This window comes from Ochotona princeps, chromosome 6 (assembly GCF_030435755.1).
Source record: "Ochotona princeps isolate mOchPri1 chromosome 6, mOchPri1.hap1, whole genome shotgun sequence".
Classification (NCBI taxonomy): Eukaryota; Metazoa; Chordata; class Mammalia; order Lagomorpha; family Ochotonidae; genus Ochotona; species Ochotona princeps.
In genome coordinates, this window is record NC_080837.1 from 64,211 (window position 1) to 136,299 (window position 72,089).

General features: G+C 45.2%; 1 protein-coding gene across 1 annotated transcript; it reads right to left on the reverse strand.

Moving 5' to 3' along the window:
* Nucleotides 1–29,663: 29,663 nt before the first annotated feature.
* Nucleotides 29,664–56,973, reverse strand: LOC131480429 (zinc finger protein 793-like; the record flags this gene model as incomplete). Its single annotated transcript, XM_058665261.1, has 4 exons — nucleotides 56,831–56,973; nucleotides 49,507–49,564; nucleotides 29,888–30,014; nucleotides 29,664–29,756 (listed from the first exon to the last, which is right to left on the reverse strand). Coding segments are annotated over exons 2-4 (256 nt in total), but the record flags the coding sequence as incomplete, so codon positions are not given.
* Nucleotides 56,974–72,089: the final 15,116 nt, after the last annotated feature.

The following is a 72,089-nucleotide window of genomic DNA, read 5'->3' on the forward strand; positions in this document are numbered from 1 at the left end:
AGCTTGGTGGAGCATCCCACACAAACCAAGGCTCCACATGCGGGTTTCACATGCCACCAACTCAACATTCACAGACAACTTCAGCACCAAAGCCATTTTCAGACAGCCCTCAATGCAAAGGCTCTAGACGCAAATATTGGTGTGAGAGCTAATTCAATCAAGGAAACACTGCATGTTGGTGAAGGGCATATTGAAGAAGAATCAGCCGAGTGGTTCTTGTGGGAGAACAACTCCATTTGGCTCACTAACTTCACACACCATCAAGCTTCCAAGCAGCTCTCAAGGAAACTCAGTTTTCAAACTCTATGCTTAATGCCTTTTGAGTGCATTATCTAGGAATGATCCTGATAGAGCATCCCACACAAACCAATGCTCCACATGCGGGTTTCACATGCCACCAACTCCACATTCACAGACAACTTCAGCGCCACAGCCGCTTTCAGATAGCCCTCAATGCAAAGGCTCTAGACACAAATATTGGTGTGAGAGCTAATTCAATCAAGGAAACACTGCATGTTGGTGAAGGGCATATTGAAGAAGAATCAGCCGAGTGGTTCGTGTGGGAGAACAACTCAATTTGGCTCACTCACTTCACACACCGTCAGGCTTCTGAGCAGCTCTCGCGGAAACTCAGTTTTCACACTCTATGCTTAGTGCCCTTTGAGTGCCTAGGACTGAAATGAAGCTTGCTGAGCATCCCACACAAACCAATGCTCCACATGCAGGTTTCACATGCCACCAACTCCACATTCACAGACAACTTCAGCGCCAAAGCCGTTTTCAGATAGCCCTCAATGCAAAGGCTCTAGACGCAAATATTGGTGTGAGAGTTAAATCAATCAAGGAAACACTGCATGTTGGTGAAGGGCATATTGAAGAAGAGTCAGCCGAGTGGTTCTTGTGGGAGAACAACTCCATTTGGCTCACTAACTTCACACACCATCAGGCTTCCAAGCAGCTCTCACGGAAACTCAGTTATCACACTCTATGCTTAATGCCCTTTGAGTGACTAGGACTGAAATGATGTTTGGTGAGCATCCCACACACCAGTGCTGCACATGCGGGTTTCACATGCCACCAATTCCACATTCAGAGACAACTTCAGCGCCAAAGCCGTTTTCAGATAGCCCTCAATGCAAATGTTCTAGACTCAAATATTGGTGTGAGAGCTAAATCAATCAAGGAAACACTGCATGTTGGTGAAGGGCATATTGAAGAACACTCAGCAGAGTGGTTCTTGTGGGAGGACAACTCCATTTGGCTCACTAACTTCACACACCATCAGGCTTCCAAGCAGCTCTCAAGGAAACTCAGTTTTCACACTCTATGCTTAGTGCCCTTTGAGTGCATTATCTAGGAATGAACCTGCTTGAGCATCCCACACAAACGAATGCTCCACATGCGGGTTTCACATGCCACCAACTCCACATTCACAGGCAACTTCAGTGCCAAAGCCATTTTCAGATAGCCCTCAATGCAAAGGTTCTAGACTCAAATATTGGTGTGAGAGCTAAATCAATCAAGGAAACACTGCATGTTGGTGCACGACATATTGAAGAAGAATCAGCCGAGTGGTTCTTGTGGGAGACCAACTCCGTTTGGCTCACTTACTTCACACACCATCAGGCTTCCAAGCAGCTCTCAAGGAAACTCACTTTTCACACTCTATGCTTAGTGCCCTTTGAGTGCCTAGGACTGAAATGAAGCTTGGTAGAGCATCCCACACAAACGAATGCTCCACATGCGGGTTTCACATGCCACCAACTCCACCTTCACAGGCAACTTCAGCGCCACAGCCGTTTTCAGATAGCCCTCAATGCAAAGGCTCTAGACGCAAATATTGGTGTGAGAGCTAATTCAATCAAGGAAACACTGCATGTTGGTGAAGGGCATATTGAAGAAGAATCAGCCGAGTGGTTCTTGTGGGAGAACAACTCCATTTGGCTCACTAACTTCACACACCATCAGGCTTCCAAGCAGCTCTCAAGGAAACTCAGTTTTCACACTCTATGCTTAGTGCCCTTTGAGTGCCTAGGACTGAAATGAAGCTTTGCTGACCATCCCACACAAACGAATGCTCCACATGCGGGTTTCACATGCCACCAACTCCACATTCACAGGCAACTTCAGCGCCACCGCCGTTTTCAGATAGCCCTCAATGCAAAGGCTCTAGATGCAAATATTGGTGTGAGAGCTAATTCAATCAAGGAAACACTGCATGTTGGTGAAGGGCGTATTGAAGAAGAATCAGCCGAGTGGTTCTTGTGGGAGAACAACTCCATTTGGCTCACTAACTTCACACACCATCAGGCTTACAAGCAGCTCTCAAGGAAACTCAGTTTTCACACTCTATGCTTAGTGCCCTTTGAGTGCCTAGGACTGAAATGAAGCTTGGAAGAGCATCCCACACAAACGAATGCTCCACATGCGGGTTTCACATGCCACCAACTCCACATTCACAGGCAACTTCAGCGCCACAGCCATTTTCAGATAGCCCTCAATGCAAAGGCTCTAGATGCAAATCTTGCTGTGAGAGCTAATTCAATCAAGGAAACACTGCATGTTGGTGAAGGGCATATTGAAGAAGAATCAGCCGAGTGGTTCTTGTGGGAGAACAACTCCATTTGGCTCGCTAACTTCACACACCATCAGGCTTCCAAGCAGCTCTCAAGGAAACTCAGTTTTCACACTCTATGCTTAGTGCCCTTTGAGTGCCTAGGACTGAAATGAAGCTTTGCTGACCATCCCACACAAACGAATGCTCCACATGCGGGTTTCACATGCCACCAACTCCACATTCACAGGCAACTTCAGCGCCACCGCCGTTTTCAGATAGCCCTCAATGCAAAGGCTCTAGATGCAAATATTGGTGTGAGAGCTAATTCAATCAAGGAAACACTGCATGTTGGTGAAGGGCGTATTGAAGAAGAATCAGCCGAGTGGTTCTTGTGGGAGAACAACTCCATTTGGCTCACTAACTTCACACACCATCAGGCTTCCAAGCAGCTCTCAAGGAAACTCAGTTTTCACACTCTATGCTTAGTGCCCTTTGAGTGCCTAGGACTGAAATGAAGCTTGGAAGAGCATCCCACACAAACGAATGCTCCACATGCGGGTTTCACATGCCACCAACTCCACATTCACAGGCAACTTCAGCGCCACAGCCATTTTCAGATAGCCCTCAATGCAAAGGCTCTAGATGCAAATCTTGCTGTGAGAGCTAATTCAATCAAGGAAACACTGCATGTTGGTGAAGGGCGTATTGAAGAAGAATCAGCCGAGTGGTTCTTGTGGGAGAACAACTCCATTTGGCGCACTAACTTCACACACCATCTGGCTTCCAAGCAGCTCTCAAGGAAACTCAGTTTTCACACTCTATGCTTAGTGCCCTTTGAGTGCATTATCTAGGAATGAACCTGCTTGAGCATCCCACACAAACGAATGCTCCACATGCGGGTTTCACATGCCACCAACTCCACATTCACAGGCAACTTCAGCGCCACAGCCGTTTTCAGATAGCCCTCAATGCAAAGGCTCTAGACGCAAATATTGGTGTGAGAGCTAATTCAATCAAGGAAACACTGCATGTTGGTGAAGGGCATATTGAAGAAGGATCAGCCGAATGGTTCTTGTGGGAGAACAACTCCATTTGGCTCACTAACTTCACACACCATCAGGCTTCCAAGCAGCTCTCAAGGAAACTCAGTTTTCACACTCTATGCTTAATGCCCTTTTAGTGACTAGGACTGAAATGAAATTTTGCAAGCATCCCACACAAACCAGTGCTGCACATGCGGGTTTCACATGCCACCAACTCCACATTCACAGACAACTTCAGCGCCAAAGCCTTTTTCAAATAGTCCTCAATCTCAACGCCAAGATTCTAGACTCAAATATTGGTGTGAGAGCTAAATCAATCAAGAAAACACTGCATGTTGATGAAGGGCATATTGAAGAAGAATTAGCCGAGTGGTTCTTGTGGGAGAACAACTCCATTTGGCTCACTAACTTCACACACCATCAGGCTTCCAAGCAGCTCTCAAGGAAACTCAGTTTTCACACTCCATGCTTAATGCCCTTTGAGTGCATTACCTAGGAATGAACCTGGTAGAGCATCCCACACAAACGAATGCTCCACATGCGGGTTTCACATGCCACCAACTCCACATTCACAGGCAACTTCAGCGCCACCGCCGTTTTCAGATAGCCCTCAATGCAAAGGCTCTAGATGCAAATATTGGTGTGAGAGCTAATTCAATCAAGGAAACACTGCATGTTGGTGAAGGGCATATTGAAGAAGAATCAGCCGAGTGGTTCTTGTGGGAGAACAACTCCATTTGGCTCACTAACTTCACACACCATCAGGCTTCCAAGCAGCTCTCACGGAAACTCAGTTATCACACTCTATGCTTAATGCCCTTTGAGTGACTAGGACTGAAATGATGTTTGGTGAGCATCCCACACACCAGTGCTGCACATGCGGGTTTCACATGCCACCAATTCCACATTCAGAGACAACTTCAGCGCCAAAGCCGTTTTCAGATAGCCCTCAATGCAAATGTTCTAGACTCAAATATTGGTGTGAGAGCTAAATCAATCAAGGAAACACTGCATGTTGGTGAAGGGCATATTGAAGAACACTCAGCAGAGTGGTTCTTGTGGGAGGACAACTCCATTTAGCTCACTCACTTCACACACCATTAGGCTTCCAAGCACCTCTCAAGGAAACTCAGTTTTCACAGTCTATGCTTAATGCCGTTTTAGTGCCTAGCACTGAAATGAAGCTTGGTGAGCATCCCACAAAAACCAATGTTCCATATGCGGGTTTCACATGCCACAAACTCCACATTCACAGACAACTTCAGCGAAAGAGACGTTTTCAGATAACCGTCAATGCAAACGCTCTAGACACAAATATTGGTGTGAGAGCTAATTCAATCAAGGAAACACTGCATGTTGGTGAAGGGCATATTGAAGAAGAATTAGCCGAGTATTTCTTGTGGGACAAGAACTCCATTTGGCTCACTAACCTTACACACCATCAGACTTCCAAGCAGCTCTCAAGGAAACTCAGTTTTCACACTCCATGCTTAATGCCCTTTGGGTACAATATCTAGGAATGATCCTTATAGAGCATCCCACACAAACCAATGCTCCACATGCGGGTTTCACATGCCACCAACTCCACATTCACAGGCAACTTCAGTGCCACAGCCGTTTTCAGATAGCCCTCAATGCAAAGGTTCTAGACTCAAATATTGGTGTGAGAGCTAAATCAATCAAGGAAACACTGCATGTTGGTGCACGACATATTGAAGAAGAATCAGCCGAGTGGTTCTTGTGGGAGAACAACTCCATTTGGCTCACTAACTTCACACACCATCAGGCTTCCAAGCAGCTCTTAAGGAAACTCTTTTTTCACACTCCATGCCTAATGCCCTTTGAGTGCATTATCAAGAATGATCCTTATAGAGCATCCTACACATACCAATGTTCCACATGCGGGTTTCACATGCCACCAACTCCACATTCACAGACAACCTCAGCACCAAAGTCGTTTTCAGATATTCCTCATGCAAAGGCTCTAGACGCAAATATTGGTGTGGGAGCTAATTCAATCAAGATCAAGGAAACACTGCATGTTGGTGAAGGGCATATTGAAGAAGAGTCAGCCGAGTGGTTCTTGTGGAAGAACAACTCCATTTGGCTCACTAACCTCACACACCATCAGGCTTCCAAGCAGCTCTCAAGGAAACTCAGTTTTCACACTCTATGCTTAATGCCCTTTGAGTGCCTAGTGAGACCATCCAGGTCTTCTGAGGTCTTGGCCACACCTTCAGATGGGTTGCACCAGCATTGCCCACCCATTTTCTAATTAACTAAGAGACCACCAATGGAGAACATCTTACTTGTAGGTTCCCCACCCAACAAGGAGGGGTCAGGGAAGGCATATATTCCCAAGACCCTTCCTCAAACCTTTGGTGTCTCTCTCTCCCTCCTCTTTCGAGAGGCACCCCACCTCCCGGCTCTTCGGATGTACTTTCCCCTTCCTCTCCCTTCCCTGCTCACCTGGTCCCTTCACAAATAAACTTATCTGTTTGCAACAGATTCCCGGCTTTTTATTTCTATACTAAGCTGAGGAAAGAACCCACCGGGCATTTCTGGTAACATATTTTCCCTGGCGCCCAACGTGGGGAGTGAAAAAAAAGAGACTTAGACGGGAGCCACGTGGCCCAACTCAACTGAGAGAAGACTTCATAAGGTCTGTATGCCTTCCCTCAAGTGAGACTCACCCGTGGAAGTGACCCTTGGCACCCCATGTCTCTGCACGAACACGAAGGACCCCCGGCCACGGCGTAGCTATGGTCGAACCTTCAGAGGGATTGTATTATTAGGGGGGTGTAAGGAAGGGCGGCTGTTTAGGCCTTCAGAGGCTCTAAACCCTAACCACCTCTTTGCCCTTTCCTATCACCTTCCATTTCCTTTTGGGAGCAATTCTGTCTGTGCGTGTGTTCCGAGGAAACCTGGAGGAGGACTAACAGTCTCTGGCAGAGGCGACACTTCTGCGTGTCTGGAAACTCCCCAGGTGGATTCTGAACGCCGACCGCCGGAATGGGTACCCTAGTGCCGAGCTACCAGCCACGTTTCGGGCTGGTCTCTCCTCGGTGGAGGAGGGGTGAAACTCCTGGCCACCCCCACGAGTGTGCTACTTGGGTTGATCCCTTAAAGTGACTCGTGCGGAGCTTTGGACGACCCCCTCTATACTCCCCCAGATGAGTTGAGAAAAGTCCAGTCCCTTTGTTCTGTCCCCTGTCTCCATTCTATCACCCAAGCAGCTTCTCGCCTCTGAAACCCAAACAGCCTTAGAATGGGAGAGCGCATTTGGAGCTGCGCTGTTAGGGAGATTCTTCCCTTAGAAGCTCCAATAGCCACAGGGAGTCTTTCAGGAATCCAGGGAACCTGAGCCAGGTAGTAATCTTATCACCTTTGAAGCCAGAACCAGCCATAGAAAAGGGAAGTGCAGGCTTGGAGAATGCTGTTGAGGAATTTAGGACCAAAGTTCTGTTTGCATTTCTATTCTGATTCTTATCTGCCTCCTTTTGAGATGGGGAAAATTTCCGAAATCAGCTAGAGCTAGTTCAAGGTAATTTGAGAAAGTTGCTGCTTCCCAGTTTGTTTTAGGGTAAACCTATTTTAAGGCAGGCTCCAAGTCTTGCCAACCTTCAGCCATACTGAGATCACGCACATTTCTGTGGGCTTTTATTTTGATCAGGCCGAGAAGAAAGATCAAGCAATATACATTAGCAGTCATGTCCCTCAACTCCAGGGACCACTTCAGATTTTCAGGAAAAGGATCACGGTGGAGAAATGGTTACCAAAGGTTACGGAGCCTCCACGGAAGATGAGATAGTCACGGGCAGGTGGGGCGAGCAGGGGTAATAGTGGTAGTCCCCAAGCTCGTGGATCCTGTCCTGGCGGACAGCAGGGCCACTCCTGTAATGACCGCGCACAGGGTATGAGACAATGGCAATGGGCACGGACAGGTGGGACGAGGCAGGGGTAATAGTGGTAGTCCCCAAGCTCGTGGATCCTGTCCCAGCAGACAGCAGGACCACTCCTGTAATGACTGCGCACGGGGTCAGACTGGACTTGCCCCCAGCTCTGACATACACTTTGGGCATAGGCTAGACAAGGGAGAAGGGGGGCAAGTCTCCCTGTCTAGTCTGTTCATTGTCTCTTTGTTGTTCACATGGAATCTCAAGCTTCGCAAGTGGACTCCCGGACACCTCTTGGTTGTATCCTTAAAAAATTGGGACATATTTGGCTCGCGGATTGTGAGCAAGAAGGATTTGATCTTTTTCTGCATGAAGGCTTGGCCCAAATATTCCCTTGCTAATGATGAAACTTGGCCTCCCACAGGGAGTCTTAATTACCATACTATTTCAGAATTGGACAATTATTGTAGACGTTGGGGAAGGTGGGTAGAAATTTCCTATATTCGAATGTTTCTCCACCTTCGGGATCACCTTAAGAATGGCAGAATAGGAAAAAACCTAAGTCAGGCAACTGGGGAGTCGGCCATCTCAGATTCAAAGGAAGAAGGTAATTTGCAAGTGAATAAAGAGTCTCTTCCTTTATTGAAGGAATCACCTGAAGGGATTCCCTCAGCCCCTCCTCCACAGGGACCTAGTCTCTGCTTATCTCATCTGGAGGAGCCCTGCCCCCCTTATCCGCAGGCATCAAAGGAAAAGACTCCTAGGCCTTATCCTAGAGTGAAGGGAGAAGCCATGCTTCCTCTTCAAGCTGTGGGGGTAGGAGAATTTGGGATACAGATTGCTTATAAGCCTTTCTCACTTGGAGAACTCAAGGAAATAAAAGGTGATTTGGGCAGTTACACTGACAACCCTGATCAATATGTACAAACCTTTGAACGACTCCAGTTAGTATATGACTTAGCTTGGAAGGATGTAATGTTACTGTTAGACAACACCCTGACCTCCTTAGAAAGAAAGAGGGTACTGGAAAAGGCTCGTGAGGCTGGAAACAGTTATTATGCAGCTCAGGGGAAAAGTATCAGAGACAAGACAAACATTCCCACTGGAGCAGAGGCAATCCCCATAAAGAATCCCAACTGGGATCCAGAGGACGAAAGACATGAGTGGGAGCGAAATCATTTCATTTATTGTATTTTAGAAGGACTAAGAAGGGCAAAAGTTAAGCCTCTAAACTATAGCCAACTCACCACTGTTCATCAGGGGGAGAATGAGCCACCAGTGACCTTTCTAGAACGCCTCAAAGGGGCAATTGTGAGGTTCACTAATTTAGACCCAGATACAGCGGAGGGTGGAGCGATCCTCAAGGACAAGTTCCTTGTGCAGTCTGCCCCAGATATCAGGAGAAAGCTTCAAAAGCTTATGGCAGACCCTAATAAGTCCTCCTTGGACCAGTTGATCCAGGCAGTCAATGCTGTTTACTATAATCGAGACTTAGAGAAGGAAAGGTGGAAGGACAGGCGCCACAGTGAAATGCTGGCCGCTATGAGTGCATCCACCCCAGGGAAAAGGACCTTAAGGTGTTGCTACAACTGTGGGAAGCCAGGCCATTTTCGGAGGGAGTGCCCTCAAATCACAGGCCAGGAGTTTCCCCGGGTCCATGTCCCATCTGCAAAAGGGGATCACTGGAAAATGGGCTGCCCCCAGCTCCGGAGGGAGCAGGCGTCTGCTGACCAGGACCCCCAGTGACAGGTCCCAGGGACTCCTATTTAGGCTTCCACCACCTGGGTTTGTACTGAGGAGCTTCGGGTCTCCCTGATGGTGGACTCTCAAAAGGCCAATTTCTTTTTTTTTTTTTTTTTTAAATATTCATTTATTCATTAATTACATTGCATTACATGACACAATTTCATAGGTACTGGGATTCCCCCCCCTTCACCCCAAACCCTTCCCCCATCATGAATTCCTTCACCTTGATGCATAACCACAGCTCAAGTTCCGTCGAGATTCCCTAATTAAAAGTTTACACCATACAGAGTCCAGCATCCCACTTGTCCAGTTCAAGTTCAACGGCCTCTTAGGGAGGCCCTCTCAGGTTTGTAGGCAGAGCCAGCAGAGCGTCACCTCGATCAATTAGAAGCACCAACATATCATCAGCAACAGTCCAGGTATGATGAGGCTGGTGCAGAGTCCACTGATTGACATAGTCCGTCTTAGGGTTTCCCCTTGAAGGCCAATTTCTTACTGGACACAGGTGCTCGATCTTCTGCCTTGCCCTTCTCTCCTGGGCCGAGATCCATTTAAAGTGACTGAGACATCTCTGGCCACGGGCTTGTACTTGGGGATATCTCCACTTTTGGCACTCCATCCTTGTTATTCCAGAGAAACCGACGCCTTTATTGGGGATGAGATATATTGATGAAGGTCCTTGTAGGCTTAGTCTTGGCCCCTGATGTACAAGGTTGTTTTCCCTCCTGGGGTAGATATTGACTCTATGGTGTAAGGTCAGCATCCCCTGTCAACCAGATTCTGCAGAACCAACCTGGGAAGCACTAGAGGATTTAAAGCTGCTTTTCAAGTGCTTTCTTTGTGCTCCCCACATCTTGTCACTGATACCATCATTGCAGCTAGCAGGATGGGCCCTAACTAAGAACATTATCTTGCGGGCATATAGAATCAGGCCATTGTTGAGCAGGCTTGTCAACTTGGTTACCAGACAAAAGCTTAGGTCTAACAGTGCAGGGAACAGGAGCGGATTTTTCACTCCTGGACACAAGCTGTTCTGATGGAGACATCCCAAAGGCATGGAAGGCTGATCAAATGTGAGTCAAGTGTGCTGATCTCACCCTCACCTCCTTCCTCTGACTGTGGTTGTCAGTGCACACCTGGATGCCACAGGCTAGCCACAGGTATCATTTTAGTACTCCCAGCACATGCTATTCTGACGAGTGTGTCCAAGTGCAAAACCAGGATATACTTGAACTGGCAGGAGTCCCAGAACTAGCATGGTGCAGGAAATGGGAGACTGAACAGAATTTACTACACCACAGCTTACCTGCCTGCTTTGAGCTTTTGAATGGCAAGAATTAGCCTGTGGGTCCTCTTCACCTGTGCTGCTCCTGCTCACATGGAGCACACAACTGGCTTCTCAATTGTCTAATGTTTGTTTCCTGATTAGGGGTCTTCAGAATCCAGGTGGCCTTGAAACATGCAAACTTGTATGGCAACCAGACCAAATTCTGCCGTGGCAACTTGGATGAACCAGACCATCTCTCTGAATCCCACACCTCTAGGGGCCCCTTACCCAAACGATGACCCGATTCAGCAGGAAGTAGCCAGAGGACACCGTCGCCCCTTACCCCTACAGAAGTAGGATGTGGGATTTCAAGAGGGGGGACTGAGACCATCCAGGTCTTGGCCACACCTTCAGATGGGCGGCACCAACATTGCCCACCCATTTTCTAATTAACTAAGAGACCACCAATGGGGAACATCTTACTTGTAGGTTCCCCACCCAACAAGGAGGGGTCAGGGAAGGCATAAAATCCCAAGATCCTTCCTCAAACCTTTGGTGTCTCTCTCTCCCTCCTCTTTCGAGAGGCACCCCACCTCCCAGCTCTTCGGAGGTGCTTTCCCCTTCCTCTCCCTTCCCTGCTCACCTGGTCCCTTCACAAATAAACTTATCTGTTTGCAACAGATTCCCGGCTTTTTATTTCTATACTAAGCTGAGGAAAGAACCCACCGGGCATTTCTGGTAACATTTCTCCCATCCTTTCTTCTCACTCATCCCCGTAATTCTCCATCCACCATCTTTGTCTCAGTCTGTCATCATCCCAGTCCGTCAGTCTCTCCCAGTCTAGCCATTCTTCTGGCTTTCACTGGCTACTTTTGCATCGTTCTCCACCAATCACTTCTCCCCATGGGTCCACTTGGTGCTACATGATAGGCCAGTAATCACAGCGAGGTCATTAGCCTATCCCTGTGACTTCCTGTTTACCTGCTGGTGAGACCAGCCCCGCCTCCTAGTCTGGGCCAGCCGCCATCTTGCAAAGGCCCCTCCTATTCAGAATTTTCTATTCTGGGGAGCGGCTTCAGCATCCCGCTCCCCATAGGGGTTAAAACTGGTGCTCATATGGGATCCTGGCACATTTATATCCTTGACATTGATTACTTACATGGCATTTCTTTCTTAATAACTTTTACTAATTTTACTTATTTATTTATTTATTTGAAGGACAGATTTACATAAAGAAGGAGAGAGAGAGAGAAATATCCTGAATCTGCTGGCTCCATTCACAAGTGGACATAACAGCCAGAGCTGAGTTGATGTGAAGCCAGGCGCCTCATCCAGGAATCCATGTGTGTGCAGGGTCCTATTTTGTATTATTGTATTATGTAAACAGATTCTATTTCAAGTAGATAATTTGAGCCTTCATGGCATTCTTGATAGGCACTCAGAAATTCAAATTCTGGCACTTTATTTATCTTCTGTAATGAGATGAATTTTGGAATTAGGATCTGTAAGAGTCATTTTCAGACAAGGTGTGGTAGCTCAGTAGTTTATGTCCCAGCTGCTCCACTTCCCTACCAGCTTCCTGCTTGAGGCCTGGGAATGCAGTAGAAGATGGCTTAAAGCTTGGGATCATGCACACATGTGGGAAACCTGATGAAGAATCCTGGCTCCTAGCTTTGGGTTGTCTCATGTGAGTCGATACTGCCACTTGGGGAGTTGAACCACCAGATGGAAGATCTTCCTCTCTGTCTCTCATTATCTCTGAAATCTGAGTTTCGAATAGCAGGTAAATAAACCTTTATTAAAGATAACCATTTTGTCATGCACTTTGGTGTATTTATGAATCACTGTGATGTTGGAATCATGTGAAACAAAAATGTGTACATGCATAAAATATGTATTTAAACAACTTCAAATGACTGAAATAATATATACACTTATTCAATGTAAATTTTGAAAGGTTTATTGGCAGGTACACTTTTAGTCAAGTATGATGAGTCTCTATATAATGTCCAATAAACCAACCAGAAACACAATTGTGTTGTTCTCAGTGCTGACTGAATGTCTAGGCTAGTTCTCAACTCCAACTGAGAAGTATGCCTGTGGCTCTGACGGAACCCAGTATTAGCTCACAGCACTGCTGTGGAATCAGTCAGCATCCACCTGGGTCACCGGACCAGACACTGCCCTGCTCACATCTTACCGTTGATGCTGAACAAGCAAGGCAGTGGTCCAATGATGGCCAGTCAAGTGAAAGGCCAGTGGCGGGGAGGAGGGGAATCCAGGAGATCCCTGACACTGATGGAATTAGAAGCTCAGACATCCTGTTCTGGATGTGGACTCCATGAGAAAAGATACAACGTGAGCACAGGGATCATTGTTGAAAAGGTTTCTGTTGCTACCAAATAGGACCCCTGAGAGAATACACTCTGATTCTACAAAGGGACACCACTTCGCTTAGAATCAAACCTACAAAACAAGCAAGATTCATTTGAAGAGATCATGTCACAGACAACAACATCACTATTTATTAAGAGGCTTATAATCAGTTACTTTCTAAATGTAGTTGTTAGCAGCAGTTAAATGAATGATTTCCTCACCACAGCCTCTGCCCCTTTTTGGTGCATGGCTGTCTCTGCCAGTGCCACTGTCCTGGTAGCTGACGTCCACTGGAAGGTGCCAGTGAGTCCAACACCCAGTAGCAATACCAGTCACTACATGTGCAAGCCTTCTCAGCTGCCTGGCCCTTCACTTCAAGTCCACCCACCCCACCTGCCAATCCAAGCTCATAGAGGTTGTACCCGCATGCCTAACCATCCTAACCTGCATGCCAGCCCTTCCAAAGCCAGCTGGGCTGTGCTGTTACACAGTAACTTCTAGTATGCCGTCTCCCACAAGCCCACTGAACCAGGGCCACATGGTCGCAGCCAGTGGTCCATGTGTTTACAGCCACCTTTGCCTGCTACAAGGCCAAGACAGCTTTGTTGGCATCCCCAGCACCACTTCTCAACCCACCCTGATATGCCACAGGCTGCTCTAGGGCTATGTCGGCTTGGTCACAGCAACTGGCCCCACAGCAGGTACATGCCACCAAACTGCCTGATGCTCCAGGGGTAAGCTGCTTAGGCTGTGTTCCCTCTAATCCCTCATCCTCAATGTGCCTGTAGCAAGTCCACCTGGTCTGCAGCTCTATAGCCAGGCAAGCTAGGCCACCAACTTCTTCACTCAGACAACCTCTTGCCTGCCAGCCACTTCCAGGCCAGGTACGCTGGGCTGCCTCTGCATCCCGTGTCTCCCCACTCTACCACCTGTCAAGATGACCACTGCTCCATGGTGGACCCTGACTGCTTGGACCAACTCTGATGGCCCCAGCCCTCATGCACCACACTTTGCCTGCATTCCAGTGCCAGACACTTTCACCCAGCACCTACACTGCCCCAGCACTCCTGCCTTGTGCCCTGCTGCAGGGACAGGACTGCTTAACCAGACTCAATACCTCAAGTCCACCTGACCCTCCACACCACAGGTATCTTGAGGGTGGGTAGAATCAGTAAGCGCTCACTGCTCACCCTGTACCTCCAATACCCCCAAGGATCTCCACTTCAGGGATAGGCCAAGTTGGACTGTGCCCATGCTCTCTTAGCTTACCTGCCACTTGCTCCAGAGCCACAAGGGGCTGGGTTGATGACCCCTGCACCTCTAGGTTTCCCGCTGCTCCAGGTCCAGGCGCACTCTGCCCAAGACACCAGCACACCTGCCCCACTGCCCCACTTGATGCTGTAGAATCAGCTGTGCACTGCTAGCCACCTGGCACCCCCAATAGGCTGCTCAAACACCAAGCTGCATGTGGGGCTTGCCCTGCCAGGCAGCTCATAGACCACCACTGCAAGGACTGGCTAGTTCAGCTGGCATCTTCTGTGCCCCCTGGCTGCCAAATGTCCACTCTACTAACAACTCTGCCCCCCCGTGACCCAGCCCCCTGTTTGGAGTTTGCCTGTAAGCCACTCCAGGGTCAAGAGGGCTAAATTGGTTCACCATGGGCCTCTAACCCTCCCTTACCATTGCCCCTTCCCAGTGATCTAGGGCCAGGCCTGTTCAGACAGCATCCATGTCCCTGAGCATGCACTCCATCTGCTCCAGGATCACATCGTCTCAGCTGCCTAGGCCACTTAATCACTCAGCCCTAGCTGGCAGGCCGCTCAACCCCACATGCTGTTTGGTTGGTATCCCCATGTGCCGCCAATACCGACACCATGTGTTTCAGAGACAATGAGTCACGGAGGTAAGTCCAGAGCCTAAGTAGCCCAATGGCTGCTATTCCAGGGCCAAGCCAGACAAGCCAGTGCACTGTGTGCCCCCTCTTTCCCTGCCATCTGCTTCATAACCAAGTCATCCTGGCCCGTGTTCCTGCTCCTACTGACTGTAGTCCTCCATTTCAGGGCCAGACTGAATAGCGTGGTGGGCAGGGGAGGGCGTGGAGCAAAAGTGCTTCTTTAACAAAACACCTTCCACTGCCCCACTTGCCCATCCAGGGCCAGGCTCAGATAGCTGGCCAGTGTTCCTCTGGCCTATGAGCACTGCCACACCATCTACTGTCTACTGCTCAACAGCCAGTTGGGCTCAGCCAGTGATCTCACTCCCTCAGCAGGCAGTATGCTTGCCAGCCGCTCCAGCGGTATGTCCCTTCTGCCAGTGACCCTGCAGCCCCAGCCTGCACACCTTGAGTCCCCTGCCCCACAACATGCTCAACCTGCCACAGCACCTGACCCTTCAGTATCATCTCCCACACCCCTGGCCTGCCTGGAAGTTCCTCCAGAGCCAGAAGGTTTTGGCCCAACACTCAACTCTAGCCTGCCCGCCCCCTAGCCTTCCCGCTGCTGAAGGGCAAAGTGGGCTACTGTATTAGGGAAATCAACATGAAACACTGCAACAACCTATTTCCTGCCTCATGAAAAAGTGTTCAGGTAGACAGCTCCAGTTTGCAAAGCAGGGTTTACTTAAGAAGCAGAAGGAAGGTGGCCTGCCCTAGCAGCAGGAGGGACTCCAAAGGAAGAAACCCCTGACAAAATGGTGGAAATAGTTTCTTTTAAGCACCGTCTCAGGGAGGGGTTCCCATGACTCAACCCAAGGGCAGAGAGAAAGAAATTTATTCTCAATTGGCATTAATGTCTTCTAACTTGCACAGAAATAAAAGGCAAAAATGTGTGGCTTATTTCTCCCAATGTTGTGGGCTAGGCAGGCAGTCAGGGTGACCAGCTTGGAAGCCACATCCCATCCCATCATGTAGGTGTTTCCTCCTGCCTACCTGTGATGTTCACCTATCTGGAACCTGAGAGCAGCAGTATTATATTTTGTGTAACCACTCCCCTCAGAAATCCTCACAATGGTCACAAAGGGCTCGCTGTCTTGGTCACGTGCTTCCACTGCTCTAGTACTCTGACTCTTGGTCTCCCCAGAACTTGCTTGGTCTCGGGTATCCAAGTAGTCCCTGAACGTGGCATCTGTATGTGTATATTCTAACACAATATTCATAGTTTAGGTAGGACAGGAAAAGTGTTTTTTTTTTTTAGATTTATTTTAATTTTTTTATTACAATGTCAGATATACAGAGAGGAGGAGAGAGGAAGATCTTCCATCCTATGATTCACTCCCCAAGTGAGCCACAATGGCCAGTGCTGTGCCGATTCGAAGCTGGGAGCCAGGAACCTCTTCCAGGTCTCCCACACGCGTGCAGGGTCCCAAAGCTTTGGGCCGCCCTCGACTGCTTTCCCAGGCCACAAGCAGGGAGCTGGATGGGAAGTGGAGCTTCTGGGATTAGAACTGGCGCCCATATGGAATCCTGGTGCATTGAAGGCGAGGACTTTAGCTGCTAGACCATGTGGCCGGGGCCCAGGAATGATGTTAATTCTAAGATGCTTTGTATTTCTGATGTGTGTACTTTCCAGAGTTCCAGGAGAGGTGAGGCTTAACAGTAATGGAATGTGGACAGAGAAGCCAGGGAAGAGTGGATGTCTGCAGCCCAAGTATCTTTTTTTTTTTTTAATTTATTTTGTTTATATCACAAAGTCAGATAGATAGAGGGTAGGAGAGACAGAGAGGAAGATCCTCCGTCTAATGATTCACTCCCCAAGTGACCATAAAGGCTGCTGCTGCTCCATTCCAAAGCCAGGAGCCAGGGACTTCCTCCCGATCTCCCACGCGGGTGAAAGGTCCCCAGGTTTTCTCAGGCCACAAGCAGGGAGTCGGATGGGAAGCAGGGCTGCCGGGATTAGAACCAGTGCTCATATGGGATCCTGGCATCTTCAAGGTGAAGAATTTAGCTGCTAGGCCACCTGGCTGGGCACCCCAGCCTCTCTTGATGAAGTACAGTCCAGGGTCTGGCCCCTTCTATCTGTGACCTTGTGACACCAGCCAGTTTGCTAAACTGCAACATTTTTGAAGGAGGCAGGTAAACAGACCAACTGAGTTGGGTCACCTCTCCTTCCTTAATAGAGTGACCTTGACATGAGAGTTAGATGGGTTTTTATGGGAAGAGTGAGTTATATAGCTGTAGGAACCAGGTGAGTTGGACAGCCACAGGAGGCTGCTATGTTTACAGTGGGTGCACAATGGGTGGGCTATAGCACTGTAGGAGTCTGCCAGCTTAGGCTGGCTCTGCCAAGGACCCTGCCGCCCCTGCCGTCCATCTTGCTCCTCAGGGCTAGCCTCACCCCCCTTGGTACACAGCACATCTGCATTCCTGCCTTTGTTGCTGCAGCAAACACACGTCTTCAGAGCCAGCAAAGCCTTTGCTTCTAGTCCGCCTGTCACGCCTCCCTCAGGCTTCTTCAGGTGTTCTTGATATCTGTGATTCCAATACAATTTTGTCACAAAATCTGGAATTTTGAGATTCCAAAAAAGCTCTATTAGATAAATGTTTAAATGACCAAGATGGTATTTTTAAAAGTGCTAAACACTGAACAACATATTATCAACATTAAATCTGAAAGCAGCATTCACATTTCCCACCTCAAAATAAAGGGAGATTTATACAACTTTCATCTTAATTATTTTAGCAACAAATAACCTCTATGCTGAAATATAGTAAACACTTGCTGAGACTTTCAAAGTATGTTTCCACATCCATTACCCTTTCACAATGTTTTGTATTTGTACTCTTGCTAATGCTTCTTTCATTCACTTTGTAAGCTCTGACAGACAATAACAGGTTTATGGTAGATTGTGTTTCTGTTTACATGCTTTTGTAGTTCTGAGGTACATGACTCTAATGGTTGACATCAGAAAAATGATTGTTCACTCAATGCAGTGAGTTTGTTCATTTCTGTGAATATGCTAATTATTGAAGCATGTAGGCTCTCCACTGTGCTCAAAATGTTTGTGTATCAATTTTAACACACATGGAATACACTAATGCTTTTCCCATGTGAATCCTGTTTAATGAAACTTAACCTCTTGCAACAGGGTTTTCCACTCATCACATTCATGAGGTTCTTATCCTGTATGGATTCTCTGATGTTGAGAGACCTGTCTGGTAAGTAAAGGCTTTAAATACACCTCACATTCATAAGATTTCTCCCCTGGGTGTACCCTCAGATGCCTGATAAGATTTGACTTCTGAGTAAAACCTTTTTAAAAATTATTTTATTATATTTTTGATAATCTTTACATAGTTAATTAAGGTAAAAAGGTTCAAGGGCTATAGAAAAGTAGGTAAGACTATTATTTCTCTATTGTTTCCTTCATGTATAAAGGGGGTTGTTAAGGGAGAAGGCCCACCCAGTTTCCCACCCTCGCCAGGTCCAGGATGTAGGGCATGCTCCGAGCTTTTTGCTCAAGTGGTTTTGATGGTTCACCAGTTATGAATTGCTGCCATTCTTGCCACTCCAAGCACTATGAGGTCTTTGAAGAATCCACTGATTGATATAGTCCATCATAGTCTCTGTTTGCCCAGTATTTCGCTGCCAACATATAGCTGAGATAGTTGATTGAACCATTCTGTCCTCTGTCTTTTCTTGGTTAGGGTTCTGAGATCAGCAGTTCAATTGTGCATATCTCCAAAGAAACTTTGAGGTGTTCTCTGACCAGACTCTTGTATGTACTAGCAAGTACAGGGCCCAGCCCAGTCTATTGCCCTGATCAGCTGGTGGTTGCAATTGCTGGGTTCGTTCTGTTTCCAGCACTGTCTTCCACTGGAACCGATGGATGTTGTGATCCAGTCTGGTTCTGCCCAGCACATACTCGGCCCTCGCATAAACCAGTGGGACTTGCAGCCTAGTTGGAGCAACCCACAATAACCACCACCAGCCCTGCCACCTACCCTGATTTGCCAGCATGTGTAGCAGTAGTCCAGTCTGTCCGACATTTTATACGGCTCTTGTACATGTCAATGGGTATTAAAGCTTTGTTCCCTCTAACCAGTTCCACTATGCAACCCACACAGATGATGTTGGGTATCTGTCTAACCACCCCAGTCCCTGTCCTAGTATTCATGCCCTCCCGTGGGAGTGGTAACCCAAGAGGGAGGAGCCCACTATTTCCGTCCCAGGCTTTTCTCACTCCCGGATTGTGCACTCCAGGTAGTTCTGTGGTTTGACATGACAGAAATAGACCCCAGTGCCAGCTTCTGCCAGCTTCTGCTGTGGCTAAGCACAAACAACCCTAACCCACTCTAATTTTATTTGCACCAGTAGGAATAATCAGCCCAGCTTGGCTTTTGCCTGGTCTAGTCCACGAGGCCCACAGGTGTTACAGCCCTGCTTAGTCTGGACTGCCCCCATCTCAGTTCATGCTCTCCAGTGAGAGTAGCTATCCAGCAAGGGAACCTTCCCCTGCCCCCATATTCACCCTGCTGGCTCCGCTCTCTCCATTCCTGGTTTTCACGCATGCTGGTTGGTTGCTGCAGTCACATCCAGTATAGACAACCTCACCCTGGCATTCCATAGTGTGCACTGGTTGTCACAACCAAACCCGGCTCAATCCACATCCTGTTCCCGTGCTTGAACTGATTCAGCCAGGTCTGAACCCAACCCATGCCAAGTGTTGAGTAAAAGCTTTTCCAGACACTACACTCATAGTTTTTCCCCAGTACAGATTCTCTGATGTCTAATGAAGTGTGGCTTACAAGAAAAGCCTTTTCCACACTGACTACATTCATAAGGATTTTCACCTGTGCTTTCTCTGATGTCTAAAAAGGTATGGCTTACAAAAAAAGCCTTTTCCACACACACTACATTCATAAGGTTTTTATCCAATGTGGATTCTCTGATGTCTAATGAGGTGTGGCTTACAAGGAAAGCCTTTTCCACACTCACTACATTAATAAGGTTTTTCACTTGAGTGCTATCTCTGATGTCTCATGAGGTGTGACTTATAAACAAAACCCTTTCCACACTCTCTATATTCATAAGGTTTCTTCCAAGTGTGGATTCTCTGATGATAAACGAAACCCGATGTTTTGGTAAAAGCTTTTCCACACTCACTGCATTTGTAAGTTTTTTAAGTAGTGTGGATTCTCTGATGTGATCTAATGCTTGACTTACCAGAAAATATTTTTCCACACTCACTACATTCATAAGGTTTGTTCCGCTGTGTGCTTCCTCTGATGACTAATGAGGTGTGAATTACGAATAAAAGCTTTTTCACACTCACTGCCTTAACAGGAAACATTTTCTCACACTCACTACATTCATAAGGTTTTTCCCCAGTGTGGATTCTCTGATGTGATCTAAAGTTTGCCTTAACAGGAAACATTTTCCCACACTCACTACATTCATAAGGTTTTTCCCCAGTGTGGATTCTCTGATGCCTAATGAGGTGTGACTTCTGGACAAAAACTTTTCCACACACACTACATTCATAAGGTTTTTCCCCAGTATGGGTTCTCTGATGTGCAATGAGGTTTGACTTACGAATAAAAGCTTTTCCACACACACTACATTTACAAGGTTTTTCTCCAGTGTGGATTTTCTGATGTGCAAGGAGCTGGGGCTTACGAGAAAAGCATTTCCCACACTCGCTACATTCATAAGCTTTCTCCCTGGTGTGGATTATCTGATGCCCAATGAGAGAAAATTGCTGGTGAAAGGTTTTTCCATACTCACTGCATTCATATGGATTCTCTGCACTTTGAAGGATCTGATCTCTAATGAGTTCTGACTTCTGGTACATGTTTTCTTTACATTCTTTGAACACATAGAGATTTTCTCCTTTGTCAGTTCTCTGTTTGGTGGTAAGGCAAGATTTATAGTAGCCAACATGATTTGCTTCTCGCACAGTGACAGGTTGCTGACTACATGGGTCTTTGGGATAAACTTGCTCACACATAAGGACTGTCTTCTTCCCACTGAAAGTTTTCACATTTCCACTGTGTTCAAAGGACTGCCAACAAATGTGGATCTTGTCAAACTGACTGAGATTTTCTTCACTGTCGAGGTTGTTCTCAGGGACGTTAGAGACATGCTTCTTTTCAAATGGCAGTTCATCAGGTTTCCTGTGGGATTACAGGATTTAAAATAAACTGATGTCATTTCCTCTCTCCTTTCAAAAGGAACCAGATATCTGAGCCCCTCCTGGGAGTTGCTTTCCCCCTCCCCTCTTCCAACTTCAACTGGTCAATTAACAAGTAAAAGTTTGGTCTGCAACTAGTTTCCATTTTCAGTTTCTATACTATGTTACAGGAAAGATTCACTGAGCTTTCCTGGTAACATTTGGTTCAGTGCACCTTATGGGACTTGAGAAAGAATTTTGACTCTTATACAGGATTTATGAGGGTAGACTTAGGAAAGAGGAGACTCCACAAGGTTTGTACTGAACCTGTGTAAAAGACCTTAGGTACTTCATGCCTGTGAAAAAACATGAACACACTCACCTACCCACACAATCCCCAGCCACTGCCTAGCTCCAGCTCAACCTCCAGATGGATTGTACTTAGGCCACAGCACACAGCAACATGAAGTGGAATTGGGAGAAGACTAGACTGAGCCAGGCTGCAACACATGCTGGTGGAAAATGAGTTGAGGCAAGCCATGGCAATCAGGGGGATGTTGGTGCTGGACCCATGATCTCTGGGTGCAGGAGATCCAGTGGGGCCCTGGTTGCCTTGTCTGGGCCCTTGGGCACAGCTGTGTGATGAACCCAGTTTATGAACCCCAGGGGTTGTATCTGTTGCCTGGCCCAGGTCCTTGGCTGGCCAGTGCAATGGGTTCTGGGTCTATGAGTCCTGGGAATAGAGGGTGTGGCAGGCCTCAGGTCACCTGGCTTGGATACTTCACATGCCTGCATGGTGGTGCTAGCTCAGTGAGCACTGGGTGGGGCTCCACTGGTGTAGGATCAAATGGTTCAAGGTCTTGTAGGAACTGGTACTCCTCAGTTGAAAAGGAGTATTGGACAACTGGCACAGATCCGCCTGGAGATGGAAGCCCACTGAGGCCTGGAAAGCACATGTGGACCATCCCAGAGAAAGCAGGAGATAAAAGATTGAATAATTACCCCAGCCAAATATGACAGCAAATGTCTAGGTGAATGGATTCTCTAAGGTCAACCAAGTCAGCCAATGAACACTGAAAGGGTTCCCTCTTGCTTGAATCAGTGAGATGGACATCATTTCAGAACCACCTGGACAGAAACCATGGAGGGTGTGCCACATTGACACCATGGTTTGGTATCAGGGGTCTAGTACCCATCCTAAAGCACTAGGATAGGTGGGAGACCTGGTGTAGCTTCTCTGAATATCATTTAACCCTGACCTAAAACAGGAAGGAAAAATAGAAAATTTGGAAATGATCACAACAATTTCCCTTTAATGACCTATTACATGCACACACACACACAATACGCAAAAACCCAAACCATGAAAAACTTTTGAAGTCACATTCCCCCAGTCTCATCCACCTCTTGATGTTGGAGGTGGTTGGAGCCTAGGCCTGCCTTGTTTTCAGTGTATCTGCTCCCAATATACTCACCAGGAACACTGAAACCTTTTGTACTCAGACAGGCCCAGGCCTAGCTTACCACATGGTCATAGTGGCTGGACCTAAGGTCCTAAGCATGGACTCAAATCTCGCTTGGGTCCTCACAGGAACAGCAAGTGTATGTGAGAATAGAGAAAATACATAAATTTCTACTAAATACCAGTTGCTCACATTCAGGAGGTGGATACAGAAGCTGGATCTCAAAGTCATTTTTTAATTTATCTTTTTGGAGACAGAGAAGTTTTATTGCAAAAGTGGTCATGTGAGCAGGGGAAGAGAAGGGAAGTGGAAAGCACTCCTTTAGAGAAAATTAGATGGCGGTGTGCTTCTTGAAATTAGGGACACCTAGTTAGTAACTCTTGATTGTTGTTCCAACCCTTGGTTACTAATGCAGCATGCAGAACTGGAAAAAGGACTGACTCTTCTGTTTTCTCCCAATTCCTGTGAATCCCATCCTTCTACCTGATTTCACATTCCTACTTCTCCATATAAGTTAAAAGAATCACTGAGTTTCCAAACATTTGGTTTGGTGCACAATATGGTACTTGAGACAGACTGCCGGCTCTTATACAAGAGCTATGAGGCTGCACTTAGCAAAGAGAAGACTCCACAAGGTTTGTACTAAAGCTGTGGAAATGGCCCTTGGCACCCCATGCCTCTGCACAAACACGAACACACCCTCCCACCCGCCTAATCTCCAATCACTGTCCAGCTCCAGCTAAACTTCCAGCCTGACTGTGATTTGGGGGGAATGGGAGGTGGAGGTAAGAAGTATAACACTTTAGGTATTTAGAGGCTTTAATCACCAACTACCTATTTTCACTTTTGCTCTCATGTCAGTTTTCATTTGAGAAGCAAGTCTCTGGGTCCTTATATTTAGAAAACTGTTGGAGGATTGACGGAAGAGGTGAATTTTCTGCAGGACTTGAAACTTCTTCAGTAGATCCTGAATCCCAACTACCTGACATGGGACCGAAGTTCTGGGCTCCTTCTTCATGCTTCGCATTGGTTTATCCTCATTGGAGGAGGGGTGAGGGACCAGGCACCACCAAATATTCACTTTGGTTTGAGTTTTTATTGTTAAGATGCATTTATATTTAGTGGAAATTCAGATATACACAGAGAATGTGAGACACATAGGAAGATCTTCCATATGCTGATTCACTTCCCAAAAATACACAATGCCAGAGCTGAGCTGCTTCAAAGGCAAGAACGAGGAGCTTCTTCCAGGTCTCCCACGCAGGTGTATAGTCATAAGCACGTGGGGTGTCCTCAATAGCTTTCCCAGGCCACAGGCTGCTGAGGTCCATGCAGTGGGTGTGACAGACACGAAGCTGTGAAGAGAACTTTTCCATTGCACGCAAGGCCGCAGGGAATTCCCCACTGCATGACAAGGCCCAGCGGATATCTCTACAACCACCTGAAAAGCAGTTCCACCTCCCTTTGCATAGACACCAGACAACCCCACAGAGATTTCTATAATTCATCATTGTCTGCCACTGTGGAGCTGTTTTTATGATCAGTGTGAGTTTAGAAGATGATGTTGGTGCGGGCCCGGCGGTGTGGCCTAGCAGCTAAGGTCCTCACCCTGAATGCCCCGGAATCCCATATGGGCACAGGTTCTAATCCAAGCAGCTCTACTTCCTGACGAGCTCCCTGTTTGTGGCCTGGGAAAGCAGTTGAGGACTCTGCACCCATGTGGGAGACCTGGAGGAGGTTCCTGGTTCCCGGCTTCAGATTGGCACAGCACCAGCCATTGCGGTTCACTTGGGGAGTGAATCATCGGACAGAAGATCTTCCTCTCTGTCTCTCCTCCTCTCTGTATATCTGACTTTGTATTAAAAAATAAATAAATCTTAAAAAAAAGATGATGATGTTGGTGATAACGTCTTAGCAAAAGGGCCTTTTACTATTCCTGCTCCCTCAGCTGGCCCTCTGATCATGTGACATTCGAGAATGATAAGTCCCTACACCTAGCAGGAATCTATGCTTAGGCTTATCCTCCCACATTGACCATATGCTAATCAAGGATGTTAAGTCCCTAGGTATAGTGGAAATCTATTCTTTCCCTCTTTGACTAATCTTTAAGTCCCTCCTTCTGTGATACACTTCCTCCCTTAACTGACTCAAGAGTAAGTTGTAGAATCAGGAGTGTAATAGGAATGTGTTACTGATTGACATGTACTATCTATTGAGAACTCCCTGACCACAGGATTAGGGCAGCTGATCCTGCCTCAATGTGAAACAATTGGCTGAACTATCCTTAGGAATGCCCGCTTGACCAGGTGTGAAAAGTAGGTGCCAAAGATTGTGAAGGCTTCTGTACAAAAAAAGAGGACAGCTTTCTTGCCTTGTCCATTATGATCCTGAAACTGTGGTGGTCCATTTATTTTCTATGCCTAGTCCAAGCACCCTTCTTAAATTCTGAACGTGGCTAAGCTGGACTCTGGCAATGTGCAGAGAGCTGGATGTTAAGTGGGGCTGCCAGGGCACAAACCAGTGTCCATATATGATCCCAGTGCACGCACAGCAAGAGCCAGCCACTAGGCTACCATGCCATGCCCTCAGGTTTGATCTTTACAAATGACTTATGTGGATGACTCCTCTACACTTCATACATGAGTTCAGAAAAAGCCAGTTTCTTCAACTTTGTCACTCATGTGGCTTCCCACCTCTGACAGCTGAACAGCCATAGAATGGCAGGTGTTTGAAGCAGTGTAGTAGCAGCTATTTCCTTGCTGGTTGAGAGACAACCAATACAATGGGAAGTATCTTATCCACAGGTTCCTGGTCAGAAAAGGAATTCTCAGGGCACACTTAAAAATCCAATATCCTTCTGAAAAATTTTGCTGTCTCCATTCAAGAGGCACACCATCTCCTGGTTCTCTCCCAAAAAATGCTATTTGATTCTCTCTGCTTTCTACATTCACCTGGTCACTTTGCAAATAAAGCTACTATCTGCAAATGAAAAAAAAAAAAGGAGAAAGAAAGAATGAAACCCTATTTCTCAAGTCTCATTTTTGTATAATTTCCCTTTCATATTGTGCTGCAATTATGGCCAGAGCTAATGCTAAGCATCTTTGTGGCAATGCAGCTCTCTTTTCAGTTATTACGTAATTTTTGTGATTAAAACTTACTTGAAGATTATTTCTTTTTTTTTTTTTTTTTTTTTTTTTGAGTTCAATGAGCAAATCCTTCATGACCAAGGATGGCTGGAAATCACTTTTTTTTTTTTTTTTTTTAAATTATTTATTATTTAACTTCAGTAATTACATTGTATTATGTGACACAGTTACATAGATACTTGGGTTCTCCCCACCCCTCCCCAAACCCTCCCACCATGGTGGATTCCTCCACCTTATTGCATAACCACAGCTCAAGTTCAGTTGAGATTTCACCATTGCAAGCGTATACCAAACATAGAGTCCAGCATCTTATTGTCCCGTCAAGTTCAACGGTTTCTTAGGTATACCCTCTCTGGTCTGATGACAGAGCCAGCAGAGTATCATCCCAGTCAATTGAAAGCTCCAACATACCATCAGCAAAAATTTACATGATTATGGAATTAATTGACATAGTAATGAGTAACCAATATGTTAAAAGTAAATGCGGGTTCCCAGCCACCTTCTGTGACCACCTCACCTATACTTCAATTTTAGTTTATACACAACATATAACATTCAAAACATAACATGTTATACATAACATCATATCATCTTAAATTAAGGCAAACATGTGGTATTTAACCTTTTGGGATTGGCTCATTTCCCTTAGCATTATGGTTTCCAGTTTGGCCCATTTGGCCACAAAGAACTGCATTTTGTTTTTTTTAATAGCTGAGTAGTATTGCATGGAGTAGATGAACCATAGCTTTCTTATCCAATCCTCTTTTGATGGGCATTTTGGTTGTTTCCATGTTTTTGCAATTACTGATTGTGCTGCTATGAACATAGGAGTACATGTTGGTTTCTCATAGAACAAGTGTTCTGGATATATTCCTAGGAGTGCTATTGCTGGATCATACGGTATGTTGAATTTGAGTTGTTTGAATATTCTCCATACTGATTTCCATAGAGGCTGTACCAGCCTGCAGCCCCACCAGCAGTGGAGTAGGGTTCCCTTTTCCCCGCAACCTCGCCAACAAGTGTCGTTGGTGCTTTTATTCATGTGGGCCAGTCTTACTGGCGTTAGGTGGTACCTCATTGATGTTTTAATTTGGATTTCCCTTATTGCCAGGGAACTTGAGCATTTTTTCATATGTTTATTTGCCGTTTGGGTTTGTTCCTTTGTGAAGTGTCTGCCCATTTCCCGTGCCCATTTCTTGAGTGGCTTGTTTGTTTTGACATTTTGGTTGTTTTGTAGCTCTTTGTATATTCTGGATATTAGCCCTCTATCACCTATGTCGTGTGCGAAGATCTTCTCCCATTCTGTGGGTTGCCTTTTTACTTTGTTGATTGTTTCTCTAGCTGTACAGAAGCTTCTTAGTTTGATGAGGTCCCAATTGTTTATTTTGGTCTTGATTTCTACTGCATCTGGAGTCTTTTTTAGGAAGTGAGGGCCTACCCCTAAGTGTTCCAGTGTGTTTCCAACATTTTCTTCCAAAAGTTTGAAGGTTTCTGGATGTAGGTTTAGATCTGTTATCCATTTAGATCTGATCTTAGTGTATGGTGAGAGATGTGGATCTATTTTTTTGTTTCTGCAGGCTATCAACCAGTTGTCCCAGCAGCATTTATTGAACAGACCTTCCCATTTGCCTGGGTTGTCGTTTGTCTTTTTGTCAAAGATTATTTGGCTGTATCTGTGTGGGTTTCCTTCTGGCGTTTCTATTCTGCTCCATTGATCTTCCTCTCTATCTTTGTGCCAGTACCACGCTGTTTTGATAACCACTGCCCTATAGTATGTCCAGAGGTCCGGAACTGTGATTCCCCCTGCTAACTTCCTGTTCTTCAGGATAGTTCTAGCTATCCGTGGTTTTTTGTGCTTCCAGATGAACCTTTGGATCATTGTTTCCAGTTCCGTGAAGAATATTTTGGGCAATTTGATTGGGATTGCGTTGAATGTATATATTGCTTTTGGCAGTATAGACATTTTAATGATATTGATTTTACCTATCCAGGAGCATGGGATATTACTCCATCTTTTGAGGTCTTGTTCAATTTCTTTTTTAAGCAGATTGTAGTTTTCTTCAAATAAGTCTTCTACATTTTTGGTTAGATTTATTCCCAGATATTTCATACTTTTCTCTGTTATTTTGAATGGTATCTTGCTGGTTAAGTCTTTTTCCATCTTGGGGCTGTTTGCATACACTATGGCTGTTGATTTTTGTTCATTAATTTTGTACCCTGCCACTCTACCAAACTCTCGTACAAGTTCTAGCAGTCTCTGTATTGAGTCTCTTGGCTCTTCTACATAAAGAATCATATCATCTGCGTATAGTGAGAGCTTGACTTCTTCGTTTCCCATTTGGATTCCTCTGATTTCTTTTTCTTGTCTTATGGCCTCAGCGAGTACCTCTAGGACTATGTTGAATAGTAGTGGAGAAAGTGGACATCCCTGTCTTGTTCCAGATCTCAGTGGGAAGGGTTCCAGCTTTTCTCCATTCAGTATGATGCTGGCGTTGGGTTTTTCATATATTGCTTTAATTATGTTGTGGATTTTTCCATCTATGCCTACCTTGGTTAGGGTTTTTAGTAGGAAGTGATGTTGGATTTTGTCGAAAGCTTTTTCCGCATCTATTGATACTATCATGTGATTCTTGTTTTTCAGTTTTTGGATGTGGTGTATCACATTTATAGATTTTCGAATGTTGAACCATCCCTGCATTCCAGGGATGAATCCTACTTGATCTGGATGAATGATCTGTCTGATGTGTTTTTGAATTCTGTTGGCTAGGATTTTGTTGAGAATCTTAGCATCAATGTTCATCAAAGAGATAGGTCTGTAGTTTTCCTTCTCTGTTAGTTCTCTGTCTGGTTTTGGGATTAAGGTAATGTTGGCTTCATAGAATGAGTTTGGAAGGGTTGCCTCTTTTTCTATTGTTTTGAAGAGTTTGTAGAGGATTGGGGTCAGCTCTGTTCGGAATGTTTTGTAGAATTCTGGAGTGAAGCCGTCTGGGCCTGGGCTTTTCCTTGTTGGGAGGTCTTTAATCACTGATTCAATCTCTACTTCAGTTATGGGTTTGTTCAGGTCGTTTGTTGCCTCTGGGCTAAGTTTTGGCAGGTGGTAGAAGTCTAAGAACTTTTCCATTTCTTGGTGATCCTCTGATTTGTTGGAGTACAGTGCTTTGTAGTAATTTCTGATTATGGCCTTAATGGATGCGGTGTCTGTTGTTATGTTGCCTTTTTCATCTTTGATGCTGTTAATTCTTGCCTTCTCTTGTTTTTTCTTTGTCAGTCGGGCCAGTGGGGTGTCTATCTTGTTTATCTTCTCAAAAAACCAGCTTTTTGATTCATTGATTTTGTGTATGGTTTTTTTTATTTCTATCTGGTTGATTTCCTCCCTTGTTTTGATGATTTCTTGTTTCCTTGAAGATTATTTCTTGGTCTCTCTGATTAGCTCCAAGCAGCTCATTCTTTCCATGGGGATCTGAAATGAGGAAAAGAGTAACCATATCTCTGAATCACATCTAAATTGTTTCTTTTCAAATGCTCAAGTGAAGTCAATCAGATTTGTTGCCATTCTAGACACAGCATATTTTAATGTTAGTAAAATGTGGACATTAAAATGTGAGCATTATCAAATGGACATTACATCTCACCTATTAATGCCTTAACATAATACCCATTTTTTTAAATGAAAATTTCAATTATGTGACATTGTGTATTTAACTTAAAGTGGGATATGACAGAAAATATGGTATAAAAATTCAAAATAAGGTTTGGGGTATCTTACATCCTATCTTAGCTCTAATTCATCTTTTCCTGGCTACTCTGCTTCAAATACAACCTCCTGAAAATATATCTTGGGAGGTGGCAGCTGTGATTCAAGTGTGTGGGATCGTGAAAAACCCGTATATACTTACAGATTTACAGTGACAGGCTGGCAAATTGCTAGAAGAAACCTATACATGGAGACTATAGAATGCCTGTGTCTCACCAGCTGTCCTTCTGGAAGAAACTCAAAGTAAAAATCAAATATAATTCCAGTCAACATTTACTGAGCTATGTATCAACTTCCCTGCTGACCTACCTGGAAGTATTAGGTTGACAGAGTTCTCCACTGTCCATGGTGCTGATTCTTGCTCCAACTTGAAGATCACATCAGGCTTTGTCATGCAGTACCCTGGGAATGGAGAATGATGAAGATTTTCCAAAATCACCATTAGTCCTACCAGCTACTACACTTTATAAACTTCTCTTTCATTAGCAAACTATACAGAAGTGTTCTTTAAGGCATGACAGAACTTCACTCACCCAAGGACAGCAGATTGTTATAGGTCTCAAGCATCACCTCCCTGTACAGGGTCCTCTGCGTATTGTCCATTGTCTGCCATTCTTCCTGGGTAAAGTCCACAGCCACATCTTCAAATGACACCAACACCTATAACAGCACATGTCTCCTCAGTTCTGGATCATTAAATAGAAACACTGACAGTGCATTTTCTGTATATTTAATTTGCAACTTCTATGGATGTAGTTTAATTTACAATGTATACAGCATCATAGAGTAACAGTTAAATGAAAATATCTTGTGTTGTATTACTTTTGCAATTCCAATATTACAACAGAATATTCTTGATTCTCTTAAAGGCTGCTTTCTCTAAAGATTCTCATTCTAATAAACTGTTGAAGGCATTGTTGTGTTTTTTAAAGATTTATTTATTTTTATTACAAAGTCAGATGTACAGAGGTGGAGAGACAGAGAGGAAGATCTTCCGTCCAATGATTCACTCCCCAAGTGAGCCGCAATGGCTGGTGCTGCACCAATCTGAAGCCAGGAACCAGGAACCTCCTCCAGGTCTCCCACATGGGTACAGGGTCTTAGACTGCTTTCCCAGGCCACAAGCAGGGAGCAGGCTCACAGTCGGTCCTTGCAATGTGCAACAAAACTTAGCAGCGAGGGGTGTGTCGTGGGTGCACTCAGCAAGGGGCCACACCACTACAGCGCCAGCATACACCGGCACCGCCAAACTCGGCCCTCGGAGGCATCGGGGCTGAGGGGGCCATGGGGTGTCGGCAAAGCCCGCCCGTGGAAGCCTGCGAGTCCCGGTGGCCGCTTGCGCTGCAGGCTGACACGCAGCGGGAGGAGCAGGGCCGAGCGCGCCCACCTGGCTCCTGCACCCTGCGGGAAGCTGAGGCAGCCCGGGAGGGCCCCGAAAATAGAGCAGGCGGAGGCAAGCGGAGCGGCCTACTGAGGGGTGCGGGGGTGGGGGGGACGCCGGCCAGGACGCCGCCACAGCCCACAGCCCACAGCCCGCCCACAGCCCTCCTCCCGCTCCTGAAGGCATTGTTAGAATAGCTCTCCAAGTGGAAGATATCATTCAGTTTCCTTTATTGCCACTCTACTTTTCAACTAAACTAACATAAGTAACCTTACTGACAATGAGCTGAAATATTAACTCAGGATCTATAACACTAAGCTGAGTTTAATTCTTCTCTGTGTGTTCAATTTGCATCTTCTAGGAATGCAGCTTAATTTACAATCTATTTGGCAACAAGGTAAAAACAAAACATTTTGTCCTGTATCATGTTTGCAATTCTGAAGCTATAATTCCATTCTTATTCTGTATCAGACTGTTTTCTCTAATAAACTTAAAATGAGCTCATTGTGTAATCTTTAGATACACATGAGGTAAAAGTCATGCTAGATTAGATAATTAAGATAAATGCTTACTATTACACAAGATAACGAGAAAATTATTGAGTAGCTTACTAATGATTTCATCATACATACTGAGATACTTTAAAATTCCATTTTCTTAATTCAAAGTGAAATAATGAAATACTGAAAACATTTTTAAACTTTACTTGCATGAATAAATATTTCCTTCAGCTTATACTGGAATTAAACATATATGATTATATATATCAATAACACATTTATATGTACATACTCAAGACAAAAAATATGAAATACATATGCATGTAATTCTAGTGTATAAATATAAAACTATATATATTTCTTTTTTTTCACTTTTGAGTATGCACATATTAAAACTTTCTACTTTGTTTTTGCTTTACTTTTTATGGAATAACCTAATTAAGCTGAAGTTTTAATTTCCACATAGTAAACTACAGCTTAGAAAGGAAACAAATGATAGTCTCATAAAGAACTATCTTCTTCTGAGAATTAGTTGGTATCAGCCAGTCACAGCCTGCTAGCTGAAAAGAAGATATACATATAGGACAAATGCCATGCTGTAACAAACCTAATCCTTTGTTTTAATGTCCTGGAAGCCCTTTAGCATTTACCAATTTCCTGGGTTTGCCTTTTGTTCCAGAAATTTATTTACTAATTTAAGATAAAAACAGCTAATGTAGCAGATATACATACATTTAACAGTATGATACTTCTTTTGAATCTTCCCTTTTCCCCTGTTACTCTCTTAAGCATTTGGAATAACATGTTTGAAATTCACATTGTATTCAAGATCTTAATTTTTGAGTAACTGATTCAAACAACAGTAAAATGACCAATTTCATAGGTAAGCACTATAAATAGAATGAAATGAAAAGATGTTTCAATCATACAATTCACAAACACATATCATTTAAACTGCAGTAGGATATCATCATTCGCTGTGTGACAAAGATGTAAATCAAATGTAACAAACCATGTTTGCATCAATACCTATATATAACATTGTTTCTTCCCTACCTTTATTGTTGCTGCTTGTGATTCTTTAAGCTACTCTACATAACAAAATATCATATTTGTATATCTGTATTTAGGATGTTTTTTAAAAAGATTTATTTATTTTTATTACAAAGTCAGATATAAACAGAGGAGGAGAGAAATACAGAGAGGAAGATCTTCCATCTGATGATTCACTCCCCAAGTGAGCACAACAGCCAGTGCTGTGCCAATCTGAAGCCAGGAGCCAGGAACTCTTCCAGATCTCCCAGGCAGGTGTAGGGTCCCAAAGCTTTAAGCCATCCTTAACTGCTTTCCCAGGCCACAAGCAGGGAGCTGGATGGGAAGTGGAGCTGCTGGGATTAGAACCGGCGCTCATATGGGATCCTGGTGTGTTCAACACGAGGACTTTAGCCGCCAGGCCCTGTATTTAGGATATTTCACTTAACATCTTATACTCTAGTTATACTAATTTTGATATAATACACAGAATTTTGTTTTCACAGATAAAAAACAGGTTGTTGTACACATATACTCTTTTCCTTATTCAGTTATCTAATGATGGACACCTCAATTCATTCCACATCTTGTGTATTATGAATAGTGCTGTTATAAAATAGATGTTATCTCTTTCATACAATGTGTTCATAACTCAGAAAATACAACTAGTAGTGAGATTGCAAGCTTACAGCAATCTTATTGAAATTTAATCTTTTTTATTTCATTTAAGCTTTTTTTTAAAAAAAAGGTCTATTTATTTTTATTGCCAAGTCAGATATACAGAAACAAAGAGAGACAGAGAGGCAGGTCTTCCATCTAATGATTCACTGCCCAAGTGGCCTCATGGCTAGTGCTGTGCTGATCCAAAGCCTGGAACCACGAGCTCTTCCAGGTCTCCCATGCAGGTGCAGCGTCCCAAGGCTTTGGGCCAACGTAGACTACTTTTCCAGGCCACAGGCAGAGAGCTGGATGGGAAGCAAGGCTGCTGGGCTTAGAACCAGTGCACATATGGGATCCCCACACATTCAAGGCAAGGAATTTACTTGCAAGTTTACTCTTCTGAGCCCAGCAATCTTATTTTTAAACCTTTAAGAAATTTTACATTATTTTTCATGTATTGATTTAATCTATAACTCCATCAGCAATATATAAAAGTTCCCATTTTTTACTTCCTCACCCGTATTTATTACCAATTTCTTCCAAATAATAGCCATTCTGTCAGGGTTGAGATATCTCATTGTGATTTTTGATCTCCCAAATGGCTGCATTTTGGGAACTATCTGCTGAGGTAATTTGATCATCTCTTGACCAAACAGAGGATGTATATGTTGTTAAGGTCACAAGGAGCTTGAAAGATAAAAGTTGCCAATTTGAACAACACATGAAACTTCCTGTGTCCTGTTATTTAACAAATTATAAAGGGTGATATAGAGGGCCCAACGTGGTGGCCTAGCGGCTAAAGTCCTTGACTTGATAGCACCAGGATCCCTTATGGGCACCAGTTCTAATCAACACAGCTCCACTTCCCTTCCAGCTCCCTGCTGTGGCCTGAGAAAGCAGTTGAGGATGGCCAAAAGTTTGGGAAACCTGCACCCCTGTGGGAGACCTGTGGGAGACCCGGAGGAATCTGCTGGTTCCTAGCTCCAGATCGGTGTAGCTCCGGCTGTTGCTGTCACTTGGGGAATGACTCATTGGATGGAAGATCTTCCTCACTGTCTCTCCTCTCTGTTTATCTGACTCTACAATAAAAATAAAAATAAATCTTAAAAAAGAGTGATGATACTCTGCTGGCTCTGTCTTCAGACCAGAGAGGGTATGCCTAAGAAGCCGTTGAACTTGACGGGACAATCAGATGCTGGACTCTATGTTTGGTATACGCTTGCAATGGGGAAATCTCAACTGAACTTGAGCTGTGGTTATGCAACAAGGTGGAGGAATCCACCATGGTGGGAGGGTTTGGGGAGGGGTGGGGAGAACCCAAGTATCTATGTAACTGTGTCACATAATACAATGTAATTACTGAAGTTAAATAATAAATAATTAAAAAAATATATAAATATATATATATATATATATATATATATATACATAAGCGCGTGGTGTGATGGCTCAGTTGGCTGATCCTCTACCTGCAAGCATCCTGTGGGATCCCATATGGGTGCCAGTTCATGTCCCAGCTGCTCCACGTTGTGTCCAGCTCTCTACTTGTGTCCTAGGAAATCAATGGGGGACAATCCAGGTCCTTGGGACTCTGCCACCATGTGGGAGATCCAGAGGAGGCTCCTGGCTTTGGATCCTCTCAGTTCTGGCTGATAACCATTTGGGGAGTGACCCAGAGGGCAGAAGATCTTTCTCTTTGTGTCTCCTCTTCTCTCTGTATATCTGCCTTTCCAAGAAAAATACATATTTTTTTTAAAGCTGCAGTGAGATACCTATTCTTATAAAAGATTGTTAATGACCAATGTTGATGATAATGTAGAGAAATTCCATATACCACTCCATATTCCTACTACAGTAGCTAACCTTCATGTGACTGATCATAGCAAGTATTCTGAGAGTGGTGATATCACATCATACCAAGAATGTGGATGAGCTAGAACTCATATTTCACTGGTGGAAATTGTGTCTTTGGAAAACTGTTCAGTGTTTTTGAAAGTTAAAATTGTGAGCTTGCAATGAGGGAATCTCAACTGAACTTGAACTGTGGTTATGCAACAAGGTGGAGGAATCCATCATGTGGGGAGGGTATGAGGAGGGGTGGGAAGAATCCCAGTACCTATGAAACTGTGTCACATGATGCAATGTAATTAATAAAAAAAAGAATACAAAAAAAAAAAAGAGTGATAGGGAAACCCTAATAATCCAAAAAGCTCATAATACAAGCACAATCTCTCTAGAAAATAACACAAAAAACCAGAAACCTAATATTTCCTAATGGAACACAACTTCCATTTAGATTTGGAATTTTTTGTTTCCCTGTTTTAGAATCATTTATTTATTTGAAAACCAGATATAGAGAAACTGAAAAGGGGGCATGGCACAATAGCAAAGGGGTGAAAGCCCTCACATTGCATGAACCGGGATGCCATGTGGGTGGCCAGTATGTGTCCTGGCTAATCCACTTCCCAGCCAGCACCCTGACTATGGTGTGGGAATGAGGTAAAGGACAGCCTGAAGCCTTGGGACCCTGCACCTGTGTGCTAGGTCAAGAAGAACCTCCAGGCTTCTCATTGGCCCAGCTCCTTCCATTGCAACTCTTTGGGAGTGAGAGCAGATGGAGAATCTTTGTACCCCCTTCTTTCTGTATATCTGCTTTTCCAAAACAAATATCTATATCTATCTATCTATCTATCTATATCTATCTATCTATATATACATATATATACATATATGTGAATTTTTGTTTATTGTGGATGATGTTTACACAAATGATCAGGGTAGGAAAGTTTAAGGTTTAGGGAAATGTTGATGTGATCACTGTTTCCAAATTTTCTATTTCTCCTTCCTAAGGAACTGGTTCATATTCTGGTTGTTTATTTCCCATCTAGCTCCCTGCTTGTGGCCTCAGAAAGCAGTAGGAGGCCCAAAGCATGAGTGGGAAACCTGGAAGAAGTTTCTGCAGCCACTTTGGGATTATACCAGTAGGATGGAATATCTATCTCTCCTTCTCTCTGTAAATCTCAATTTCCAATCAAAATAAGTTGAAAAACCACATTTAACAAATTGTAGCTTAGCAATGGCATTATTGGCTTATTTGTAGTCATCATGGTTTCACTCCTCTTCACACATTATAGCACACTCAGTGTGGACTGCTTTTTAGAATTGCTACCCAACATTAAACATAGTTGCGACACTGAAAAAGTTGTTATGGTCAGTGCATGGTACAGTTACAGGTCAATTTTCATTTAATTGGTGCATCAGTCACAAATTAAATAAACATGTATTACAGTATAAGTATGACTGTCAACTCAAACGCTACCTGGTGGGCATGACTAACAGCCAACCTGCCTATGACCATGAAGCATGACTTAGAGCCATGTTTGCAGTACTTGACCTTTGAATTGATTGGAGTTCTAAAGGGATAGACATGGCTTCTACTTAATTACAGTGTCCTTGTTGTATGAGAGGGCTGAGACTGCCCTTCTGCTGTCTCCTTTCCCAGTGAATGAGTTGTGATCACATTATAGTAAGTGGACATGATCCCTCAGACTGTCCCCGGTGGTTCTTGCAGCCCAAGAACATTGACACCTCATCCCCTGGTGGTCTCAGGCATGTTGGCAGGAAAATCCTTGAGACTCAAAAGCAATAACAACAGATACCAAAATGGACAAAGAACTAAATATATTTCTACAAAGAAGATAACCAAAAGGCTAATAAATTAGCACAAAAAGATTTTCAGCATGATTGATCATTAAATGAATGAAAATGGCAACCACAATAATATACCACTTTATATCCATTGCAATGTCCTTCATTAAAACAATCCAGGCAAGGATGGCTCAAGCTGCCTTCAAGCAGCCAGGCCTTGTTCTTTCCTTCCCCCAACTAGCCAAAAGTGGCCAGTGGTACTAGAGTTCCTTTGGTGCACATGCCAAGGCCAGGATAGATCAAGTCTCCTTTAAGCAACAGACCATGCTGTGCCCCTTACCTCAGCCAAAGTTGGTCAGTGTGGTCCAGGGTCCAGTTTGGCACCAAGCCCAGGCCAGAATGGCTCAAGCCACCTTTAAGTAGCCAGGCTGGGCTATGCCCTTCCCACCACCAGCCAAGAGCTTACAGTGCGTCCAAGGTCACGTTTACATTCTCAACGCAGGTCAGCATGTCTGAAGATGCTTTTAAGCAGCTAGGCTGGGATGCTTGACTCCCAAAATTAGGAACTATGGATTGCTCAGGAGAAGGGGTAAGGGGGATGTGTGGGAGGCAGGACCACTGAAGGAGTATGTTGCAGCTAAGGAATGACTTGTGGAAGACTTCTATTGACAAAGCCACATTACTTGCAGGTAAATGAGGGGGCTAACACCTCGTGGTTTGGAAGCCATAACTGAGGAAATTTCTGGGTCAGACGAGTACACATGCCCACATGGGAGAAATGAGCTGGGATAATTAACATGGACTACCACAACCAACCAATGCACACTTAAGGCAGAGTCGGGGGGTCTGTCTGGCAGGGAAAGATTACACTACTGCCAATGAATTTCACAGAAGAGTAAGATAATGTTAGGCTGGTTCATGATACCGACAGGCATGCAAAAGAACTAGGTCTGGGGCAGATCATGTGGGCAATACATAGGCTCAACCTGTGGAACTAATTTCTGCTGGTTGGCCCAAGAGCTGAGATATATTCTGTCTTTCTCTTTTTTTTAATTATTATTTTTAATTCATTAATTACATTGTGTTATGTGACAGTTTCATAGGTACTTGGGTTCTCCCCACCCCTCCCTAAACCCTCCCACCATGATTCTGTCTTTCTTTCTTTATTAAATTATTGTATTGCTGACAATCTTTACACAGTTAATTATGGCAAAAAAAAAAAAAAAAGGTTCAGGGGCAATAGGGAAGCGGGTAACACTATTATGTCCATATTGTTTCCTTCCTGTACCTGAGGTAAAGGGGGATATTGAGGGAGAAGCCCCACCCAGTATCCCACCCACCCCAAGTCCCGGATGTGGGGCATACTCGGAGATACTTGATCAAGTATTTTTAATAGTTCACCAGTTATGAATTGCTGCCAGTTTTGCCACTCCCAGCTCGATCAGGTTGTTGAAGAATCCACTGATTGGCATAGTCCATCATGGAGTCTTCATTTGCCCAGTATTTAGCTGCCAACATAGAGCTGAGGTGGTTGATTGACTTGTTCTGTCTTCTGTCTGTTCTTGGCTAGGGTTCTGAGTCCAGCAGTTCGAATGGGGGGAATCGCCAAAGAAATTTTGAGGTATTCCCAGACCAGATTCTTGTATGTTCTAGCAAGCACAGGGCTCAGCACAGTCCATCACCACGATCAGCTGGTGGTTGCAATTGCTGGGTTGCTTCTGTTTTCCACTGGAATCAATGGGTGTTGCAGTCCAGCCTGCTTCTGCCCAGCACACACTCGGCCCTCACATCAACCAATGGGAGCTGCAGCCTATTTGGAGCGACCCACAATAACCCCCACCAGGCCCGCCCCCTACCCTGGTTTGCTAGTATGTATAGCAGACTAGTCCAGTCTGTCCTACATCCCATTTGGCTCTTGTACTTGTCAATGGGTGTTAAAACTTAGTTCCACCTAACTAACTCAACTATCCAGCCCTCACAGATGTTGTTGCGTGCCTCTCTGTCTGGCCACCACAACCCCCGTCCTAGTTTTTGTGCTCTGCAGTGGGAGTAGTGACCCGAGAGGGAGGAACCCACTATTTCCCTCCCGGGTCTCTCTCACTTCTGGATTATGCACTCTACAGGTGGTTCTGTTATTTGACTTGAGAGAATTAGCCCCCCCAGTGCCAGCTTCTGCCAGCTGATGCTGTGACTAAGCCCAAACAACCCTCATCCACTCTGATTTATGCTTGCACCAGTAGGAACAATCAGTCCAGCCTGACTTTTCCCTGATCTAGTCCACGTGAGGCAAACAGGTGTTGTAGCCCAGTCTGTCCCCATCCCAACCCACACTCTCCAGTGGGGGTAGCTGTCTGGTGAGGGGATCAGCCGCTTAATCCCCCCGCTGGCTCTGCTCCTTCTCTTCCTGGTTCTCACGCATGTTGGTTGGGTGCTGCAGTTACATCCAGTACAGGCAACCTCACCCTGGCATTCCTCGTTGTGCACTGGTATTTGTCACAACCAAACCTGGCTCGACCCACACTCTGTTCTGGTGTTCGTATTTGCCAGTGGATGACATGAACTGATTCAGCCTGGTCTGCCCCCGACCCATGCCAAATGTATGCCAGTGGGAAACTTTCCATAGCTTGTTCTGGGCTGTTTCCTATCATGCATCTTGTGCTTACCTGCAGGGACTGTGCCCTGCCAGAGGAGTTGCCCAGGATCCTCCTTCAGAATCCCTCCCAATGCCAGATTTTGCTCATACCAGGGGGTCCATGAGCCAGCCCTACTCAGTTCACCTCCTGTCCTAGCAGGAACAGTGGCTTTTCTTGGCTGGCCTTCAATCCATTCTGGTTCTTGTTGTTGGATGTTTCAGCCCAGCCATGGATTGTCCATACCCACATACAGCTCACACATGGCTCAGAAGGGAGTTGAGACCCAGCCTAGTCAGTCCCACATCTACTCTGGTTCTCCAGGACACCAGACAGTGTTGGGGTCTGACCTGGCCTGGTGCATCCTCTCCCAGTCCACACTAGTGCCATGGGAGACTACAACTGTTTCCTAGTTAGAACATAGCCCCCATTCCAGCACATGCGCCCCTTGGTGGGAACCTCAGCCCAGTAAGAGTCTCCCCTTAGCTCCCCAGTGGGCCTGTTCCCTGCCATAGATCATGCGCCTATCAGTGTTTGCTCTGACTCATCTTGTCACAGTCCCTCACTTGTCCTGGCCTCTGCCTTAGACACTGTGGCTTAGCGTCCTTAACTCACGTAGACCAGAAGGTACAAGATCCTAGCTTGGCATGACCTGTGTTCCATCCTGGTCTCTAGTTTCACTTGTAGGCTAAGGTTTGCTCAGTCTTGCCCAGTACATCCTGTTCCATTACCAATTGACACATTAGCCAACTGTTGGAGCTACTTTGTTCAGCTTGTCCAACCCCCAGGTCTGGACCACGTGTTCATCAGTGGGAGCTATAACTCGCCAAGGGAGTTTCCCAAGTTCCTCCACTTGATCCACTCCCAGATCCAGTTCTCATACATGCCAATGGGTTTTATTCCAGTGTCCAGCACAGTCTGGCCTTGCATTTGGCCTTATATGAGCTGGTGAATGTTGCAGCCCGGTCCACCCCACACGCTATTCAGGATGCACATCCGGGTGCTGCTGCCTTGACAAGTCCAGACTGTTGTGGGTTTTTTAACCTGTGATTGATGGCAGGCTCCTTCGTCACACCCAGCTTAGTCCAAAACCACCCAAACTCTTGGGCTTTCCAGTGGGGCTAGAATTTCCACAGGGTGTGACCCACACATCCTGCACAGAATCTACTCCCAGCTATGGTTCTCGAGTGCTGGTTGATGTTATGGCCCTGCCTAATGTGACCAGTCTCCTGATCCATCATCATGTCTGGTAATACGATATTCTGCTGGACAAGCTTTTGCATCAACTGGTGTTCACCAACCAGCACTGTTAAGTGATTACAATTTCTTCAGAGGAAGAGTTATTGCCATTGGGAGTCTTTAGGATTGACTCATATCTCAGAAGCACAGTGGAATCAACCTGGAGCTATCTAAGCAACGATTCAGACAACCTAATACCCCAGAGTTCCCCGGCAGGGTGGCCAATAGGCACAGCCTGGACACAGCTCACCAGGAGCACATGGTAGCTGGAGTCGGGATCTGAGCAGGACACCCTCTCCTAGAGCCCACCAGCAGCCTCCCAACTGCTGGAAGTTTAAATCTCCAGGCCCAAAATTGCACCCCTCCCCAATCCCATTTACCGCCCAATGAGGGCACTGGGTGGGCCCTGGACCTACCCAGTCATGAAGACTTCCCCCCTCAGTGAACTCCCTCCGAAGGAAGCAGCCCCCGAATCCAGGCTGGTACGGGCATAGCTCACCATGTGCACATTGAGGCTGGAGTCGGGATCCAAGCAGGACACCCAATCCTGGAGCCCAAACAAGAGCTGAAAATTATAAAGAGCTGAGCTAAACAGGACCATGGAACCCTCTGACACTCATGAATGTTAGGATTGGGAACAGGACACACTGGTCCAGGATGCATCAAGAGCAGTCTGCTGCTCAAAACAACATGCAAAGGAACCATAGCTGGGGCAGGCCTAATATGGGTCAGTGTGACTGAGATGCAGTTCCCAACTGGTGTACATGAGAGCTGAATGTTGGATGGACATGGTTTGGCTCCACCACAGCATCCACTGGTTTGCATACAAGATGGGACTAGAGACAAAACTTATCCAGCAACTGCAACCACCAGTGTGTGGTAGGCTGATGTGGGTGACACACTGAGCTGGACCCTGGACTGGCAAGTAAACGGATATGTCTATGATTTCTTCAGGGATCCCCATCACTGAACCAATGGACGCAGAACTCCCAAAATGCGGACAAATGTGGAAAGTGTGCATTAACCTTGGAGTGCATGTGTCAGAACTAGGCCGCCTCATTTGATGAATGAACATGCTCAGATGCACATAGGGGATATGGCAGTCTGTTGGAGCCTGCAGATGAAGGAGGGCAGAACAGATTACCAACTACCCCAGGGGAGTATTGACATCAAAGATCTGGCTGAATGGAAACTCAACTTGGAATGTCAACCAATCAACCTTGAAAGAATTTCTTATGAAAATCACTTCAACAGAACCTTCAGAGCATGCTCTACATTGGCGACCGTGGGATATAAGATGGCCATTCCACATCCCAAGGTTCTATTGCGGGGATTCTGGGAGTGGCTTCTCTCCTACATCCCACCATTCCAGACACAGGAAGAAGAACATTTGGAAACAATGGTCTCATCCACTTCCCCCTAATTCTCCATCCTTCCTAGCTTAATCAGCATCCACATGTGCATGCATGCTCCATTTTAAACTATGTAAACATTATCAAAACAGAATTTTAAAAAGAACCATTAGAAATGAATTACTGTGATTCAAGACACATTCTATAGTATATATTTATGGCAACCAAAGCACACTCTTATTTGTAACTATACTTCCTATTGCTAATGAGAAAGAACCGCCCATCATCAGAGAAATACAGAAATCAAAAGTTTTCACTTTACATGGTCAACACCTGAGCTATAACAACAAAAATATGAAGTAAGCATCCTAAGCACTGATCTCCAAGTCTCACAAAAATAAGAAGCAAAGTGTAGGAGTAGAAAAAGGAAATTCAAAATAAAGATTAATGAAGAAATTAGAACTATATTCAGAAATACTGAAGATAAAGGAGGCATTCATTGTTCTTAAAAGGAGAACTAAATCAGTAAAACTTTTGCTAGATGAAGCAAAAAGTAGGCTCAAGTACATCACATCAAAAAGAAGACAGACATATAATAATTGATATCACAGAAGTACAGTGGATCAGGGCTGTCTGGACAAAGTGGGTTCTGCCACTGCTTGGGATATATTCTTCCCTTGTAGATCCCACCTTAAGTCCTGGCTGCTGCATTTTTTTCCCTCTCTCTTTCTATTTTTTTTTTTAAATAAACATTTATCTACTTCTATTGGAAAGCCTGATAATTAAAAAAAAAAAAAAAAAAAGGGAAAGAGACAGACAGATATGATGATCATGCATTGGCTGATTCATGCCCCAAGTGGCCACAACTGCCCAAGCTGAGCCAAATTGAAGCCAGGAGCCTGGAGCTTCTTCCAGATCTCCCACACATGCAGGGTACCATGGCTTTGGGCCATCCTCCCCTGATTTCCCATGCCACAGTCAGGGAGCAGGATGAGAATTGTGGCCATCAGAATTAAAAGCAGCACCTATATGGAATCCCAGCATGCGCAAGGCCAGGACTTTGCCCACTGTGGAGGCCCAGCTGCTTTATTTCTGATCCAGCTCCCTTCTAGTGCATGTGGGAATGCAGAGGATGCTGCAAGTGCTTGATTCCCTGTACTGATCTGGGAGAACTGGGAAGAAGCTTCAACCTCGTCCTGCTTTAATCACTGTGGTCACTTGGAGAGGGATAAAACAGAAGGAAGATCTCTCTAACTCTCCCTCTTTCTCTATAGTTCTGCCGTGCATATCGATAAAATAATTCTTAAAATATTTTTTTTTTAAGATTTTATTATTATTGGAAAGCCGGATATACAGAGAGGAGGAGAGACAGAGAGGAAGATCTTCCATCCGATGTTTCACTCCCCAAGTGAGCCACAATGGGCCGGTACGTGCCAATCCGATGCCTGGACCAGGAACCTCTTCCAGGTCTCCCACGCGGGTGCAGGGTCCCAAAGCTTTGGGCCGTCCTCTCCTGCTTTCCCAGGCCACAGCAGGGAGCTGTATGGGAAGTGGACTGCCAGGATTAGAACCGGTGCCCAAATGGGATCCCGGGGCTTTCAAGGCGAGAACTTTAGCTGCTAGACTACGCCGCCAGTCCCCAAAATTTTTTTAAATTGCAAAGTCAAATATACAGAGAGATGAAAAGACAGACAGGAAGATGTTCCGTCCGATGATTCACTCCCCAACTGGTCGCAATGGCCAGCGCTGCATCAATCTGAAGCTAGGAACCAGGAATCTCCTCCAGGTCTCCCACACGGGTGCAGGGTCCCAAGACTTTGGGCTGTCCTTGACTGCATTTTTAGGCCACAACCAGGGAGGCGGACGGACTGTGGCTTCAATGAAATTAGAACAGGTGCCATATGGGATCCCAGCATGTTCAAAGTGAGGACTTTAGCTGCTAGGCCAGCACACCAGGCCTGATAAAATAAATCTTTACTGGAAAAACGGATGTGCAATGGATTGCTAGGGACTATCAACTGTAGTTATAAACAAATAAATCATAAAAAAGGCTTAATTTCTGGATACTTAGCATTAGGCTACAAACTGAATGAAAAAGACATCAAAAAACTTGATAAAACAGGCAGTTAACAGTGAATCAGGAATAAATCTCTTCAAACCAAAGGTCAACACTAGGTGTCTTCACTACTAAATTCTACCAAATTAACATCACATTTTCTAGAATTACTATAAAATTAAGATGAAGAAAATTATGCTAAGCATAACTATGCTAAGCCTAACAATACTTGGATTCCTTAACTAGACTGAATCAGCAATAGGACGATCTTAACTATGTCTGACGTTTAAAATAAGGGAAAAAAAGATGGAATTGCTCAGTAAAAGTCCAATCTCCATTTACTTAATGCTTCTTCTGAAATAATTGCTTATAGTCCAAAAATCTAGTTTAAAACCATTAAAAAGTCATAGACAAACACATCTGACAAAATAGATGTAAAATTTTTATCATAGGGCCCAGTGCGGTGGCCTTGTTGCTAAAGTCCTTGTATTGCATGCACCAGGATCCCATATGGTCACCGGTTATAATCCAGCAGCCCAGGCTTCCCCATTTGGGGAGGAAACCATGAGACCTAAGATTTTAATCTAATTCTCTCCTCCACTCTATATATCTGATTTTACAATAAATAAAATCTTTAATAAAAACATTCCTATTATACATGTAAAATAAATGAGACATCACATCAATAAGCTCACATACAATAGCCATGGTGCACCTAAAGAATGTAGTAAATGGGCCAATAAATGAAAATCAACAACCAAATATTTCACATAAACAAGATGGACCAGCATCATTAAAATTATCTTATAGAAAGCACTCAATGAATTTCTACATTTATTTTGTAATAACATTTATGTAAATTGAGGAAATCTACAAATATATAAATATATCCAAGTATTCCTCAGTTGAGGTACACAGAAATAGGTCTCAATAAAATAGTATCTATAGATAACAAACCTATAGCCATTACACAACTGAACGCCAAAAAACCAAAGGCATTTCCTCTAAGATACGTAACCAAATTAGAATGACTACTTTTTATTGTTATGTAATATTCACACAAATAGACAAGGAAGTAAAAGGCACAAAAATATACTAAATTAGTATACTAAACAAGATAATAAATTACTTTTGACTCTAGATATCATTTCTTCATCTGATGTTATTATAGTGAAACCTAATGAATGCCAAGAGATTGCATTCAGTCATTAAAAACAACAAATTCTTATTTGTTTCAAAATAGATGAACATGGATGTAGTGAAATAAAATAAGGCTAATGTAGAAAAAACTAACATGTTATCATATATAAATGTTAAAACATAGCTGCAAACTTAGAATTGTGATTGCTACGGGTTGGTAAGAGTGAAGACCAGGGCTAGGAAGGAGGCAGAAAAGTAGCAAAGAGAGACAGAAGGAACAAGATCCAGTGTTCCATCCCAGTGCGTGGTGACTGCAGTTCACAATGATAAGGCAACTGGAACGGAGGACCCTGTGTGCTGTAACACACACACACACACACACACACACACACACACACACACACACACGGAAAGCCTGGGCACCTGGTTTACTCAGCTGATGCTGTGCATATAATTAAATAAAACATTGTACTCTATGATATTATTCAAATACAGGTTGATCAAACTCCACTGGATTTTTTTTTTTTTTTAGAAATCAGAATCATCGGGCCCCGTGGCGTGGTCTAGTGGCTAAAGTCCTCGCCTTGAAAGCCCCGGGATCCCATATGGGCGCCGGTTCTAATCCCGGCAGCTCCACTTCCCATCCAGCTCCCTGCTTGTGGCCTGGGAAAGCAGGAGAGGACGGCCCAAAGCCTTGGGACCCTGCACCCGCGTGGGAGACCTGGAAGAGGTTCCTGGTTCCCGGCTTCGGATCGGCGCACACCGGCCCGTTGTGGCTCACTTGGGGAGTGAAACATCGGATGGAAGATCTTCCTCTCTGTCTCTTCTCCTCTCTGTATATCTGACTTTGTAATAAAAATAAATCTTTAAAAAAAAAAAGAAATCAGAATCATCCCTTTACACTAAAATCTGTTAAAAGATGTTAAACACCTCAGCTCTAGGCAGCTGTCTTTTTACACTGTACGTAGGTAAGTGTTACACAGGTGGGAGAAAATTAGCTAAGAGCTGGTGGGCATCCTGGGCCTGGCTAATGCCAAATATGTGTTAACAGTACCAGTGTGTCAGCATAGCTGCAAATTCTTTTTCTCCGTTTCTTTTCTTTATTTTTTTAAGATTTGTGGGAGGGACATCAGGACTGTGTTAATGGAGCTGCCAGCAGCATGGTGGCTGCTAGGGGTACCTGAATCAACCTGGACCCAATACTTGGAGCACAAGCAACAGCCATTGATGCCAAGTGCTGAATCCTGGGCTTGTTGGTAGCCAAAGCACCAACTGGCACCAGGCTTCAACTGCTAGCTTCACCCAGGGGCAAGCTTTAGAGTCTTGGGGTGTGGAATTGTTACCTAGGGACATTCATGGATAAGGCCACTGTACGTGTAGGTAAGAACTGAATCCTGAGGGACACCCAGTGACAGGGCCAATGCACTTGCAGGAAAATGAGGGGACTGAGACATGGTGGTTTGGAGGGGAGAGACTAGAAGTACGGTATAGGTCAAACTGATACACCAGCCCATATGAGAGCCCTGAGTAGGGATTCTTAGTAAAGAATATTGCTGACCACCACATGCTAGTCCACGCAAAAGTTAGGGCTGGGGATCTGTCAGACAAGGCTAGATTCCACTGCCTGGCTGAATGTTGGAACAGGAATGGGTCTGGTTAGGCAGGGCCATGACATCAGCATGAGAGAGAACCAGATCCAGGGGTAGATTCTGTGGGGGATATGTGGGCCTAAACCTGTGGAAATGCAAGTCCAACTGGTTAGCTCAAGAGCTGGGAGGGTGATGGGTTGAGCTAGTGTGACCATAGAACCTGTCAACATTCACGGGTACTGACACAGAATGTTCAAGCTACAGCACCAGAATATGCATCCTAAAAGAGGGTGTGCAGTAGCCTGGGCAACAACATTCATAAACTCTTACAAGGCCAAGATGGAGAGGCAGGCTATGCCAGGCAAGGGCATGAGTGAGATCTGGGTCTGGGAGTAGGCAGAATGAGAGAACTTGGGAAACTCTCCTGCTGGGTCATAGCTCCTGCCGGTGAGCACATGATCCACGTCTGGGGGTCAAGCAAGGTGGGCAGGTGGGCACATTAGCTCCACCTATTGGCAAACGTGTGGGCTGGCTGTTCAAAGGGGCAGATCAGGCAGGGCCAAGCAAATCTTAACTCACCAGCAAGTGCAGAAACCAGGCTGGAGCACGGGTCATTCCAGCTAGGATCTCACACCTAAAAGTGTTCATGGGCTAGGGATGGGAACAGACTGAGCAGGTCCAGGTTACATTACCCACCAGCAAGAGCTGGGACTGCCCAGGCTCCAGCGCTTGAAAGCAAAGGCCAAGACATGTGAGGGACTATGCAAGCTGCATCAGAGAACCACTGGAAAAAGCAAGATCTGTGGCGAGGAACCAGCCTGGCTGGGGAGCTAAAGGTATACCCTGACTAGGTTGTGGTTCCTACTGGTAAGTGTGAGGGCCAGAGCAGGGGTTCTTACATGGCTGCAGTTTATTTGGCACAAGTGTGGACTAGGTCTAATGTGTGCCAGACTGAGCTAGACTCTAGCACCCACTGGTGCTCATGAGAACAAGGCTTAATGTAGGATGGACTAGGCTACATCTCTCACTGCTGAGCTATGTATGAACTATGTCTGGGTGTGGACAATCCTGGGCTGGGCTGAAATACCCAACAGAAAAAAAAAAAAACAGGATGGGTTGAAGGTCAATCAGGAAAGGCCACTGTTCCAGCTAAGACAGGAGTTGGACAAAGTAGGGCTGGATCATGATCCCACTGATCTGGCATTGGGATAAGTTCTGAAGGAGGGGCTTGTGGAATTCCTCTGTTGGGACACAGTCCCTGCAGGTGAGAGTAAGAACCATGACAGGGAGCAGCCTAGACCAGGCCAGGTTATGGTACCCAAGGGCATACCTTTGGCTCAGGTCTGGGGCAAACCAGGCTGGGCCAGTTCATATCACCCACAGGCAAATCTGAGAGCCAGAATGGTATGTGGATCATGCTGAGTTGGGCCGCAACACCACACAATTCACATTAGGGATGGGACTGGCAGCTGGTTGGACTGCCTAGGCTGTAGCTCCCACCTATGTGAGTTTGAACTGGGGGCAAGCTGGGCTGAGCCACACTGTAGCACTCAATGGCAAATGCCAAGGTGAACTATGCTATGCCAGACTCGGCCACAGCACATAACCATCACAAATGAGACCCATGGGAAAGCAGGCAAACCCAGTAGGGGGCTGCAGGGAGCTTCCCCACTGAGTCACTACACCCAATGGTGAATGTGAGAGCTGGTATTTGGGTAGACCACTTCGGGCAGCGCTATAACATCTGCTGGCCTGCATGTTTAGTGGAACAGGGAAAATCCAAGGTGGGCAGACTGTACCTACTACTATGTGCATAAGCCAGAGTGGGTGAGGGTTGGGTTGGATGGGCTTTGCCACAGCATCACCTAGCAGACAACGGTTCTAGAGGAGGGAAACTCTTTCAAGTAAAGCTACAGAAACACCTGCAGAGTGCGAGATCCAGGAATAGGAGAGAGCCCATGAGGGAAACAGTGAGCACCTCTCTGATAGACTGCAACACTCATTGGTATGTATAGAAGAGAGGACCGGTGACAGATCTGATCCAGCAATATCAACCACCAACATGTGCTTAAGCTGATTGGGGTGATGGAATGTTCTGGACCCTCTGTTGGCATGCACACACAGGAATCAGGTCTGGGATCACATCAGATCAAGTTTCTTTGGGGATCCCCCCAACTGAATCACTGGATTCAGAACTCCAACCATGGAGAGAACTGCAGGTTCCATGGACTGACAATGGAGGGTATTTGTCAGAGCCAGGCCTCCTCAGTGGCTTCAATGGAGCAGTGAACAACATATTCAGGTGCACATGGAGGATATGGCAATACATTCAGCCCACCATACTGACACTCCCTTACACTGTTTTACTCATTGTAATAGTGCTGTCAATTTATTGTCAATATATCTCAGGGCAAATTGCAGTCATCTAGTGGCTAAAGTTCTCACCTTGAACATGTCAGGATTCCATATGGATGCCAGTTCTGATCCCAGCAGCTACACTTCCCATCCAGCTCACTGCTCGTGGTCTGGGAAAGCAGTTGAGCATGGCCCAAACCCTTGGGACACTGCACCAATGTAGAGGACCCAGAAGAGTATTTGGGCTCCTGGCTTCATTTTAGTGCAGCACGGGCCATTTCAGTACACCTGGAAATGGAGGATCTTCCTCTCTGTCTCTCCTCCTCTCTGTATATCTGACTTTGTAATAAAAATAAATAAATCTTTTTAAAGAATATATAAATCTTTAAATATATATATTTAAAACAGAAAACCTGGAGAGGAAGTTTCAATCAGCTTTGACAGTTCCAATGTTTAGTTATCAAAATTTTACCTTCTTTCTCTCACATGTTTTTCATTTTAGCTTAAAAACTATCATCATACTCCTCAAATACAAGGTAAAGCAAGCTGAGAAGTAAACAAACAACTTACTGAAGGTGTGTTGGTGTTCTCCAGCCGGGGAAGCATGTAGCAGGCAGCAGGGCTACACCTGCAAGAGAAGGTGGAGACAGGGAGTTATGCATTGGTCTTGATTGTTCCTATCCTCTTCAGTGGTTCCCACTGTGCTAAGCAACATCAACTTGGAGGCAGACACAGTGGCTGGAGAAATAAAATCCATCAGCTATCCTGGGCAAGAATAGTGCCTTACAAGTGCCAAAAAGGCATCCATGAAATAGTATCAATAATTTCAATAATTGGCAGTGATTAAAGCAAGTAACCATCAGGTCAATGCAAACAATTGCTACTTCTTTAAAACTAATATTACTGGGACTGGCACTGTAGCTTAGTGACTAAACTCCTTACCTTGCACATACAGGGATCCCATATGGATGCTGGTTTATATCCTGGCTGCTCTATTTCCCATCAAGCACCCTGCTTGTGGCCTGTGAAAGCAGTCAAGGACAGAACAATACCTTGTGAGCCTGCATTGTATGGGAGACTCACAAGACGCTCTATTCCTAGCTTCTGCTTTGGCTCAGCTGCAGCCACTGTGGAGATCTGGGGAGTGAGGCAGCAGATGGAAGATCTTTCTGTCTCTGCTGCTGTAAATCTGACTTTCCAATGAAAATTTTTAACAAATTAAAAAAAAAACATAATGTTACTGCTAAGCACTAACTTATTTTTTCAACAAGTATTGTTCACATTACAAAATACCATAGAAAAACCACTTTGTCACTAAAACGTATGCTTCTGAAAAATAACCGCATGGTATTAAGTACTTCAATGTTTCTACATTCAAAGTAATTTTGTGAATAACTATATATGAAAATTGAATAGGACATTTAATCTAGAGTTTCTTAGTAATAGTTCCAAAAGAAAATTCCTCAGTATTCAATGACACTTTCCAGTTCCTAAAACCTCAACAACACTTGACTTTGACATTTCATTTGCCTCAGCCCATAGGACATCCATAAATATGACAGCAACATAGTTTGAGAAATCTTTATATTTTACCTCATGAAACAGTTACATTATGGCAACAGTGAGAGAAAACCATTAGATTTGAATGAGTGAATGTCATGATACAGGAAGCTGGGCTGCTGTTTTGGGTAGATCATATCTGATACCCAAATGCTTCTAGGTCAGCATGCAGGGCCCTGTTTGTAATTTTTTTTATTTTTTATTAATTCATTTTATAACCTATTCTTCAAAAGACAAGCACACTAATATTCCCTTTCCCCAAAAACTCTAGAACTGAAACAATCACTGTAATTTATGTCACTGATGTGTGACCATCCCTTAAGGTTACATTTATATTCAAATGCAAAATACCCCATACAGGAAAATCACATCCAATGTGGATTGGAATTTGACATAGTAAAATAAACTTGGAGATTTTGAAATGATTTATTGCATTCTTTTACATGTTAAAAAACACCTAAGAACTATGGGCCTGGAGGTTTAAACTTCCAGCAGCCAGGAAGCTTTTGGTGGGCTCCAGGATGAGGCGTCCTGCTCGGATCCTGACTCCAGCTACCATGTGCAAGTGGTGAGCTGTCGCCAGGCCTGCCTGGTTTCGGGGCTGCTTCCATCGGGATGAGTACACCAAGGGAGGAGGTCTCCATGACTGGATAGGTCCAGGGACAACCTACCCCCTCACATTGGGCGGTGAATGGGATTGGGGAGGGGCACAACCTTGGGCCTGGAGGTTTAAACTTCCAGCAGCTGGGAGGCTGTTGGTGGGCTCCAGGATGGGGTGTCCTGCTAAGATCCCGACTCCAGCTACCATGTACACGTGGTGAGCTGTGCCCGGGTGGCCAGGGCGCCATTTGGAGGTGTTCTCAGAACCTCTGCTTAGGTAGCTCCAGGTTGATCCCACTGTGCTTCTGGGATCTGAGTCAAACCTAAAGATTACCAATGGCAATTACTCTTCCTTTGAAGAACTTGTAATCACTTAACAATACTGGTTGGTGAACACCAGTTCATGCAAAAGCTAAGGCTTGGGGCTTGTCCAGCAGGATATCCTTTGACCTGACATAATGATGGATCAGGAGACTGGTCACATTAGGCAGAATCATAACATTAACTAGCACTCAAGAACCATAGCTGGGGGTAGATTCAGTGCAGGATGTGTGGGCCACACCCTGTGGAAATTCTAGCCCCTCTGCATGGCTCAAAAGTTGGGGTGGTGATGCACTAAGCTAGGTGTGACCAAGGCCACTGCCATCAATCACAGGTAAAGGAACCCGCAACAGTCTGGACTTGTCAAGGCAGCAGCACCCGAATCTGCATCCTGAATAGGGTGTGGGGTGGGCTCGGCTGCAACATTCACCAGCTCATGTAAGGCCAAATGGAAGGCCAGACTGCGTCAGACACTGGAATAAAACCCATTGGCATGTATGAGAACTGGGTCTGGGAGTGGATCAAGTGGAGGAACTTGGGAAACCCCCTCTGTGAGTCATAGCTCCCACTGATGAACATGTAGTCCAGACCTGGGGGTCAGACAAGCTGGACAAAGTAGCTCCAACAGTTGGCTAATGTGTCAATTGGTAATGGAACGGGATGTACTGGGCAGGACTGAGCAAACCTTAGCCTACAAGTGAAACTAGAGACCAGGATGGAACACAGGTCATGCCGAGCTAGGATCTTGTACCTTCTGGTCTACGTGAGTTAAGGATGCTAAGCCACAGTGTCTGAGGCAGAGGCCAGGACAAGTGAGGGGGCTCTGCCAAGCTGAGTCTGAGCAAACACTGGCAGGTGTGTGATCTACAGCCGCGAATAGGCCCACTGGGGAGCTAAGGGGAGACTCTTACTGGGCTGAGGTTCCCACCAAGGGGCGCATGTGCTGGAATGGGGGCTATGTTCTAACTAGGAAACAGTTGTAGTCTCCCGTGGCACTAGTGTGGACTGGGAGAGGATGCACCAGGCCAGGTCAGACCCCAACACTGTCTGGTGTCCTGGAGAACCAGAGTAGATGTGGGACTGACTAGGCTGGGTCTCAACTCCCTTCTGAGCCATGTGTGAGCTGTATGTGGGTATGGACAATCCATGGCTGGGCTGAAACATCCAACAACAAGAACCAGAATGGGTTGAAGGCCAGCCAAGAAAAGCCACTGTTCCTGCTAGGACAGGAGGTGAACTGAGTAGGGCTGGCTCATGGACCCCCTGGTATGAGCAAAATCTGGCATTGGGAGGGGTTCTGATGGAGGATCCTGGGCAATTCCTCTGGCAGGGCACAGTCCCTGCAGGTAAGCGCAAGAAGCATGATAAGAAACAGCCCAGAACAAGCTATGGAAAGTTTCCCACTGGCATACATTTGGCATGGGTCGGGGGCAGACCAGGCTGAATCAGCTCATGTCATCTTTCATCCACTGGCAAATACGAACACCAGGACAGAGTGTGGGTCGAGCCAGGTTTGGTCTTGACAAATACCAGTGCACAACGAGGAATGCCAGGGTGAGGTTGCCTGTACTGGATGTGACTGCAGCACCCAACAAACATGCGTGAGAACCAGGAAGAAAGTGGCAGAGCCAGCGGGGGGGGGGGGTTAAGAGGCCGATCCCCTCACCAGACAGCTACCCCCACTGGAGAGTGCAGGTTGGGATGGGGACAGAATAGGCTAGGCAGGGCTACAACACCTGTGCGCCCCATGTGGACTAGATCAGGGAAAAGTCAGGCTGGACTGATTGTTCCTACTGGTGCAAGCATAAATCAGAGTGGGTGAGGGTTGTTTGGGCTTAGTCACAGCATCAGCTGGCAGAAGCTGGCACTGGGGGGGCTAATTCTCTCAAGTCAAATAACAGAACCACCTGTGGAGTGCATAATCCAGAAGTAAGAGAGACCTGGGAGGGAAATAGTGGGTTCCTCCCTCTCGGGTCACTACTCCCACTGCAGAGCACGAAAACTAGGACAGGGGCTGGGGTGGCCAGACAGAGAGGCACGCAACAACATCTGTGAGGGCTGGATAGCTGAGTTGGTTAGATGGAACTAAGTTTTAACACCCATTGACAAGTACAAGAACCAAATGGAATGTGGGACAGACTGGACTAGTCTGCTATACATACTAGCAAACCAGGGTAGGGGGCGGGCCTGGTGGGGGTTATTGTGGGTCGCTCCAAGTAGGCTGCAGCTCCCATTGGTTGATGTGAGGGCCGAGTGTGTGCTGGGCAGAAGCAGGCTGGACTGCAACACCCATTGATTCCAGTGGAAATCGGGACTGAAAACAGAACCAACCCAGCAATTGCAACCACCAGCTGATCGTGGTGATGGACTGTGCTGAGCCCTGTGCTTGCTAGAACATACAAGAATCTGGTCTGGGAATACCTCAAAATTTCTTTGGGGATCTCCCCCATCAAACTGTTGGACTCAGAACCCTAGCCAAGAACAGACAGAAGACCGAACAGGTCAATCAACCACCTCAGCTCTATGTTGGCAGCGAAATAATGGCAAATGAAGACTCTATGATGGACTATGCCAATCATTGGATTCTTCAACAACCTCATCGAGTTGGGAGTGGCAAAACTGGCAGCAATTCATAACTGGTGAACTATTAAAAACACTTGAGCAAGTATCTCAGAGTATGCCCCACATCCGGGACTTGGGGTGGGTGGGAAACTGGGTGGGGCTTCTCCCTCAATAACCCCCTATAGTAAAGATACATGAAGAAAATAAAATGGACATAATAGTGTTACCCACTTCCCTATAGCCCCTGAACCTTTTTTTTTTTACCGTAATTAACTGTGTAAAGATTGTCAACAATACAATAAAAAATAAATAAACAAACAAAAAAGAAAGAAAAGAAAAAACAAAAAACACTTGATCAAGTATATCAGAGTAATCCTAACATCCGGGACTTGGGGTGGGTGGGAAACTGGGTGAGGCTTCTCCCTCAATATCCTCCTTTACCTCAGATACAAGAAGGAAACAATATGGACATAATAATCTTACCCACTTCCCTATAGCCCCTGAACTTTTTTACCTTAATCAGCTATGTCAAGATTGTCAACAATATAATAAAAGTAAATTTAAAAAAAACCAAACACCTAAGAACTCACCAGAAAATTTACAAATTGAACTCATTATTTTTCAATTATGACCATCATCACCACCAATTTTTAGCTATTTTTACCTTCTAAAACCTATTGGAGTTGATCACAGTGGTAAAGATTCTGCTTGGAACGAAGAAACCCCAGAGTGCCTGGTTTGAATGCAAGCACCATGCCTGATTCCATTATACCTGCGTGCACAAATCCACCACTGGGGTCCGGCGGCATGGCCTAGCGGCTAAAGTCCTCGCCTTGAACATGCCGGGATCCCACACGGGCGCCGGTTCTAATCCAAGCAGCTCCACTTCCCATCCAGCTCCCTGCTTGTGACCTGGGAAAGCAGTCGAGGACGGCCCAAGACTTCGGGACCCTGCACCCGTGTGGGAGAACGGGAAGAGGTTCCAGGTTACCAGCTTTGGATCGAGGCAGCACCGGCCGTTGAGGCCTACTTGGGGAGTGAATCATCGGATGGAAGATCTTCCTCTCTGTCTCTCTTCTCTGTATATCTGACTTTGTAATAAAAATGAATAAATCTTTTAAAAAAAATGGCATGGATGTTTGGTGCAGCTTTTCACACACAATTTTGAGGACCACATGCTTCTTCCCACTAATTCTAAATACAGCATCACATTATATGAAGGAAAATTTCATAGAAGAACAAAGGAAAATACACACTGACTGACAGTAATGAGTATTAGTTAATACAACAGTGTAACTACTCACTCAGTGGGAACTGCTACTTAGCAATGTGATTAGAGATCTCAGTTAACACTCCATGAAGAAGATAAAGTCAAACCAAATCCTACAGAAACACAAAATACTGTACATGGAGGAAATGTTAGACTGCAAACATTCTACCCTATCCATGCTTCATACACCATCAGAATTTATCCCCACTCTGTTGACATAATATTGTCCTACATTCAAAACAATTGCAATGAATTTGAACATGAGAAATGAAAAGCAACACAGGTACTGTCATCATATCAAAAATTAAAGCAAAGGCCAGCATTGTGGTATAATATGTAAAGCTGCCAACTGCAACACCAGCATCCCATATGGAATGAGCTGCTCCACTTCCAGCCCAGCTCTCTGTTCATCTCCTGGGAAAAGCAGTGGAAGATCATCCAAGTGCCTGGGCCCTGATCACCCACATGCAAGGCCTGGAGGAAACTGCAGGCTATTGGTCTCAGTTTGGTCCAGCACCGGTTATTTTAGCCACCTGTGTAGTGCGCTAGTGGGTAGAAGATCTTTGTGTCTTTTTTTTTTAACATTCATTTTTTTTTATTGCAAAGACAGACATATAGAGAGAGTAGGACAGACAGAAATATCTGCTGTCCGCTGATTCACTGCAAGTGGCTGCAACTGCCGGCACTGTGCCAATCAGAAGTTAGGAGCCAGGGGCTCTTCTGGGTCTCCCATGGGAGTGCAGGGTCCCAAGGCCTTGGGCTGACCATAACTACTTTTTCAGGCCACAGGAACGGAGCTGGATGGGAAGCAGGGCTGAAAGGATTAGAAGCGGCGCCAAATGGGATCCCAGGGAGCTCAAGGCAAGACCTTTAGCAAGTAGGTCAAGGGGCCTGGGCCTTTCTCTTACTTGAACTCTCACTTGAACATAAACAAATAAAAGATTAAAAAAAAGAAAGAAAGAAAAGAAATAAAGACTTTTTAAAGATCTATTTACCATAACACTTAAAAATATCAGTTTAAGAAATCACAAACATCAATTAGCAGACAGTGCTCAGATTTAGTCACCTTTGGGGATAGAGGATCAAAGAGACCGAGACTTAAAATGACAAAGGAGTTTTTCAAATAGCTTGTCTACAAGGTCGCTGTGCCACCCCAGGCCTCTGCCAAGCACAACGCCAGCACCACATGCTGCCCCTCAACCTTGCAGCAAAACTCGGAGGAAAACAAAGCTGTTTGTTCTAACTGCTGGAGTCTGTGCTGCTCTGGTGTCAGCAACAAGCAAACTGCCCCAGACCCTTAGGAGGAGCTTCACTGAGGACTGAGCTGGGGGCTCGAGGTGCTGTGGCTCAACTCAAAACATACCTTTACATAAACAAAAAGGAAACCATGCCCCAAAATGAAGGTTGAACTGTCCCGGGCACTCTCCCCTCCTCACTGCACAATGGGTTCAACTGGCAGGCCTAGTGTTCAAGGTCAGTGCTGCAGAGTGAGGACCCCAAGGGCCCCCTCCTGGCCCCCGCCCCGCCCGCCCCGGGGCCTCAGGAGATGCTCTCACACACTCACCCTTCCCAGCTTCTGACGAGTCGGGGGTCCTGCAGAGGCTCCTGCGGGGAGGGAGCTCACAGGGCAGCACTGGCTCAGCCACCTGCGCCTCTCCACCAGCACAACCAGCAAAGCGGCTATGGCGGAGCCCCACAACAACCTCCCACCTGCTGCCACAGGGCTTCCTGGGCGCGCGTGCCTGATTGGACAGCCTCCATGACTACGCATGACGTCATAATGCGCAGCCAATCACAATCACGAAGAAGAGGAAGGCAGTGAGGAAGGATTCTGGAGGGAGGGTGAGTGAGGGGCGGGGCTTCACCTCAGCCTGGAAGGGGCCTCCTCTCTTGCAGCTTGAGCCTTCCAACAGCAGGGGCCGCTGTCGCCTCTCACATCAGTCCACCTTCTGGCCACTCCTTCCCTCTCTGCTTCAGGTTCAAGTCTGGAAATCCAGAAACAGATCCTAGGAATCTGCAGGCGAACCTCATTGAATGTTCAATAGATTCTGAGACTTTTCTTCTCTACAATGGCTTCTTTACCCATTAGTTCATTTGACTTTTTTTTTCTTCTTTTTGTTTTTATTAAATTTATTCATTAATTACATTGTATTGTAATTATATAGAATCTGGGATTCTCCTCCCCACCCTCCCCCCATGGTGGGTTCCTCCACCCCGCTGCATAAGCATAGTTAAAGTTTAGTTGAAATTCCCTCCCTGCAAGAATTTGCCAAGCATAGAGTCCAACATCCCATAGTCCAGACAAGTCCATCTACTTATTGGGTAGACCCTCTCTGGTCTAAGGGCAGAGTCAGCAGAGTATCTTCCCGGTCAAATAAAAGCACTAATATACCATCTGCAACAATTAACATCATTATGGATTGCATTGACATGATATTGAGCAGTAAACATGTTAAAAATAAATGCGATTTCTTAACCACTTTCTGTGACCCCCCCATTCACAGTTCAATTTTAGTTTATATACTACAAATGGTGGGGATGCAGATTGGTACAGCCTCTATGGAAATCAGTATGGAGAATATTCAAACAACTCAAAATCAACATACCATATGATCCAGCAATAGCACTCCTAGGAATATATCCAGAACACTTGTTTTATGGGAAACCAACATGCACTCCTATGTTCATAGCAGCACAATCAGTAAATGCAAAAACATGGAAACAGCCAAAATGCCCATCAGCAGAGGATTGGATAAGAAAGCTATGGTTCATCTACTCCATGGAATACTACTCAGCTATTAAAAAAAAAACAAAATGGGAGACTGAAAAAGATGGCCGACTGCAGAGAGCTGGTGTAGGGTGGAGTAGGGAAGGAGGGGAGCCGATCCAGCAGAGAAACAGGCCAGGAGGCGCGAAACTGTAGGGAGAAGAGCGAGAAGGTCACTGGAGTTCACTAAAGCAAGAAGATCTACACAGCGTGAAGGAACAGCCGCAAAAAGTAGGAAAGAAAATACAGCACGCCGCGAGAAACCTGGTGAGTCACAATCCCAGGCAGGGGGAAGGCAGCAGAGGCTCAACCGCCCCAGGGAAAACAGAGGCGGCTGGAAGGATAGGCGCCCACACCGACAGGGGCACCAGTCCCCTGGAAGGCAGGAGACCCCAGAGGAGGCTACTGGACTGATCATTGGGTGCATTATCCCTGCAGAAGTGGAGGAAAAGCAGGGGAGATTTCTCAGAGGCTTGCCTACCCGCTGCTCAGCGGCTGTGGGAGAGTGCAGAGGGAACAGGAGCGGCGCTGTGGGACTGGGGCTCAGAGATACCCATATCGGCTCCGAGCTGTGGACTGGCTGCGGGAGAGTTCGTGGATCTTGTTGCTGGACTCGCCCGGAGCCCCAGAGGCTGGGCAACGCTCGACAGGGCCTCACTTCCTGGGCAGAGGAGCAGACTAGTGGGGGCACATCTCACCTCAAGGGCTCTGTGCCTCTCAGAGATCCGCTTCCATCCTTGAGAGAGTGCAGCTGAGGAAGTGGCTTCTTCAGGGCGGAGTCCCCAGCTGGGCTCAGCTAGAGAGGCCAGACCAGAGCGGGCTCAGCTGAACTGGCCTGACAGGTTTTCCCAGCAGGAGCCCGCTCGGAAAGACCTGCCTGTGGTGTTGCAGCCCTCAGTGGAGCAGCGCTTCCGAGTTTGTCACTGGGGCCGCAGAGATTTCCAGCCCAGCACAGGCCGGGGTTGGGGATTTTAGGCTCCGAGCAGCAGGAGCCCTTGCTGTGCTAACCTCAAGCCCTGAAGGAGAGTCTCGGCTCAGCACTGAGGCAGAGACCCCCGCTGTATTAGCCTTGTGGCCCAAAGCCCACGCGCGGCTAGGCAGAGTGAATCTGTAGGGCACTGCCTTTGAGAGGGAGCCACAGGGGAAGGGGCCTGGCGCTAGGGCTGGCCCACAAAGCCTCCTGACCCAACTCGGGGCTGTGATCTACAGACCCTGAAAGCAGCTGGTGACTCAGGCAGTAAGCCCTGCTGGGCTCAGCCGGAGACCCCAAACCAGAGCCGGCTCAGCTGAATCACCTCTAAAATCTCAAAACAACAAGAAGCAAAAACACAATGAGGAGAAGTATCAGAAAAAGCAATGACCCAGAGGAAAGATCAAGCACTCCCTCCCAATACAACCAAAAACTAATCCCAATATCTGAGATGCAAGATGAAGACATAGAGGAACTATCAGATAAGGACTTTAAGAAGCTAATGATGAAATTCGTCAGAGAGAGTGAAAAGCGCTGGGAAGAGTCTAAGGCATTCGAAAACCATATCACTGCAGAAATAAATCAAGTCAAAAAGGGAATCCTCGATATAGAGCACAAAATTGAAAGCCTAACCAACAGAATGAACACAGCAGAAGACAGAATATCAGAATTGGAAGACAATCAGAATGAAAGGCAGCAGCTCATCAAACAGTTGGAGACAAATCTAGAGAAAGCCAATAGGTCCATACAGGAAATGAAAGACAACCTCAAAAAATCAAATATTAGAATAATAGGCCTGCCCGAAGGAGTGGAAAAGGAGACAGGCTTGCAATGAGTGCTCAATGAGATAATACAGGAGAACTTCCAGAATACTGGAAATATAAATCTAGCACAAATCCAGGAAGGACAAAGAACCCCCAGTAGATACGACCCAAACAAATCGTCTCCCAGACATGTGGTCCTCAAGCTACCTTCAAGTGAATACAAGGAAACCATTCTAACACAAGTAAGAAAAAAGGATAAGATTACTTTCAGGGGAAGGGAAATCAGGATCACAGCCGACCTATCAGAAGAAACGCTCCAAGCAAGGAGAGAATGGGGTAAAACCTATCAAATCCTGAAACAAAACAACTGCCAACCAAGAATAATGTACCCAGCAAAGCTCTCATTTATATTTGAGAATGAAATCAAATACTTCAACAGTAAAGAGAAACTCGAAGAATACATCAACACGAAACCAGCTCTGGAAAATCTCCTCAGGAAGGTGCTAAACCCAGAAAGAAAAAATACAAAACAAAATCAAAGATGGCAAATGGGAAGGCCTCCTCACTAAAATCCATACAAGAAAAGTCAACCAATCAAAAACTCTAATAGTCACAAATACACACTTGCACACTTACACTCATGGCAGCCCAAAACCAATTCCTCTCAATATTATCTCTAAACACAAATGGCTTAAACTCACCAATCAAAAGGCATAGATTAACGGAATGGATCATCAAACAGCACCCAACTATATGTTGCCTACAAGAGACACATCTAACCAGAAAATCCTGTAAGAAATTTAAAGTGAAAGGATGGAAAAAGTCATTTCATGCCAATGGACGAGAAAAAAAGGCTGGCGTAGCTGTTCTAATCTCAGATGACCTAGACTTCAAGCTGACAGACATCAAAAAGGACAGGGAAGGACATTATATATTGGTGAAGGGACTGATCCATCAAGAAGTAATTACAATCGTGAACATATATGCACCTAATTCCAATGTGCCTAGCTTCGTGAAGCAATTACTTACAGACTTAAGGGGAGACATAGATACACACACAATAATAGTGGGCGATCTTAACACCCCGCTAACAACTATAGACAGATCAACAAAACAAAAACTCAACAAAGAAACAACAGAGCTCGTACAAACATTAGAACAACTGGACTTGGTAGACATTTATAGAATTTTTTATCCTAAGACCACAGATTATACATTTTTTTCAGCAGTGCATGGCACCTTCTCCAGGATCGACCACATGATAGGACACAAAGCAAATCTAAATAACTTCAAAAAGATAGGAATCATACCATGTACCCTCTCAGACCACCACGGAATGAAACTGGAAATCAGCAATTCAAAATGCCCAAGGAAATAAAGAAACTCTTGGAGGTTGAACAATATGCTATTAAACGAACAATGGGTCAGGGAAGAAATTAAAGATGAGATCAAAAAATTTATGGAAACCAATGAAAACTCTGACACAACATTCCAAAATTTGTGGGACACTGCCAAAGCAGTACTATGGGGTAAACTCATCGCAATTGGAGCTCATGTCAAGGCCCAAGAGAGGCGCCAAATACAGGAACTAACCACACACCTCCAGGAATTGGAAAAGCAGCAGCAGATGAGCCCCACACATAACAGGCAACAAGAAATCATCAAAACAAGGGAGGAAATCAACCAGATAGAAATAAAAAAAAAAACATACACAAAATCAACGAATCAAAAAACTGGTTTTTTGAAAAGATAAACAAAATAGACACCCCGCTGGCCCGTCTGACAAAGAAAAAACAAGAGAAAGCAAGAATTAACAGCATCAAAGATGAAAAAGACAACATAACAACAGACATTACAACCATTAAGAACATAATCAGAAATTACTACAAAGCACTGTACTCCAACAAATCAGAAGACCACCAAGAAATGGAAAAGTTCTTAGACTCACACAACCTGCCAAAACTTAGCCCAGAGGCAACAATCAACCTGAACAAACCCATAACTGAAGCAGAGATTGAATCAGTGATTAAAGACCTCCCAACAAAGAAAAGCCCAGGCCCAGACGGCTTCACTACAGAATTCTACAAAACATTCCGAACAGAACTAACCCCAATCCTCTACAAACTCTTCAAAACAATAGAAAAGGAAGCAACCCTTCCAAACTCATTCTATGAAGCCAACATTACCTTAATCCCAAAACCGGGCAGAGATCCTACAGAGAAAGAAAACTACAGACCTATCTCTTTGATGAACATTGATGCTAAGATTCTCAACAAAATCCTAGCCAACAGAATTCAAAAACACATCGGACAGATCATTCATCCAGATCAAGTAGGATTCATCCCTGGAATGCAGGGATGGTTCAACATTCGGAAATCCATAAATGTGATACACCACATCCAAAAACTGAAAAACAAGAATCACATGATAGTATCAATAGATGCAAAAAAAGCTTTCAACAAAATCCAGCACAACTTCCTGCTAAAGACCCTAACCAAGGTAGGCATAGATGGAAAAATCCACAACATAATCAAAGCAATATATGAAAAACCCAATGCCAGCATCATACTGAATGGAGAAAAACTGGAACCCTTCCCACTGAGATCTGGAACAAGACAGGGATGTCCGCTTTCTCCGCTGCTATTCAACATAGTTCTAGAGGTACTCGCTGAGGCCATAAGACAAGAAAAAGAAATCAAAGGAATCCAAATGGGAAATGAAGAAGTCAAGCTTTCACTATATGCAGATGACATGATTCTTTATATGGAAGAGCCAAAAGGCTCAACACAGAGACTACTAGAACTTATACGAGAGTTCGGTAGAGTGGCAGGGTACAAAATTAATGAACAAAAATCAACAGCCATAGTGTATGCTAACAGCCCCAAGTTGGAAAAAGATCTAACCAGCAAGATACCATTCAAAGTAACAAAGGAAAGCATGAAGTATCTGGGAATTAACCTAACCAAAAATGTTGGAGACCTATTTGAGGAAAACTACAAACTACTTAAAAAAGAAATTGAACAAGATCTAGATAGATGGAGTAACATCCCATGCTCCTGGATAGGTAAAATCAATATCATTAAAATGTCTATACTGCCAAAGGCAATATATACATTCAACGCAATCCCAATCAAATTGCCAAAAACATTCTTCACAGATCTGGAAACAATGATCCAAAGGTTCATCTGGAAGCACAAAAAACCACGAATAGCTAGAACCATTCTCAAGAACAGGAAGTTAGCAGAGGAATCACAGTCCCAGACCTCTGGACATACTATAGGGCAGTGGTTATCAAAACAGCCTGGTACTGGCAAAAAAATAGAGAAGAAGATCAATGGAGCAGAATAGAAACACCAGATGGGAACCCACACAAATACAGCCAAATAATCTTTGACTAAAAGACAAACGACAACCCAGGCAAATGGGAAGGTCTGTTCAATAAATGCTGTTGGGACAACTGGTTGATAGCCTGCAGAAACAAAAAGATAGATCCACATCTCTCACAATACACCAAGATCAAATCCAAATGGATAAAAGATTTAAACCTACATCCAGAAACCTTCAAACTTTTGGAAGAAAATATTGGAAACACACTGCAACACTTAGGGGTAGGCCCTCACTTCCTAAAAAAGACTCCAAATGCAGTAGAAATCAAGACCAAAATAAACAATTGGGACCTCATCAAACTAAGAAGCTTCTGTACAGCTAGAGAAACAATCAACAAAGTAAAAAGGCAACCCACAGAATGGGAGAAGATCTTCGCACACGACTTAGGTGATAGAGGGCTGATCTCCAGAATATACAAAGAGCTACAAAACAACCAAAATGTCAAAACAAACAAGCCACTCAAGAAATGGGCACGGGAAATGGGCAAACACTTCACAAAGGAACAAACCCAAATGGCAAATAAACATATAAAAAAATGCTCAAGTTCCCTGGCAATAAGGGAAATCCAAATTAAAACATCAATGAGGTACCACCTAACGCCAGTAAGACTGGCCCACATGAATAAAAGCACCAACAACACTTGTTGGCGAGGTTGCGGGGAAAAGGGAACCCTACTCCACTGCTGGTGGGGCTGCAGGCTGGTACAGCCTCTATGGAAATCAGTATGGAGAACATTCAAACAACTCAAATACAACATACCGTATGACCCGGCAATAGCACTCCTAGGAATATATCCAGAACACTTGTTTTATGAGGAATCAACATGCACTCCTATGTTCATAGCAGCACAATCAGTAATTGCAAAAACATGGAAGCAGCCAAAATGCCCATCAGCAGACGATTGGATAAGAAAGCTATGGTTCATCTACTCCATGGAATACTACTCAGCTATTAAAAAAAACAAAATGCAGTTCTTTGTGGCCAAATGGGCCAAACTGGAAACCATAATGCTAAGGGAAATGAGCCAATCCCAAAAGGTTAAATACCACATGTTTGCCTTAATTTAAGATGATATGATGTTATGTATAACAAGTTATGTTATGAATGTTATATGTTGTGTATAAACCAAAATTGAAATGTCAATGAGGTGGTCACAGAAGGTGGATAAGAAATCGCATTTACTTTTACCATATTGGTTACTCATTACTATGTCAATTAATTCCATAATGATGTAAATTTTTGCTGATGGTATGTTGGAGCTTTTAATTGATCGGGATGATACTCTGCTGGCTCTGTCTTCAGACCAGAGAGTGTATACCTAAGAAGCCGTTGAACTTGACTATACAATAAGATGCTGGACTCTATGTTTGGTATATGCTTGCAATGGGGGAATCTCAACTGAACTTGAACTGTGGTCATGCAACAAGGTGGAGGAATCCACCATAGTGGGAGGGTTTGGGGAGGGGTGGGGAGAATCCCAGTACCTATGAAACTGTGTCACATAATACAATGTAATTAATGAATTTAAAATAAAATTTAAAAAAAAATACATCATTTATTGAAATATATCAACTTTTAACTGTGCATGCAAATTTAAATGCTTCCATTTTTATACAAAACTATCTGACCTATTCAACAAATATTAATAAAGAAATACATTATTCCTGTTTCATTCTGAAATAAAAAAAAAAAAATGCAGTTCTTTGTGGCCAAATGGGCCAAACTGGAAACCATAATACTAAGGGAAATGAACCAATCCCATAAGGTTAGATACCACATGTTTGCCTTAATTTAATATGATATGATGTTAAGCATATCATGTTATGTTATGGATATTATGTCATTTGATTTTTTTTAAGATTTATTTATTTTATTACAAAGTCGGATATACAAAGAGGAGGAGACACTGAGAGGAAGATCTTCCATCTGATGATTCACTCCCCAAGTGAGCCGCAATAGCCGGTGCTGAGCCAATCAGAAGCCGGGAACCAGGAACCTCTTTTGGGTCTCCCACACGGGTGCAGGGTCCCAATTGATTGGGCCATCCTCGACTGCTTTCCCAGGCCACAAGCAGGGAGCTGGATGGAAAGTGGAGCTTTCGGGATTAGAACCGGTGCCCATATGGTATCCTGGGTTGTTCAAGGTGAGGACTTTAGCCGCTAGGCCACGCCGCCAGGCCCAGTTCATTTGACTTTTTAAAATGCAGATCTGAGCCCCAGCGAAGTGCCCTACTGGCTAAAGTCCTTGCCTTGAACGCACCAGTATCTCATATAGCTTCCAGTTTTAATCCCAACAGCGCTGCTGCCTGCCCATCCTGCTCCATGCTTGTGCCATGGGAAAGCAGTTGAGCACAGCCCAAAGCCTTGGGATATGGAGGAATTTCCTGGATCCTACTGTTGGATCAGCCCAGCTCCCGCTGATGTGATCATTTGGGGAGTGAATCAATGGACAGAACATCTTTCTCTCTGTCTCTCCTCCACTCTATATCTTACCTTGCAATGAAAACAAGTAAATTTATATTAAAAAATGAGTAACTGAAGAATATTTGAAAATATGACATAAAGTAATTTTTTCAGTCTCATTTCTCTGACTGTTGTTTATTTCCTGGTCAGTATTTTCTGTTTTCATAGTGTTCCTTATCTGTTTATTAGTACATAGTAACTTGATTGTATATATTGATCTCCTGTCCAGAAATCTAGCTTGATTCTCTCGTCAGTTTAAGTTTGGTTTTCCGCAAAAGTCCCATTAGTGTACATTGATAGTTTTGTGGCTTAAAATATGACCATTCTGCTACAATTTCCTTTCTGTGTTTTATCTCCTAATTACACATTCACAACAATGTATAAGAGACAAACCAAGAAGAGGGCTTGTCCTAATTCAATCGAGCAAAAGAAAACCTGCAGTGACATATGTAATTCATATTATATTTCCTATTTTACATTATGATATGTTTTGTTAGATTATGTTATGTTACATTATGTTATGTTATGTATTTTTGTAACTTAGTTTCCACAACTTATGACTTTTGGTTTCTGTTTTAAAACATTTGTTTTAGTGATGTTTTAAAATTTTTTCTTGGAAAATCAGATATACATAAAGGAGGCGTGACAGAGGACAATCATCCATCTGCTGATTCACTCCATAAGTGGCCACAATGGCCAGTGTGGGGCTCCTGCAGGTCTCCCATAGGTGTACAGGGTTCCAAAGCTTTTGGCTGTCCTCAACTGCTCTTCCAGTCCACAAGCTGGGAACTGCATGGGACGCAGGGCTGCTGGGATAACAACTGGTGCCCAAATGCAATCCCAGCACATACAAGGTAAGGACTTAGGCCTTTAGGCTATTACCACGGCACCTATTTAAATACATCTTAATCCTTAGTATTTCAGAAAATCCTCTCATAATCTTGTGAATGATTACAAGTTTTATGAAGAATTGTGTTTATATTCCAGAAATTGATTATTTACCTGGCATTTCTTTCTTAATGACTTCCAATAATTTATTTTGATATTTAGTTATTTAGTGGAAAGACAGATTTACATAGAGAAGGAGAGACAGAGAGCAAAGGCTTGAATCTGCTTGTTCCCTTCACAAGTGGACACAACAGCCAGAACTGAGTTGATGAGAAGCCAGGAGCCTCATCCAGGTACCCCATGTGTGTGCAGGGTCCCAAGGCTCGGTACCATCCTCGACTGTTTTCTCAGGCCACAGCAGGGAGCTAGGTGGGAAGTAGACCTGCTGGGTATGAACAGGCACCATTACGGGATCCCAGCACATATGCAAGCAGAGGATTTAGCAACTGAGCCATCATGCCAGACCCCTAATTTTTGATAATTTTGTTAATGGATTGTCACAATGGCTGGTTTTCACTAAATACAACACAAACTTGAGACTCTAATTGGATCTCCACCTACTGTGCTGGTTTATGTGACATGTTCTGTGTTTCTTCCTGTGTTTTAGAAACTTATCCAAGCCTTGTCTGCCTCCTCATGTCTCGAGCCCTATATGCCTGTAGCTGGGCCTAGATGTGTATATCTCTGACCTTGTTCCTGGGACTACAGGTTTTCTGCAGTTTCAACACCTCACGTGAATGTGACCTGTGCTCATCCTTGCAGTTTGTCATTAAAGAAATCTATCATTTGTGCCTGGCACAGTAGCCTAGTGGCTAGAAGTCCTTGCCTTACACTAGCAAAGATCCCATCTGAGCAATGGTTCCAGTTCTGGTTTCCCCACTTCCTATCCAGCTCCCTGCTTGTGACCTGGGAAAGCAGTGGAGGATGGTCCAAAGCCTTGGAACTCTTACCAGCATGGGAAACCTGGAAGAAGTTCCTGGCTCCTGGGTTAGGATCAGCTCAGCTCTGGCTTGTGCAGCCACTAGGATATTCCTTGTGCCTACAGCATAAGCCAGCTGCCTGTAAAGCAATATTATACAATCTGATCAATAAGCAATATTTCCCCCCACCCTCTCCCCTCTCTCTAAGTCACACTGGGCTCCACCTACTTCTCCCATCTCACTCCTTGCTTCACCCTCCTCTGTCTGAAGTTCCCTAGCTAGCTTTCCTCACTGAGAATCTGAGCGGCCACAACCACTTCTCCCCCTCCTCCTCCCTCTTCCTCTGCTTGAAACTGCAGTTTTTTCCAAGCTTTAAGCATTTTCCTTTCTCTTTTGTATGCTTCACCCACACCCGGCCCTAATCCAGAGGGATGGGGTACAGGACAAGCTAAGTAACATCTACTGGCAAACATCAAAATGTTACTTTGAAAGCTTGTTCAGTAACTTGCTAGAGCAGAGCCCTCCAAAAGCAATGAATATTCAACCAGAGATTTCTACACCTTCAATTTTGATTTAGGCCCTGGCATATTGGTCTAGCGGCTAAACTTTTCACCTAAAATGCAATAGAACCCCATATGGGTACTAGTTCTAATCCTTTAAGTCCTGCTTCCCATCCAGCTCCCTGCTTGTAGCCTGTGAATGCAGTTGAGGATGGCCCAAAGCCTTGGGCCCATGCTCCTATGTGGGAGACATGGAAGAAGTTCCAAGCACCTAGCTTCGGAATGGTGCAGTCCAACCATTGCGGTCACTTGCAGAGTGAATCATTAGACAAATCTCTGTGTTTCCTCCTCTCTGTATATTTGAGTTTGCTATAAAAATAAAATAAGTCTTTAAACATTTTTTATTTGAGCTAAATATTGTCTAAATAAAAACATAAGAATAACTAGCCTCTTGTGACCTATGAACAATGTTTGTTCGTGATTAAATACAATTCTTTGCTTTTTTGTAAAACACGGATTTATTTTTATTGCTAAGTAAGATACAGAGACAGGAGGAAAATCTAATCTGTACCCTTTTATGTAAACAGATTCTGTTGCAATCAGATAATTATGCCTTCAAGGCATTCTTGACAGGCATTCAGAAATTCATAAGCTTCAAATTCTGGCACTTTATTTAACTTCTGTAACAAGATAAATATTGGAATTAGCACTTGTTATTTTTTTTAAAGATTTATTTATTTTTATTACAAAGTCAGATATACAGAGAGGAGGAGAGACAGAGAGGAAGATCTTCCATCTGATGATTCACTCCACAAGTGACCGTGATTGCTGATGTTGTGTCGATCCAAAGCCAGGAACCAGGAACCTCCTCTGGGTCTCCCACATGGGTGCAGGGTCCCAAAGGTTTTTTGCCATCCTCGACAGCTTTCCCAGGCCACAGCTGGGAACTGGATGGGAAGTAGAGCTGCAGGGATTAGAACCGGTACTCATATGGGATCCCGGCGCATTCAAGGTGAGGACTTTAGCCACTAGGCCACGCTGCCAGACCCTTGGAATTAGCACCTGTAAAAATAGTTTAGGCAAGTTGTGAAAGCCAAGTGCAAATGTCCTTTCCTTGCACATGCTGGGATCCCATATGGGTGTCAGTTCATGTCCAGCTGCTCCACTTCACTTCCACCTTCCTGCTTGTGGCCTGGGAAAGCAGTAGAGGATGGCCCGAGGCCTTGGGGCCATGCACTCATATGGGAAACCTGGTGAAGGCTCCTGGCTCCTAGCTTTGCATCATCTCAGCTCCAGTGGAGGCTGCCACTAGGGGAGTGAACCAGCAGATGGAAGACCTTCCTCCATGTTTCTTATTATCTCTGAAATCTGACTCTCTGATAGGAAGCAAATAAATCTTTTAAAAAAATAATCTTTTTATAATGCACTTTGAAGCATGTATAAATCTCTGTGATGTTGAAATCATGTGAAACAAAAATGTATAAATGTATAAAATATGCATTTAAATTAACTTCAAAGGGCTGAGGTAATATACACACCTATTCAATGTAAATTTTGAAAGGTTTATTGACAGGTACACTTTTAGACAAGTATGATGACTCTATATAAAGCCCAATAAACCAACCAGAAACACAATTGTGTTGTTCTCAGTGCTGACTGAATAACTGGACTAATTCTCAACTCCAACTGAGAAGTATGCCTGTGGCTCTGACAGAACCCAGTATTAGCTAGCAGCACTGCTGTGGAATCAGTCAGCACCCAGCTGGGTCGCCAGACCAGAGGCTGCCCTGCCCACATCTTACCATTGATGCTGAACAAGCAAGGCAGTGGTCCAATGATGGCCAGTCAAGTGAAAGGCCAGTGGCTGGGAGGAAGGGAATCCAGGAGATCCCTGACACTGATGGAATTAGAAGTTTGGACATCCTGTTCTGGATGTAATAAGTTACATCCTAACTGTAATTATAAGCAGCAGTCGGGCCTGGCGGCATGGCCTAGCGGCTCAAGTCCTCACCTTGAACATGCCGGGATCCCATATGAGCACTGGTTCTAATCCCAGCCTCTCCACTTCCCATCCAGCTCCATGCTATGGCCTGGGAAAGCAGTCGAGGATGGCAAAAAACCTTTGGGACCCTGCACCCATGTGGGAGACCCAGAGGAGGTTCCTGGTTCCTGGCTTTGGATCGAAGCAGCATCAGCCATTGCAGTCACTTGGGGAATGAATCATCGGATGGAAGATCTTCCTCTCTGTCTCTCCTCCTCTCTGTATATCTGACTTTGTAAGAAAAACAAATAAATCTTTAATAACAAATAAGCAGCAGTCAAGTGAATGATTTTCACCACAGTCTCTGCCTCTTTTTGGTGCAAGGCTGTCTGCCGGTGCCACTGTCCTGGTAGCTGATTTCTCCTGGAAGGTGTCAGCGACTTCAACCCCTAGTGACCATGCCAGTCACTTCATGTGCAGGCTTGCTCATTAGCTGAGCGGCTCACCTCTAGGTTGCTGTCCATGAGTGCCATTCCAGGATAAAAGTGTTTGTGCCTAGGTCCCCAGTGACCCTAACCTGCATGCCAGCCCTTCCAGGGACAGCTGGGCTGTGCTGGGCCACAGTGAGTCTCTACAATGACCCCTCCCACAAGCCATCTGCACCATGGCCAGGTAGTCATGGCCAGCGCCCCTAGTGCTCCTCTCCTGGGCCAGGACAGTTTTGCCAAAGTCCCTAGCACCGCTTCTCAGCCTACCCTGACACCCCACATGCTGCTCTAGGGCCAGGTTGGCTTGGCCACTGCCACCCCCCCAGAGGAAGAGGTGAACCTGGTGGACATGCCTGTTACTCCAGGGTGCAGGGGCCTTGGCCATGCGCCTCTTTCCCTCCTCTCCCTATGATCCTGTAGCATGTCTGCCCGGTCACAGCTCTAGTGCCAGGCGAGCTGGGGGATGATCCTGTTCACTCACACAGCCTCTCCCTGGGTCGGGTAAGCTGGGCTGGCCACTGGCCCCTGGGTTCCCATCGCTACGCCCCCTGCTCCAGGGTGGAGCCAGTCTCTCCCAGCCGTCCTGCATGACACTCTGCCTGCATTCCAGGGCCAGACCCACCCACCTTCACTTCCTTCTAGCACTCCTGCCCTGTCCCCTGCTGCAGGAACAGGCCTACTTGGAAGGAGACCCCTAACTTCCAGTCCTCCTGGCCCTCTGCTCCCCAGGTGGCTTTGAAGGCAAACAGAATCAGTCAGCACTGCCTGCTCACCCTGCACCTCTTGAACCCATCAGGATGGCACTGCAGGGTCAGGCCAGTGTAGATGGAGCCCACGCTTCTCTAGCCTGCCTGCTGAGTGCTCCAGAGCTTCAAGGACTAGGTCAACGATCCCCATGCATCTGGCCTTCCCACTCACTATTTCTGCTGCTCCAAGGTCAGGCAAATTCTGCCTGCAATCCACCACCACCCACCAAACACACACACACACACACACACACACACACACACACCAAACACACACACAAAGGCTGGCTGCTCTGCTTGCTGCAGAACCAGGTAGGCTCTGCCAGCCACCCAGCACCCTCAGCAGGCTGCTCACCCACCTGCTGCTCCAGGAACTCACCCTGCACAGGCAGCTCATACACCACTGCTGAAAGGACCTGCTGATTCAGCCAGCATCCCCGAACCCCCAGTCTGCCTGCTGTCCATTTCGCCAACAACCAATCCTCTAGCCCCCTCTTCCCGGCTTGTCTGCAAGTCACTCAAGGTTCAGGTGGACTCAGCTGGTGCCTCACGCCCCTCTAGGCCTTCCTCTTTCACAGCCCCCTCCTGAGGTTCTAGGGCTAGGCCTAATCAGAGGTTGCTTCACGGGACCCAGCAAGCACGCCATCCACTCTAGGGCACGTCATCCAAGCCACCCAGGCCAGTGCATCCTGCACAGCACCCTTAGCTCATAGACTAAGCAACCCTCACACTGTTTGTTCCAGGGTTAGGCACGCTCACCTAGTGTCACACACCACACGCCCCCTCTCTGGGCCTTTGCCTGGGCCATATCAGACAGCATGCCACGCACCCCCAGTGCTCCCACTGTGCCAGCTGCTCACTTAGACCACACCCTGTGAGTCCACAGACTGCCCACCACCCACTGTCTCTTCCAGGGCCATGCTGCCCTGATTGCCCTGATTGCCACTGAAAAACCAGGCTGAGGCTA